Source organism: Rhineura floridana, chromosome 11 (genome assembly GCF_030035675.1).
Source record: "Rhineura floridana isolate rRhiFlo1 chromosome 11, rRhiFlo1.hap2, whole genome shotgun sequence".
Classification (NCBI taxonomy): Eukaryota; Metazoa; Chordata; class Lepidosauria; order Squamata; family Rhineuridae; genus Rhineura; species Rhineura floridana.
This window is the reverse complement of record NC_084490.1, coordinates 24,352,987-24,425,075: the sequence shown is the minus strand read 5'-3', so window position 1 is coordinate 24,425,075 and position 72,089 is coordinate 24,352,987. Positions and strand designations below refer to the sequence as shown.

General features: G+C 41.7%; 4 protein-coding genes across 4 annotated transcripts; all 4 read left to right on the top strand.

Moving 5' to 3' along the window:
* Positions 1-1,027: 1,027 nt before the first annotated feature.
* LOC133367539 (vomeronasal type-2 receptor 26-like) lies at positions 1,028-1,924 on the top strand. Its single transcript, XM_061591632.1, has one exon. The coding sequence runs from the start codon at positions 1,028-1,030 to the stop codon at positions 1,922-1,924; it is 897 nt and encodes a 298-aa protein (XP_061447616.1).
* Positions 1,925-20,218: 18,294 nt separating this feature from the next.
* On the top strand, positions 20,219-35,827 carry LOC133367538 (vomeronasal type-2 receptor 26-like). The gene is made up of 6 exons (XM_061591631.1): positions 20,219-20,298; positions 24,926-25,217; positions 27,097-27,954; positions 28,605-28,832; positions 33,987-34,113; positions 34,929-35,827. Exons 1-6 carry the CDS (start codon positions 20,219-20,221, stop codon positions 35,825-35,827), a joined length of 2,484 nt encoding a protein of 827 aa, XP_061447615.1.
* A 6,459-nt stretch (positions 35,828-42,286) lies between these two features.
* On the top strand, positions 42,287-55,016 carry LOC133367537 (vomeronasal type-2 receptor 26-like). The gene is made up of 6 exons (XM_061591630.1): positions 42,287-42,504; positions 44,018-44,309; positions 46,235-47,095; positions 48,842-49,069; positions 53,684-53,810; positions 54,118-55,016. The coding sequence occupies exons 1-6, from the start codon at positions 42,287-42,289 to the stop codon at positions 55,014-55,016; spliced, it is 2,625 nt and encodes an 874-aa protein (XP_061447614.1).
* A 7,058-nt stretch (positions 55,017-62,074) lies between these two features.
* On the top strand, positions 62,075-62,971 carry LOC133367536 (vomeronasal type-2 receptor 26-like). The gene has a single exon (XM_061591629.1). The coding sequence runs from the start codon at positions 62,075-62,077 to the stop codon at positions 62,969-62,971; it is 897 nt and encodes a 298-aa protein (XP_061447613.1).
* Positions 62,972-72,089: the final 9,118 nt, after the last annotated feature.

Here is a 72,089-nt window from a genome sequence, read left to right as displayed (position 1 = left end):
GTGGTGTGTCCTGGCCTCCTTGTCCTGCTGCCAAACTCTCTCTGCTGCTAAACCTGTCTTGACACTTCATCAGTGGGGCAGGGACACTTTATCAGCTAGAGCTTCCTCTAGTTTCTGGAGTGGTTGCACTGCCCTAGTTCACACATTATGGAACTGCTGTGTCTAGCAACATACCAAAGGGCCCAAGGATCTGAAGGGCACCAAGTTCATATTCTTTTCGTGAATATAATTCTACTCTTTCAATTAGGCTGAGCTTCTTTCTATATATACTGAGAATTTCCATCCCCGTTTTTTGCTTGCTGTATTTCTGGCTCACATAAATTAAAAAAGACAAATAGAGAGAAAGGACCTTCCATCAGGCTTGCATACTAAAAAGACACACAAAGAAAGGTTGAGGGAAAAGGTAGAGTTTGGAAAATGGTCCTTCAAATCCAGAGAAAATGGGATGATCCATAACAGGACAATTATATCTGATTCAGGCCATATTGATCTTCCATTTCTGATATTCTAGCTTGAATAGTAATTGGGGTCTTCTTCAACCCAGCTCATTCTTATCATGTTTATTGTTCTGCTCATTCATTTATGGATCAGACTCGGCCTACCTCTGTCTGTACTGAGAGTTGTCATCCTGGTTCTCACAAGAAAGTGAAGGAGGGGGATCCATTTTGCTGCTATGATTGCATCCTATGTCCAGAAGGGAAGATTTCACAGCAGGAGGGTAAGATCTTAAATATGGTTGGATACAGGGTTGGATGGATGCAAACTCAGTCTTGTACTTAGTTCCCACTGGTATACATGGATATGTGAAATAAATTAAGTAATTTCTAACTTGCCCACTTGATTTTAAATTCAATAATTTTTTAACCAGTTAAGCCCTCCCCCCCCCATATATTTCATAATATCATCACTGACTGTATTCTCTGATCTAAACCTGGGAAGGTTATCTCTCTGAGAAGAAAATTACAGCATGTTGCTGTAATTGATACCATATATGTGAGATCAAGACCACAACTTGCTTGTTCCAGATATGAATGACTGCAATAAATGCTCAGATGAAGATTATCCAAACAAGAGCCAGGATGTGTGTATTCCCAAGGACAGAAACTTCTTGTCGTATGAAGAACCTTTGGGCATCAGTTTAGCCTTCTTTGCTCTTTCTTTTGCTTTTATCACAGCTTTGGTAATGGTAACATTTATGAAGCACCACAACACACCCATCGTCAAAGCCAACAACCGAAATCTCACCTACACTCTCCTAGTCTCCCTCCTGCTCTGCTTCCTTTGTGCTTTACTCTTCATTGGCCAACCTGAGAAGGTGACATGTCCGCTCCGACAAACTGCTTTTGCCATCATCTTCTCTGTGGCTGTTTCATGTGTGCTGGCAAAAACTGCCACGGTTGTTCTGGCTTTCTTGGCCACCAAACCAGGATCCAGGATGAGGAAGTGGGTGGGGAAAGGACTGGCCAACTCCATTGTTCTTTCTTGCTCCCTTGTTCAAGCAACCCTCTGTACTGTGTGGCTGGCAATCTCTCCTCCATTCCCAGATCTAGACATGCACTCAATGACTGAACAAATTATAGTAGGATGTAATGAGGGCTCTGTGACTATGTTTTATTCTGTCCTTGGCTACATGGGCTTCCTGGCAATTGTGGGTTTTACTGTGGCTTTCCTCGCGAGGAAGTTACCTGACAGTTTCAATGAAGCCAAGTTTATCACTTTCAGCATGTTGGTCTTTTGCAGTGTTTGGTTATCTTTTGTCCCAACCTACTTGAGCACCAAAGGAAAATATATGGTAGCTGTGGAGATCTCTTCCATCTTAGCTTCCAGTTCTGGGTTGTTGTGTTGCATCTTTTCCCCAAAATGTTATGTTATTGTGTTGAGACCTGAGTTGAACAACAGGGAGCAGCTAATAAGAAGAAAATAATGGCTGCACTTTGCTATGTATGACAATCAAGAGGTTTGCATATAAAACAGAATTAAATACATATTCTTTGCTATGAAAATGGAAATGAACTGCCTTCAAGATGATTCCGACTTATGGCAACCCTATGAATAGGCTTTTCACGGTAAGCAGTATTCAGAAGTGGTTTACCATTGCCTTCCTGTGAGGCTGAGAGGCAGTGACTGGCCCAAGTTCACCAGTGAACTTCATGGCTGTGTGGGTATTCGAACCCTGGTCTCCCAGATCGTAGTCCGACACTCTAACCATTACAGCACACTGGCTCTCTTATTTCATATAGATAGATAGATAGATAGATGGATAGATGGATAGATAGATAGATAGATAGATGGATAGATGGATAGATGGATAGATGGATAGATGGATAGATGGATAGATGGATAGATGGATAGATGGATAGATGGATAGATGGATAGATGGATAGATGGATAGATAGATAGATAGATAGATAGATAGATAGATAGATAGATAGATAGATAGATAGATAGATAGATAGATAGATAGATAGATAGATAGATAGATAGATGTAATTAAGAAGTGAAGGTGTCCATCACTCCACCTCATCAGGTTATTTTCTGTCAAAGTTGGGTGTTTTTCTAGCTATAGGAAAATTGTTTTCTCAGTCCTACTTTTTATAAACACAAGTTCAAATAGTTGTGCTCTTTAATTCTTATATTTTGGGATCCATGGAAGTTTGTACTTCTATAATTCAAGAGTTCATTGATGCAACCCTTTCCGTTCCCATCCATTCCAATACTTTTAAAACCACGTAGTAGCTTCGTATATAATAGGCATAGGTGTGAGATTGAAAACAATGCTGGAGACAGAATGAACTCTTTAGTTAAAGGATATTTAATTTAATTTATGTATGTATTTATTTATTTAAGGCATTATATACCTCTTTTGAGGCAGACCTTACAAAGCGGTTTACATTACAACATATATAAACACAGAATAAAACCTTACAAAATTGTAAAATAAATTAACTAACTATTGCAGAAAGATGTCTCAATTGCCTGCATAAACCTGATGACACAGAAAAGTTTTCAGCAGATACTTTAAAAGTCAGAACAGAAGGTACCTACTGAACTGGGCCGATGACACTCAAGGCTTAATTTCTGTTAAATAAGCCTCGCCCTCAAGGGGGGTAACCAATTAAGTTCTGGCAGATGATCTCAGTGATCGACCATTTTGTATATAAGGGAATACTGATTATACAGTCAGAACAGTGGCTGTATATTACAGCCAGCATGGATTTTTCACATTCCATAACATTAAACTGAAAATACCCCCATGAAATTCTGCTGCATCCCATAAGCACATTTTTTTAAAATCCCTTACAAATCTTATAGTCCTGAACTCAGAAAGATGAAAGGTGGGGAAAATCCTGAAGAACAATGATACTGTACACAATATTTCTTTTTGGAAAGGAAGGGGGCTTTCCCTCTGCCAAGAGCCCACTCACCCAATCTCCTCCTCTTCCCCTCCCTTCTCCCCCCTCCCTGCCCCTCCACCAGGTCAGTTTCACCTATCCTAAGCATGACTGTACCAGAGTAAATCCCACTGAACTCAATAAGCATGCTAATGATCAAGCCTGCCCTCCCCCTTCCCTTACAAATGGTCTCACTCTGCTAATGTAAAGAAAGCACTTGATAGTCAAAACAAGCCATTAAGTTGGGGATACAGCTGAGTTCCCAAGCCGAAGCTGTACCTTGTGCAGGGTCAGGAGAGATCAACAGAAATCACTTGATGGTTAAACCAGCAATCTAGATCAGCCTTTCCCAACCAGTGTGCCTCCAGATGTTGTTGGACCACAACTCCCATCAGCCTCAGCCATTGGCAATGCTGGCTGAGGCTGATGGGAGTTGTGGTCCAACAACATCTGGAGGCACACTGGTTGGGAAAGGCTGATCTAGATGATGGGAAGATAATGATCTAATAGGTGGAAGGTGCCCCCTCCCAGGGGTTTTTGGGATATAAATATAGGACCCCTAGATCAGGGAGATTAAGTCTCCAGGGGTCTCAACAGCCCCAAGGAGCCTCAACTTGAAGAGATACCAGCTTGGGTTGAGAAGACTCCACCCCTCCCAGACAAAAATCATTATTGTGCTGTTGGGAGATTTCCAGCCAGTGAGGAGCATAAAACATGGCGGGGGAGGCAGAGACCAAGACCGAGACCTGCTAGCTAGTAGTTTCATTTTAGTGTTTTATGGCCTAAAAATAATGAAAGCTGACAGCTCTATGTAAACAGCTTGCCTAATAATAGGAGTGGTGGAGGATGCTGTCCAAAGGAAAGTGAAGGTGCTGTTACATACCACCAATTCAGATAGTGCTATACTGCATATTGGCCAGGGGGTGGCGCAGCTGCCCTGTGAGCAGCTAAGTGTGCCTGTGCCCCAGGCTTGGGGGTCCTGTGTGCAAGAAACTGGGGGAAGGAAAGTTGCATTTACCAGTCAAGACTTTGTTTCTGGATAAAAGGTCTGGGTTGTCTACTCAAATTAGCCACATCAAACTAGGGTGAGGTCCCCTGCAAAGGGCCAGGGGCCGCCTATTGGGTAATGGTGGCCAAGAACACACTTCTAATGTGCTTAGATATGGGGAGACTGAGGTGGAGAAAGTAATTCACATATCAGTTTGATCTATGACCGTACATAACAATCATCAATTCACATGCATCTGCTTACTGGTGGTGTGAGATGGAGACATTGGATTGGGGCAGGCTGTTGGAGGAGTTGGAGGGACTGCACTGGGGTCAACTGCAAACCTACACCAGGCCTAATTGGTTGCACTTCGTGGGACCGCTGTCAGCTCTTCACTGAGACAGCAGTGTCGGTGGGGGTGCAGGCAGGGCTGGAGATTCCTTGGTAATTGTCAGGCCATAAGTCCTCAGCCGGCAGCTTGGCTATAAATCTGCCAGGCTAGCAAGGAGGAAGCAAGATAAGGGCAGAGGCCGTTCAAAGCTTATGTACCAAGCCAGAAATCCAGAAGAGACGTCAGTGAAGGTCCGGGTCTAGTTTGCCGAGAGACCAATCCAAGTCAAGGTTCAGGGGATAGGAAGACACACAGTGGTCACGCCTGACGTTGTAGTCAGCAACAAGCTGAAACCAAGGTTTGACTTTTAAGGAGCAGGTTTGTCAGCAGGTGTGAGCCATCAGCATTTTGGCCTTAAGTGGACAGGCCTGCCCCTCTTCTGCCTGACCTTCTGTTGTCTACGTTCTGCAGGTGAGGGGGGTATCCTGTTCACTGGCTGCGTCTGGCTGAAGGGCTTCAGCTGTGTCTGGGGTGCTCTGCAGCTGAGGGGGAGAAGGAGCTGGGTTCTCAGGAGTTTCCTCCATTTCTCCTTCTGGGTCTGCTGCTTCTGGGTCTGCTGCTGTTACTCCTGAGTCATCCTCGTCTGATGAGTCCTCTGACGGGGCCATGACAACCTCCTGCTTACGGAGTGCAGACATGGGAACGGACCCTAATTGGATGCCCTCATGAACCCCCATTGCTCTGATAGAATGGAAAAGTCAGCAAGTTGTACTGGCTCTAGTGCAGGGACCATACTGGATCTGTCCATCCTTGGTTTCCCTGCAGCTACATCACCACCAAAGATGGAGGGGGTGTGGGCAGTGCCTCCCATACGTGCCCCAAATGAGGAGATGGACATTTGGAAATTACTTTTTCACATGGGGGCATTGGGTGTTGCTTCACTTTCTTTAATAAATAAATGAAATAAGAATCAAAATGTTGTGTTATTTGTTCACTCAGGTTCCCTTTCCCCTAATATTAGGTTTGGTTCAAGATCTGATAACATTCAGTGCCAAATATATGCAACCATGCAGAAAATCAGACAGGGGGCAAATACTTTTTTATGGCACTGTCACTACAGGTATTGTCTTTTTGCATACTTCCCTGATAATGTATCAGACTTCAATCCATAGTTCTGATTCTGTATCAACTAAGTTTAAAGCCTCAAATCTGTTCCTTATTTGATCTTTATATTCTTCTGGGATGTTATTTACATTGTATTTTGGCATTATGATTGCTTATTGTTCTTCTTTAGCTTTACTCTGATTTTCGATATTACCAGTTCATGTTCTGTACCACAGTCTGCTCCTGGTCTTTTTTTCACAGAAAGTATAAAACTTCTCCATCTTCTGCTACCGATAATCAATTTAATTCCTATATTGGCCATTTGGTGATCTTTTCGCTTGCTCAAAAAATGTGTTTGCAAGAAACAAATTATTGGCTTCACAGAATTCAATAAGTCTTCCTCCTGCTTCATTTCTATCTCCTAAGCCCCATTTCCCTACAATTCCTAGTTCTTCTCTGTTCCCTACTTTTGCATTCCAGTCCCCCATGATTATCAGCACATCTTGTTTTGGTGTGTGATCAATTTCTTCCTGTACTTCTGTGTAAAATCTCTCCAATTCCTCTTCTTCTGCATTTTCCGTTTGAGCATAGACTTGGATGATGGTTATGTTAATAGGTTTCCCGTTTAATCTCATTGATATCACTCTCTCAGACCTTGCGTTATAGCTCCTAATTGCTTTTGCTACATCACTTCTCACTATTAAAGCAACCAAGTTTCTTCTTAATTTCTCATTTCCTGCATAAAATATTTTGTAGTTGCCTGATTGAAAATGTCCCATTTCCGTGCATTCTAATTCACTCATGCCACGTATTGTAATGTTCATACGTTCCATTTCTTGCTTGGCAATTTCTAACTTTCCCTGGTTCCCAAGATTGGAAAAGTTACTTTTTTAAACTACAACTCCCATCAGCCCCAGCCAGCATGGCCACTGGATTGGATTGATGGGAGTTGTAGTTCAAAAAAGGAACTTTTCCAAGCTCTGCCTGGTTCATGCTTCTCACATTCCATGTTCTTATTGTGTATGTCGTACAATTCCAGTCTCGTTTCGCATCTGTGCTCATCAGCCTCTGGGCTTCCATTCGGCTTTGACCTAGTTGCATCATTACTCACAGCACTACTCATACTTGTCCGTTGTTCTTCCACAGTAGCTCACTGAGTGCCTTCTGACCTGGGGGGTCTGATCTTCCAGCACTATCTTGTGTTGCATTCTGGACAGTCTATTCATAGGGTTTTCATAGTAAGAGGTATTCAGAGGTGGTTTACCATTGCTTTTCTCTGAGTCTAGATGCATGTGGTGTCTCAGCTTTGACTATTATGCCTTGGGTTCCCTGCTAGAATTCTAGTCTCTTATTCTAGACTCCTGATGGCATTGCTCTCAGCTTCTTGGACACTCTCAAACCCCCTCACCATATTAAGGTGTGCATCCTGGGGGGGGGGAGCCTCCAGTATTTGTAACTAAAGATCTTCCCCCATCTCCAAGGGGGGAATAACATATAGCTCTCCCTTAGTATTATAGTAGAAATTATCTTCAAATCAAAAATAAAGCTTTTTTGGTATTATAATATTATGTCCAATGTATCAAGGAAAAATGTCTACATAGCATACCTGGAACAGAGTCATTGTGAAGTTTGAAAGTAATCCTTTTTTTCAAAGAGATTTCCTATTATGGGAGATATATATAGATCATATATATATATTGTTACTGATTCAGATTTTCCTGTTGAGGATTTTTTCATGTGGATCAATTTTATGGATCCTAACATTACATTCAGCACTCATAAGGATCTTCAAGAAATTTTGTTTTTGGATGTTATGACACACAAACATGATGGTCAAATTGTGGTTAGAAATTATGTAAAACCTACAGATAAAAACTCAATCTTGCATTATAATAGTCATCATCCTGCTCAGCTGAGAAACAATTTGTCTTATTCCCAGTTTTTAAGATTAAAAAGGAATTGTACTTACAGGAATACCTAATGTATAGCCTATTGTAGTCTTGTAATGAGGGATCCTGAGGTCTTTGAGCAAACAGCCTATCAGGTATCCTTGGAAGTAAGAGTCAGCCTAGGTTTCTGAGGAAACTGATTGCAAGAGTAAAAACATGACACATATTGTTATGTTTTCCCAGATACTTTGTAAATAAATTGGGCTGCGTTTACTCTTCTGTAGTTTGTGAGCTTAGTTAAAAAGGCTATTGCACAAACACCTCCATACCAATCTAAAATAGGATTTTTTTAGAGCCTTCTAGTGAACAGTAATGGTTTGTCTTGTTGAAATGAACAGATGCATAACCACATTCAATGTCCTCTTCTAATACCAAAGTAAAGCAGCTTTATCAATATGTGGTATATCTTAATTAATTAGTCAATTAATTATTATTAAATATATATCCCACCCTTCCTCCCAGATGGCATGCAATTTCCCCCTCTCCCATACAGAAGACCCAAACTGGATCGATTCCAAAATCATTGTTCTCTTGATGATCATTCTGCTCTTTCATTTCTGGATTAGGTTTCCCCTTTTTCTGTATATACTGAGAGTTGCCAACCTGGATCAAGCAGGAAGTTGAAGGAAGGAGAGCCATTTTGCTGCTATGATTTCAAACAAGGAGGGTAAGATATATAGAGAGAAAGGGCTGGAACCAGACTCAATTAATTGCAGTTAGTTCCCTTGAAATAAATAGGATGTAAATTAAGTCATGGCTAGCAACTTTCTTTCAGAGAGGCATACGTCACAGTAGGGCCCCGCTTATACGGCGGGTTAGGGACCAGGCCCCCGCCGTAAAGCAGAAATCACTGTAAAGTGGAACCCATTTACTTTAATGGGTTGCGTCGCGTGAAAATGCTGCAAAATGCCGCAAAAAGCCGCAAAAAGGCAAAATCGGCTTTAAAATGGGGAATTTCCCCTGATTGAAAGCCGCCGCATCAGCGGAATGCTGGAAAGTGGAACGCCGTAAAGCGGGGCCCTACTGTACTTAAGTTAGTATGAATTAAATGCACAGATATTTATAACCCCCCACTCACACACACATTTGATAATATCAATACTGACTGCATCCTATGATTTGAATGGACCTGTGTAATAGTTACAGCATGTTATTGAAGTTGATGGCAAGAATGTGGGACAACATTTTTCTTGTTCTAGATATGAATGACTGTAATAAATGTGCAGAGGAAGACTATCCAAGCAAGAATCGAGAAGTATGTATTCCAAAGTCTTCTTTGCTCTTCCCTTTCCTCTGAGTGCAGCACTGGTGTTGGGAATATTTCTGAAGAAACACAACACTCCCATCATCAAAGCCAACAACCATAATCTCACCTCCATCCTCCTCATCTCCCTCCTGCTCTGCTTCACTCTTCATTGGAACCTCAGAAGGTGGTGTGTCTCCTACGACAAACTGCTTTTGGTGTCATCTTCTCAGTGGCTATGTCTTGTGTGGTGGCAAAAACTGTCACAGTGGTTGTCACTTTCATGGGCACTAAAGCAGGATCCAGGATGAGGAAGTGTGTGGGGAAAGGACTGGCCAACTCCATTGTGCTTTCCTGCTCCCCTGTTCAAGCAGGATTCTGTACTCTGTGGCTGGCAACCTCTCCCCTATTCCCAGATCTTGACATGCACTCTGTGACTGAAGAAATTATTCTAGAATGTAATGAGGGTTCTGTCATTATATTTTACTCTGTCCTTGGTTACATGGGCTTCCTGGCAACTGAGTTCCACTGTGGCTTTCCTTGTCAGGAAGTTACCAGACAGTTTCAATGAAGCCATGTTTATCACTTTCAGCATGTTGGTCTTTTGCAGTGTTTGGTTATCCTTTGTTCCAACCTACTTGAGCATCAAAGGAAAATATATGGTAGCTGTGGAGATCTTCTCTATCTTAGCTTCCAGTGCTGGGTTACTGAGTTGTCTCTTTCCCCGCAAATGTTATATTATTGTGTTGAGGCCTGAGCTGAATTACAGGGAACAGCTAATAAGAAAATAATGAACGATTGAATGCCATTTTATTGCCATAAATTGTAATCAAGAGATGTCCATGTGTGTATTTGTTGTGTTTGTATATGGTAAAAATTTGTGTACAGCCTACCCTCCTTATTATGCCATAAGAACATATAAAGAGCCAGTCAGGGTGCATATTCTAAATCATGTGAGGAGATCCCACAGGTTGAATCGGCATTCTCAGGATTTCTCCACAAATTCATGGACATCTGAAAATTGGGGGGAAATATAAACTTTAAGGGCCTCGGCTTGGCAGTGTTCCCTCACTACTTCTTGCGTGTTTGTCTACATGTGAGTAGGGATGTTACAGCAATCTCTTGAAAATAAACTATGTAGCTGATCTTCTTCCCTCTGCCTGTTCAGCCCTCTTTTCAGTGCAGACTTTTCACTTGTGTTGTTGTTTTTTAGAAACTGCCTTCTTTTCACATGTGCTCATTATAAGTAATGTGCAATATAATTTATTTACATATTCATGTATTGTAATGTGTAATTTTGACTTATAGTGTAGATTTTAATGTTGATTTCATTTATATTTAACATTTGTAAAAGAAACTTTTTAACTTTCACTTTTACTAAGAATTTTAATCTATACTTTATACTCTTTGCAAACCACTTAGAGCTTGTATTTACAACTAAGCAGTATAGGACTCTGTTCAATAAAATAAATTAATATTCACTGACATATAATTGCTGATCTCTCAACAGGTGCCTTATTGCATGGGTGTTCTTTGCTAGAGACAGCCTATATACACTCCTAACTATCCCTACTCAGAAGTAAGTCCCATTGACTTCAGTGGGTCTTACTCATAGGTAACTGTTGTTAGACTTGCCCCCTTAATCCATTGAATCTACTTCCTACACTATTCTTCTTTTTACATGGAAATAACTGATCTTTTTGTTCCTTCTGGACTGTCTGTGCCCCTCACTTCAAGCCTGGGTCATATGGATCTTCCTGCTCATTTTTGGCCATCCACCCCCTCAATCTTTCTTTTAAAAATCTTTTTCAAAGGGGTTCTTGTCCTTCCGCTAGCCAAATCCCATTCTCCCTCCCCCCACAGTTTGTTGATTTATAATTTATTGTTTTTTGCTGGAAGCAACCTATAAGCATTTACTCAATCTCCCTGTATCGTAAATTTAAAAAACAAAAAACACAACATTCATTTTTAACAAGGTAGGAAAACATTGACACACAAAATATTTCAAGCTGTCAATCAGAAAGTCATACTTATTGCACACATTTACAACACAAATTATCTTGAGTGTTATGTTTCAGCAGATTCACACACATGACTTTCTGTATAAAATGTGTAGCAATGAAATAAACCATTGCAATAAAAAGGACATATATGTGGTTAAGTGGCATAATACTAATCAAAGGGGAATGCAAGTAAAAAGGTTAATATGTCAAAAGGACCACATATAATTCGGGGGGGGGGAGAGAGCAAAATATGAACAGGATGCTAAAGTGTCCATCCCTGATGCCTAAGTGAAGTAAAGGAGGCCGTTTGATAAGGTAATATTAAACTGTGAAATCAAGATGGCTTTGTGATGGACCATTAGACATTTCACTAACTTTGTCTTTAAGATGCCATATGACTCTTTGGGGATTTTGCTGAAAAAGACTAACAGGGTTACTCCTCTGGAATTTCATAAATTTTAAAAGGGTACACACAGGGCAGGTAATTGATTTGTAAATATGTGTTGATGACTGAGGCATGGGTGTCTATTGTGTGCTACATTAAAAAATGAGTATTTTTGCATCAGCAGATAACAAAAAGGAAGAAAGACTTGTGCAAAATTAAACTAATGCAGGGAAATAGCAGTTCAAAGTCCCCCTATGCCACGAAGGTGGAACAGAATTACACACTGTAGCTTTTCTTTTCTTTTTCCAAGTGATTGTGATGAAGAGGTATATTTCTGCCTATGTCCCTCTCATCCATTTCTCATAGTAGATCTTAGTGCAATATCTTTTTTCCTCAAATAATTTTTTTTGTTTGGTTGTTTATTTAAATATTGGCCAACATACCAAATATCAAGGTGGTTTACAACAATATATGCAAGTACAATAAATAAAAAACACAACGAAAACAACACAAAATAATCATTTAAAAATTTAAGAAATTGGGTAGCTGGCCTAAAACATTCTCTGCTTCGTTTCTTTCTTTAAAGATATTATGAGGTGATTCTGGTGGAATCATCACAGGTTTGTGTGTATATATATATATATATGTTTGTATTTTGTTGTTATGTGCCTCCAAGTCGACTACGACTTATGGCGACCCTATGAATCAGCGACCTTCAAGAGCATCTGTCAATTTGTTTGTATATATATTATTTGTTTGCATATATATATATATATATATATATATATATATATATAAATCCATAAGATGTTACACAAAAGAAAAAGGGATTGGGAGGGGGCAGGGGAAACAAACTTGGACACTCCTTTTTCATTTATTAGATTATATATTATTTTATATTTTTAAAAAGTCCCAAAATGATCTACAATGGGTTCATCCAGATATCCTTTTCATTGTTCATTCATGATTAGTTGTGCTCATGATGCTATTGGGGCAGCCATACCTAATCCGGCTTACAATATTGTATGCACCTGCAAAAATATTGGGATGGTCACACTGCTTGCAGTCTGTACATATTCCATAACTTCTTGATGATATCCCATATTCTGACTGTAATAAATGCTCAGAAGAAGACTACCCAAGTAGGAACTGAACTGGGCTGTATGTATTCATAAGAATAGAAGTTTCTTGTCTTATGAAAAACAGTTGGAAATCATTCTAGACTGTTCCACTGTTTCTTTTTCTTTGATCACAACTCAGATCCTGAGAACATTTATGAAGCACCACAACACTCTCATTGTCAAAGCCAGCAACTGGGACCTCACTTACACCATCCTAATCTCCCTTCTGTTCTGCTTCCTTTCTGTACTGCTATTCATCAGAGAGCCTGAAAAGGTGGCGTCTCCTCCAACAAACTGTTCTTGCCATCATCTTTTCAGTGGCTGTTTCTTGTGTGCTGCCAGAAACCATCACAGTGATTTTGGCTTTCAATGCTACCAAATCAGGATCCAGAATGAGGAAGTGAGTGGAGAAAAGATTGGCCAACTCTGTTGTCCTTTCCTGCTTCCTCATTCAATCAGGCACCTGAACTCTGTGGCTGGCAACCACCCCTCCATTCCCAGATGTTGGCATGCACTCAGTGGCTGCAGAAAGTATACTAGAATGTAGAAAGGGCTGTGAGATTATGTCCTTGGCAGCATGGGCATCCTGACCATTATTAGTTTCACAGTTCCCTTCCTCACCAGGAAGTTTCCAGACTGGTTCAATGAAGCCAAGTTTATCTCTTTCAGCTTCTTGGTCTTTTGCAGTATTTGGTTTTTGTTTGTTCAATCCTACTTGAGCTCTAATGGAAAATTCACTAATAGGCAAAAAAAAAAACCTTGCGGTTTAAGAATGTACCTATAATCAAAAGATATTTCTATCAAAATTGAAATTGAGCAGCTATAATGAATGCACTAGGGGAGCAGGAGACCTGACCTCCTCTCTGAGATATTGTACTGCCCTACCAATTTGTCAAATGCAAACACAATTTGTGTTGGTCTTTCAGAGTTCAATCCAGTTCCTGTATAGCTTGGGGGGAGTTAATTAGAAGCTAAAGGTTGCATTTCAGATGGCTGAAGATCATTTGTTAAAGTTCAATGTGTTTTTATGGATGAGTGAGAAATTTAATTCAGTTCGCATTTAAAGCTGAATCTATCAAATTTGCACTTTCTGAAACAATATGAAAACCTAAACACAGTCATCCTTTGACATTTTCTCTTATTCAGATTTTGAAATGCAGCTCTCCAACCAATCAGTGTTTACTAAAATGTGTGTTAGAGGAAAGTGTGCATAAAAATGAATATACAGTATGAGTGAAAATCACATACAAATATGCATTATGAGGATAAATTGCTTGCAAATTTAATGTCAAAACGGCATACCTAAATGCGCACTACATTGCTGAAGAATTTTCATGAAGATTTTTTAAAAAAATTGCAGATTGGTGCAGAAATGTGTAGAACTGAATTTTAGACTAGAAAAATAAGAAACTGAGAAAACCAATATTGACAGATTATTCTTTCCTATGTGTTTTACAGTTTGAACCACTGAGTTCAGTTATACTTACTCCCAGATAACTACTGTGCATAGGAGTGTAGTCATGCCAAATTCCAACTTGCTCATGACACCAACCCTCATATTGAAGCACCTACAGGGGCATGGCTACAGTGGCTGTCATGAGGAACTCCTCACTTCAAAAACCACCACTACACCAGACTTCCGGGAAGGGTGACTTAGCCTGTGCCTGCTTTTGAGACGGGCTCCTGCCTCAAAAGAAGCTTATTCAGATATATCAGTCAGAATTTTTTTTTTTTTTGACTGATAAAACTTCTCCCGGGTAGGGAGAAACGAAGAGATTAACCTCAAAGCCTATTTTTGTTGGGACGACCAGATCTCATTAATTTATGGGACGAGGTCCAGCCGACTAAGGTGGGACGGATTTTCAACAAGCTCTATCTGATAAAGCGAACGTTCATCTTTTCTTCAAAGAGAGAACGCACTAACAGGCAAGCACCCTTCTTTCTATATTTTTCTTTTACTTGACTTAAATTGTTGCTGTTTAAAAGAGATTTGCCAGATTGATCGGTTTTTGACATCTCACCGGGGAGCCATAACTTCTCTCTGCTATTCGTTAATTAATAGCTTATCTCTGTTTTTGTTGCAAAAAGCTGTCCTGGATTTGCATTCTAAAGATATACACAGAAGAGGGATTTCTATTCCTGATTTTTATTCTGAAGAATATTATATTGTCTGAGACTATTCTCTTTTTGGTTTATTTTATTTTGACGAATCTGTTTCCTGACGACGCCATTAATTGTTTCGATCCTGGGAACTGCATTTTGTTTACTTAAGCATGGAGAGATAAGGCTGGCTGTTCTGTTTATACTGTGATGTCACCAAGTTTGGAGTATTAACCCAATTGTTGCTGAAATAAGAAGTGGTTCTCTTATATTTTTCTTTTAAAATGGCAATTAAGAAAGTGGCTAAGAATCTGGAAGTAACTATGTTTCAGAGAATAATGGATGAGATTGAGATAACGAAACGAACCCTGCGACAGGGTTGTAAGGAGCTGAAAATTGAATTGAGCAAAATGATACAGGAGTTTAAAGAAATAGGGGTCCCTGTGAGAGAGGAGACCCTGGAGACTGGAACAAACGTGGAACAGGAAAAAGACCTGCGACAGGGTTGTAAGGAGTTGAAAATTGAATTGAGCAAAATGACGCAGGAGCTTAAAGAAATAGGGGTCCCTGTGAGAGAGGAGACCCTGGAATCTGGAACAAACGTGGAACAGGAAAAAGATTTGGAGTTTATGGATTTTAGAAATAAAATCTACTGTTTGGAATTCAATGTTATCTCTGAAGAAATTAATGAAGATTTTAGAGACAAAGTTATCAATGGCATGGATAGTCTTCTGGACTGGAATGATGTGATGGAGCCTAATATAGAGAAAACCTATGGAATTAACTGCAGCCATGTGACAATGGAAAAACTTTCAAGAGATGAGCCAGTGCATCTTGAAAAAAAGAACAGAGATATGATTTTACAGCATTATTTCAGCAACTTATTCAGAATGGATGGCAAGAAAATATTTGGGATAGAGGTAATTCCCATCAGACTCTTACTATATGACTATGGCTATGACAGCAAGATTATTATGGAATACTGATAATGGAAGATTGGACACTGAAATTACTGGATTTAACAAGACTATCGAAGATGGAAGATGGAAGATGGAACTAATAGGGATAATAGAATAATGGCTACTGAAATTATTGAATCTAACAGATCTTGATGAGATGGATTGATTGAAATGTTTATTTTGACTATGGTTATGACAATAAGATTATTATAATTAGTAATGAGATGGATTAATCGATATGCTTATTTGGAAAAAAATTGATAGATATATTTCTTAAAGAATTGAAACCTCTCTTTGACTTTTTGTGGAAAGAATAAAGTAATGTTTATGAGATTTGATGATTAAGTAAGATAACTACTGGAGGAAAGTGATTTTATAATATGATTTAAGAGACAGGATTGTTATATATTATAGACTTATAACTGATTTGATCTGTGACAAATGGGAAGTCAATATTTTACTCTTTATTTTTTTTTTGTTTGTTTAACTATTTTTGATTTTGTTTTTTGTCTTTGAATGTTTTATGGTTTTGTCTTGTATGTTTTATGAAAATCTGAATAAAAATTATTGTAAAAAAAAAAAAAAAAAAACCACCACTACACCACTAGTACATGGGGCCTCACTTACTGCGTAGCTGGTGGGTGGGGCCTAGTTGCAGCCGGGGGTGAAGCTGCTGCCTCCATCTTCCACTGGGGCAGAGTCGCGCGTCGCAGCTATTACGCGCGCGCGACGCACAGCATGAAGGGGCGGGGCTTAATGGGCCTATTTAAGCCCAGCCACCCCTTCCAACCTCCTCTTTGCTCGAGCGACGTTGTGGACGACGGGGGACCAGACAGAGAGAGCGAAGAGACGAGCAGCGGTGGCCATTTTGCGACTGCGTCGTGGGACAGGCAGCTCAGTTGAAGCTGCTACACTGTTTCAGCAGCCATTTTGACACGGCCGCTTGGTCGGTGCCATTTTAGGCGCACAATTCACAGCGTGCTGCGTTATTTTTGGGCCGATTCAGGCCTCGTAAAATTTAATTTCGGTTGTGTGCTGCAGGCAAGGGTGGTCACGTTCCATAGGAGCGACTGCGGCCGAAGTGGGCCTCGGTAACGGGGCCTACCCGGCCAAACGCAGTGAGCACCCACCTACCTACTCCCCCCCAGCGAGTGAGGAAGGGAAACATAGGGTGCACTCTATCAGCGCCACCTGAGGGTTACCTGCCTGCCAGTTAAATCAGCACATTTTATTGAATTATACAATTAGTTAGCTGCCATAGCTTAGAATACATGGTTTACAGTTTTATGTATTAATCCCGGTTTGTTTGGCTGTCAATATTATATAGTCAGTGGCTGACAATAAGCCTATTTTTCTTTTAATCCTCGTTGGCCAAGGGTGGTTACTGCAGTTATGCCATCTACAAAAGGCAAAGGGGGGCAAAAGGTAAGGGTAAGGCTGTTAGACAGCCACAAAAATGCCCTCCCCCAGCACCTGGATCGTCAGACAAGGAGGAAGCGCCACCATGGGCTGCCATTCTGGCACGCCTTGATGTTTTAGAGCAACGGGGGAGGGTGACACACACCCCTGCGCCTGGGTTATCGTGGCCTGCTCCTGGACAGGTGGCCACTCCAGGGACTTCCACTGGGGGGGTCACCAGGCCAAAGCGGACAAAAGCAAAGACTTTAGGTGGCTCAAATGTCAGGCAGAGTCAAGGGTCTAACAGTACTATGCTTGCTTTGATTTTAGCGAGGCTTGACGCTCTTGAGACCCATCCTGAGGCTACTCAGAGGGTGAGTGATGGGCCAGTGAATCCTCCTGTGCCAACAACTATGACAGGGACCGGAGGAGAGGTGGCGACACCCCAGATTGGAGTGACATCAGCAGCTGTGGTGGACCCCCCCATAGCGGGACTAACTGCACCACTGGTGGGAGCGGGTGAGTCTGCTACGCCTGCTCAGGCACCTGGGCCGCCAGGTTGGGGATGGACTTCTCAGGGTCCATGGGTTACCAGTCCAGGGACAAGGTCCACTCCTCCTAGCCTTGATGTAGGTGCTACTTCTCAACCACTGCTCCAAGTTGCATGTAGCCAAATTTGGCGACACGCAGGCGATGAACAGGTAATGACATCTGTTGTGCCACCTACCAGGCCGGCTCTCACGGCCACTCAGGCTAAGGAGCGGCAACTGTCGATTACAATGGCCAGTCAGGGTAATTTGTCTGACCCGTTGGGGGCTGTTGCAGCTAACGCTATACCTTTCGGGGACACATCCGTCACCTTGGGTTTCCACCTGCTCCCTTCGACAAAAGAAAAAATTTGGTGAGGGGAGTATGTGGATGTTTTTTCCCTATTATATAGGGTGTGACCTAAAAAGGATAAAGATAGGGATGCGGATGGCGATGTGGAGAGGCCCAGACGTCGGAAGGTGGAACGCACATTGGCCAACTGGTTCCCAGCGTATTTAATATACGCTGGAGTGCTGATGGAGAGACAGCCCCAAAGAGGTTTGTCTCTCCTGAAGTACCTAGATATAATCTACAGGGCTTGTGTGGAGTTCTCAGGACTGGTCTGGCTGTCCTATGATGAGGCATTTCGTATGTGTGTGGCATGCAATGGGTCTCTGCCATGGGACAAGAAGGAACCAGAGCTTTGGCTGCAGTTTATGACTGCGGCCCGAGCCATAACGGGAGACAGGTGTGATAGTGGGCACTTAATGAGCAGGCAGTCGACTGCTCCTCTTCCCCGGGGTGATGCGGGGCAAGGGGTTCAAAAACGGCTGCTGTGCTGGGACTTTAGTTCCCGGGGGGTCTGCACACGAAACCCATGTCGCTTTCGACACGAATGTTCCATCTGTGGGGCAGCACACCTGTGTACCACCTGCCCCAGGGGCAGGTTTTATAGAGGAGGTAACAGGGACCAACAGGGTGGTAGAAAGCAGCCCCCACCTGGGACTGCTCAAGGAAAGAGGCCCCTCCCCAATTAAATTGCAAGTTTTGCAGACCTTACTAGAAGGATATCCGGCAATTGGGGATGCACGTTTTCTTTTCCAAGGTTTTTTGTTGGGCTTCCGTATTCCTTACACTGGGCCAAGGGCTGCCTTCATGTCCAGAAATTTGAAATCCGTAAGGGTCATGGAGGTCATTGTACAAATGAAAATTGACAAAGAAGTACAGGCAGGGCGGGTTCTTGGCCCATTCCAGTCGCCCCCACTCCCCACCCTCAGGGTATCACCATTAGGTATTGTGCCCAAGAAAGCAACAGGTGAATTTCGGCTGATTCATCACTTGTCCTACCCGCATGGATCGTCAGTGAATGATTTCATTCCTGGCGGTCTTTGCGCAGTCCATTACACCTCCTTTGACGCCACAGTGCGCATGGTGCGTGCTTGCGGCCGAGGTACACTTATGGGCAAGTGTGACATTAAATCGGCTTTCCGCCTTCTGCCCGTCCACCCTGCAGACTTTGAGCTGCTGGGCTTCGCATTTGACAATAAATTCTATATGGATCGTGCACTACCCATGGGATGCTCGATCTCGTGCGCAGTTTTTGAGCGCTTTAGCACTTTTTTGGAATGGGCTATTAAGCAAAGGACGGGTTTGAATTCGGTGGTACATTATTTAGATGATTTTTTATTTGCCGGGGGAGGGCGGCACTAATGAATGCCTATATTTAATGACACGTTTCCAGGACCTAGCAATGGAACTTGGGGTTCCGCTGGCCCTGAAAAAAACAGAAGGTCCAGCCCCCATTCTGACTTTCTTAGGTATCGAAATTGACAATAGCAGGCAATGCTGCAGGCTGCCCCAAGAGAAGCTTATAATCCTCCATAGGAAGATTGCAGAAGTTATAGGTGCAAGAAAGTTTCCCCTTTCCACCCTTCAGCAGTTGGCAGGACACTTGAATTTTGCCTGCAGGGTAGTAGCACCTGGCAGGGCATTTTTAAGGTGTGTTTATGACGCCATGATTGGGCTGTCGCGACCCCGCCATAGGTTTTGGGTTACAGCAGCGTTACGCGCTGATGTGGTGGTGTGGTCTTCCTTCTTACGGGATTTCAACGGAATATCCTTCTGGAGGCAGGACCAACTCTTGGAGTCTGAGTTACAAGTTCAGTCCGATGCATCTGGAGGTTATGGCTTTGGGGTAGTCTTTGGGTCTTCCTGGTGTAAGGGTCAATGGCCACAGACATGGGTGCAAGACGGTTTAGACAAGGATCTAACCTTTTTGGAATTCTTCCCTATAGTGGTGTCTGTTTATCTATGGGCTGAGAGGCTGAGGGACTCTACAGTCCATTTTTGGTGTGATAACATGGCCATGGTCCATGTTATCAATTCCCTTACATCTAGGAACGCCAGAGTTATTAGCCTTTTCCGGGCTTTTGTTCTCCAGTGCCTGCGTTTTAATGTTCTTTTTCGGGCATGGCATGTTCCTGGCATTGACAATAGTGTTGCTGATGCTCTGTCACGGAACCAGATGGACCGTTTCCATCAGCTGGCGCCGATGGCCAGGGCTCAGCCGGAAGCCGTGCCCCCTACAATTTGGGAAATTGGAGAGCAGAGTCGGCGAGGGCCATAAGCCTATCCATTGCCCCCAGCACGCTCGCCAGCTACCAGAGAGCAGGGAGGGCGTTTCAGGAATTCTGGGCTGGCAAGGGCTACGCACCAGAATGGCCTATTCCAGTGAGTCATCTGCTGGAATTTCTGGTGGACGGCAGGAGACGTGGCCTGTCAGTCCGGGCTCTGCAAGGTAAGCTGGCGGGGCTTTCCTTCTTAGCAAAAGCAGGTGGCTTTCAGGATAATGCGGGGGACTTTCGGGTCTGCCGCATGTTGGCAGGGTGGGCTAGGGAACATCCTGCCCCCCCCTGATTCCCGTCGACCTATTTCAGTCGACATTTTAATAGCCTTGAGTGGCCAGTGGGACAAACTTTGTTCCTCCAACTATGAAGCCTCATTATTTCAGGCAGTGGCCCTCACACTGTTTTTTGGTGCCTTTCGAATTGGAGAAGTCGTAGCTGGCTACAAGCGAGACTCCTCTGGTCGTGCCCTTCAATTGGCAGATGTTACCATAGAAGGAGGTTGTGTTTGCATAAAGCTGAGAAGGTCTAAGACAGACCAAAATTGTAAGGGACGATACGTCCAGTTGGCCCCATCCACAGTGCCTGCCCTCTGCCCAGTGCGGGCTTTACAAGCATTTTTGGCAGATAGGGGGCAGAGGGATGGATATTTATTTACCCACGCAAGTGAGGTTCCCCTCACAAAATACCAGTTTTGGGCTTTAACTAAGCAAACTTTGCATAAGCTGGGGTTTGACCCCTCACAGTTTGGAACCCATTCCTTCAGAATTGGAGCTGCTTCCACGGCAGCAGGTATTGGTTTTCCCCAACCAAGAGTACAAGCAGTTGGACGTTGGTCCTCTGGTGCCTTTAAAGGCTACATTCGCTCCTTTTAGTGGGCTTGGGAACTCGGAAGCCTGATTTGTTTTATTTATTTTGGCAGGTTGCTGGACGGGGCAGGAGCAGATGTGTATCCTCATATGCGGCCACAGCATGATTTTCTGGGCAGCCCGGAGGGCAGCGAGGTTGAGCATGGGCTCGCAGCTGGGCCTCAGTCGTTGGGCTATGGTACAGTGGCTTGGCCGGCGAGGAATGTGTTGGGAGGGGCTCCTACCCACCCTGTTCCAGCAGAATGTAGTGCGGACAGCCCCGCACGTGGTGGTCATTCACCTGGGTGGTAATGACCTTGGTTTGCTGCAGGGCAAGGCCCTCAGGGTGCAGGCATGTAAGGACATGCAGGTGATAAGGCAAAGGTGGCCTTCGGTACGTCTGCTATGGTCAGACATGCTCCCACGTAGGGTGTGGCGTGGGGTCTGGAATCCTTGGGCGCTCAACAGAGCACAGAAGAGGGTCAACCGGCATATTCGGTTGGCTCTTCTTGGGCATGGGGATTTAGCCATTCCGCATCCCCATATTCAGCATTCCCAGGTTGAACTATACAGGGCCGATGCCGTTCACCTGTCTGACGCAGGTAACGACTTCTTCCTGCAAGACCTGCAGAAGTGTCTGCGAGAGGTTCTTTTCGGCAGTGGGGTAAAGGGGGACTAAATAGAGATTTGTCCCCCTTTTTGTGGCGGGAAGGTGTGGGAAGGGAAATAGGTAAGGACAGCTAGGTGGCCCCCTTAGGCACCTTTGGAGGTGATTGGCGGTTTCGGAGGCCTGCCTGTCAGAGATTTCCAGCTTGAGGGCAGGATATGGGCTGCCTCTGGGGCCAACTTATCTCATCTACCCAAGGGTTATCCAGCCCCGGGTGGGGATGACGTAGGAAGGCCACCCTACTCACCTACAAGGTGTGGCCTGGGTAAGGGTAAGCACATGGGCTTGCCCTTCCTCCGGCAGGGGCTGGTCGCCCAAAAGCTGTATGGCAAGATACTTGCTTAGAGACAGTTCCGCACCTAGGTTTTCCTTCTGCAGGTCACTTTAAATTGGGTTTATTTTAATGTAATTTAATAAAGTGGCCCTTGTTCAACCCAAGCTGATGTGTCTGTGTTTTATTTCACCCCTCGACTGCAAATGGGGCCTCACTTACTGCGTAGCTGGTGGGTGCGGCCTAGTTGCAGCCAGGGGTGAAGCTGCTGCCTCCATCTTCCGCTGGGGCAGAGTCGCACATCGCGGCTATTAGACACGCGTGACGCACAGTGTGAAGGGGCGGGGCTTAATGGGCCTATTTAAGCCCAGCTACCCTTTCCAACCTCCTCTTTGCTCGAGCGATGCCCACCCCACCCTCCCTCTTTCATGGTGTGCCTAGGGGTCGCTTCGGGGCCAAGTAGGAATTTTTATCCTGCCCACCCTAGTTGGCGGGCAGGTTTTTTTGCCTGCTCCACACTATGGGAGTGGGAGGGAATCGGGTTAGGGGGCGTTGTGATCAATAGGTGGTTTTGGCTAATTTGGCTAATTTGCATTGGAGTTAATGCCCGGCCGGGCAGCTCATATTAGCACTGGTGCGGAAAGGTGCGGGAAGGGAAATAGGTAAGGACAGCTAGGTGGCCCCCTTAGGCACCTTTGGAGGTAATTGGCGGTTTCGGAGGCCTGCCTGTCAGAGATTTCCAGCTTGAGGGCAGGATATGGGCTGCCTCTGGGGCCAACTTATCTCATCTACCCAAGGGTTATCCAGCCCCGGGTGGGGATGACGTAGGAAGGCCACCCTACTCACCTACAAGGTGTGGCCTGGGTAAGGGTAAGCACATGGGCTTGCCCTTCCTCCGGCAGGGGCTGGTCGCCCAAGAGCTGTATGGCAAGATACTTGCTTAGAGACAGTTCCGCACCTAGGTTTTCCTTCTGCAGGTCACTTTAAATTGGGTTTATTTTAATGTAATTTAATAAAGTGGCCCTTGTTCAACCCAAGCTGATGTCTCTGTGTTTTATTTCACCCCTCGACTGCAACTTATTACCTAAACAAAGGGAATTACAAATGAGAGTTCTAAACATGCAATAAAAACATTTTCTCCAGCAATTCCACAGGGAATCCCCAACTTGGACTGAATCATTATCTTTCTGTTTGATTATTGAAAGCACAGTGATTAAGTGCTGCTTCTCAAAACCCCTGTGGAGTTTCAGTGGCCACAAGCAAAAGGAATAGCAAAGTCTGTGAAAGAAGTTATAAATATAACAAGATCATTTAGAGAGAGTCTGGGATCCACTAGTCTGATCTTTGGTACTCCCAGATTCTGCTCTATAACAAAACTGAAACTACCATTCAAGTCAGACTCTTTTCATCTCAGAGACTCTAAAGAGAGTGGTGAAGAACAGAATTCTGGAAATTGTGTCTAGATGGAAGATTTGCTTTTCTACTGAGGATGGTATTTTTCCTGGTCTTGTTGCTGGCATTGATTCCTCACAAGGTATGCCAGGCCCATGTTGTACAATGCAAGGTTCAGTATCTATACCATCCTCTTCACACCTATCATCATTCGGGAGATTTCATCATTGGTGGAATTGCCTCTCATGGTGGCTTCATTTCCAATTCAGCAACATTCATTGAAGAACCCCCACCAGGATTGCATGAAGAACTTGTGTAAGAACTTAAATTTTGGTTGTTTTTATCTCAATTTATTATGTCACTAGAATGATCATTTCTAGGGCCACAGACTCAGAACACCAGCTGGGACTGCAAACCCATAAGCACTGACCTGGGAATACTCCCTTTGTATTAAATAGAAGGACATTGCCTTCTGTTCCATTTTTTATTTGTTTCATGCAGCAATGCTATGTTATTCATCTCACTGTCTGTTGTTGTAGGACTACTTAACTTACATACCTTACATAATTAATTATGAGAATTATGTTGCCATTATACTATTCCACCCCATTCATTTCAATGCAAAGGAAATGCAATACAAATATGGGAAAAAAACATAATTAATTATGTGCCTTTGCAGACTGAAAGCAACAACAGTGAATACTGGTCATATTCACTGGACTGATTTCCATTCACGACATGGGATGAATAAGTGAATATTTGCCATTTCTGCTCATATTTCCATTTTTTGGCAGAATTCTCCAACATATTTAATGAAATGGGACCAATTTCTGAGTGAAAATGCACAGGATTGTGCTGTTACTGGGTTAAGTTGATGCAATTAAATAAATACTGTGAAAAAGAAGCTCCCATTTCTCCCCGCAAAAATGAATGAATAAATAAGTAGTGGAATGAATGTATATCTGTGTATATGAAACAGCACCTTTGAACAGTTGATTTTGATAAACTGTCTCTTAAAAGATATGTTACTGAGAATGAATAGGAAGGCTTGAGAACTGAATTTGAATACTCATATTGATTCATTATAGAATCTTTGCTTAGGTCACCATAGGTTAAAGATGTATAGGAAAGATGTATGGATAGTGCAACAATAATCAATAATCTGTACTTCTGAAACAATGTGCAAACCAAAACACAATGATCCTTCAAATTTTGCACCTTCTAGATTTTTTTAATGCAGATCTCCAACCCAAACTGCATACCAAAAAGCATATATTAGAAGCAAGCGTTCACAAAATATGTTAATAAAAATGCTCTACAAAATACAGTATAGTAGGAAAAATTGCTTGAAAAAATCTGTATACATTTCAATTCAGGCTAAGAAAATTTTACAAATTGATATAGAAATTTGGCGAACTGAAGAATGAAAAATAATAGGAACTTAGAGAAACCGAAATTGACATATTCATCCATCCCTAGATTTCAGCCTCACAATTCTATACTCAGTTACCAAGGAGTACACCCCATTAAAATCAGTGAGGCTTGATTTTGAATATTTATGTTTAGAACTGTAGTGTAAGTATTCAAGAACCTTCTGATACAGAATCCAACTTCCATTCTAGCATTCTGCCTAAGTATTATCAGCACATCCTGGCCTTGGCATTTGCTGTAAAGGAGATCAATGAAAATTCACAGACCTTGCCCAATGTCTCCTTGGGTTTCCACATCTATGACAGCTATTCCAGTGCAACGCGGACCTACCATTCTACAATGCTCCTTTTATCTACACTGGAGAAGTTTGTTCCCAACTACATATGTGGTGTCCAGCATGATCTGATAGCAATCATTGGAGGACTAGACTCCCGAACTTCCCTTCACATAGCAACTATCTTGGATATCTACAAGATTCCACAGGTAGAACATCTGTGTCTATAAGTGTGCGAAACATGCACATTTAATACTACTTTCAGGCTTCCTTGTCTCTTCCAGCTTCTGTGGTTTGGAAACAAATGATTGTACTGTAAATAGACTGGCCATTGTCTTTTCTTTATTTTGAGTGTCACACCCATCTGTAGTTCATTCATAAAGAAGTTATGTGTTCTTCATTTTGTTTCCTTTCTACTCAGGTTCAGGCATGGGTATGACCGCAGACAGTTAATACAAGTTAATGAAGAAATCAGTCTCCCACTAACTTGCATCGGACAGGATAGTGAGTTCTCCATTAAGTTGCATAGAGGAAAAGAAAGGGTGCATCCTCATAAATACCTCAGAGGAAATCACACACACAACCAGCAAGGATACATATATTCCAAGGGCCCCACCTGGGAGAGTGGACTTCTCCGCCACTATCCATTTTTGGGGCTGCAGCCTTTGGTGCTTAATGAGGACCTGATTTGGGTTGGTTGCCAGAGGTGGGATGCCATGCTGCCATGATAACGAAATGCAAGTAGCTACCACTACAATCACAAATTTCTCCCTGTTATGGGCTAAGCCCCTTATTTTCATTTGTTTGTATACATTTCTCACGTAAGTGCCTGTTCTCTTACAAAGCAGCTTCTCTCCCTACCCCCCAAATATCATTCAGACACTTTAGCCTGTCTGCTCAGTCCGAATTAGTAAACATAACAATAACAAGTCTGGGAAGAGAGCCAACACGTCAGCTTGAAGAGACAGAATTGCATAAAAAGTAGTTAATTTTTTAGAGGCCTTACAGATAAAGAGTTTAAAAACAGCATAAAAAGGCCAAACACCAAGAGTTCAGGGCCAGTGCTATATGCCTGGTCAAAGCAAGAAGTATGCATATCATCTATCCCAGCTGATGGTTTCTGTATTCCAAATATTTTGTAACTCTCTCTTAGTTTGAGCAAGCTGGGAAAGGCATGATGTACATTAAACCAGATAACTTCAGAAAACTGATATCCTAGATCTCTATCCCAAGCCCATAATCTATCATTTCTCCAAGATCCAATAGTAAATAAATTTGAAGGATTTGTACGATGTTCTTTACCTACATTTCAGACCGCTATTGTTGTGCCCCAGGTGCAAGGGGAGTTAGATCAGGGAAAGGAATCAGATGAGGATGAGGTCCCTGTGGGCGTTGAAGGAGGGGGGACTCTGCCAGCCCACAGACTTCCTTGGCCAGCACCCCCATCGAGGGAGGTCCACCCTGCCTGTGAGCTCCCCGCCTGAACTGTTGGGAAGCGAACCTTCACGCATGCCAATCCCACCCGTGCAGGAATCCCCACCTGGCACTTCAACCACTTCCATGCCAACCAGCTTCCCACTCCCTGAGGTCGCATAGTCACCTAGTGAAGCCCCACAGTCACACTGACCATCGGAGGCTCGCCTCTCCTTGCCCCGCACGAGAAGGCGTAAGAAGAGAGACTTTCAGAGGGTAGAACTCCGGAGGAGCCGTCATTTACGTGCTAAGACCTTCCCTACTTAAGCAGGTGCCCACCCAGGCTCTAGTGCTGAGCCAACTCTTCCCACACACTGCAGAGACTGTTTATGTGGGCTAGTTAGGGAAAGTAGTGAGTAGACAGGTTTATGAAGCGCACTGCTTTGAATGTAACCATCACACTAATAAAATGAGAATTAGTCCAAACCTCGCCTCCATCTCGTTTCTCCGACTCTGAGCTGGACACCTATCAATTATATGACAATCGTGAATGTCACATGACTTGCAGAGTTGTACTAGGGAGTCCTCACATAACTTATGATAACGGCTTTAAACAGTTGAAACAGCTATACAAATTGTATTAATTTCTTTTTCCCCTCCTGAATCTCTCTTTAGCTCATATACGGCCCTGCTCCAGTGATGAATGATAAGACACCAGAACTTCCCTTCTACCAGATGGCTGCCCAGGAAGCCCACCAGTATTCAGGGATTCTCTCTTTGCTTTTGCATTTCAGATGGACCTGGATTGGGATCATTGTGTTGGATACAGACAATGGAGAAAAATTTGTGCAAACTGTGTTTCCAATGTTTACCAAAAGTGGTGTCTGTTTTGCCTTCCTAGAAAGAATTCCCGATTTTAGTTTTATCACTGAAATTAATGAGATACTACAACAAGGTGCAAGAATACATGACAAACTGGCAGACAGCAAAGCTAATGTAGTGATGGCCTATGGAGAATCTTATTCCATGGCATTTTTTAGATGGCTTCCATATCTGTCAGAGCATGAGCACATGACTAAGAAAGAAAAAGGTAAAATATGGATCGTGACAGCTCAGATTGAATTTGCTTCATATGTCTATCAAAAGAACTGGGACTCAGGAATATTCCATGGTACTATGTCCTTCAGAATTCACTTCAATGACCCTCCAGGATTTCATCAATATGTTGAGTCCAGAAACCTTTCTCACACAGGAGATGGTTTTATCAGGGACTTCTGGCAACAGGCCTTTGGTTGTGTATTCCCAAATTCCATTGTTGGCAAGGTGGAGGGGGATATTTGCACTGAGGAAGAGAAGCTAGAGAGTCTTTCTGGGGATTTCTTTGAAATGAGCATGACAGGCCACAGCTACAGCATCTACAATGCCGTGTATGTGGTGGCCCATGCTTTACATGCCATGTCCTCATCCAGACTCAGACACAGAGGAATGGTGCATGGTGGAAAGCTGAAATTTCAGAATCAATTGTTTTGGCAGGTAATGATCTAAAGAACTGCAAGTCGTAGAGCACTGTATATTGGATGTTGCTCCCTCACAATGTCTGCCTTCCCTCAGTTTTGTGGGCCTGCTCTTTGTTCTCAGGCTTTAGAGCTTTGTGCATGCATCTGCTGAAAAGAAAACCAGACTTGAATCTATACCAAGAAGAAGGAGAAAACTGACGTTATGGTAGACTGGTTGGTTCACCACACATTGTGGTGTCTGCAAATTCTGGCAGTGCAATGGTGGCACCTTGTAGAGGACAAAGCAATATAGGTTTGGCACATGAAGTGTAAGGGTTTGTTTGTGAGGTGTCAGTGTCCTGTATCTAGTTACAAACAGGAAGCAGTAGTAATGGCCAGAGAGCACTGCTTTCACTATATCCTCCCATCCCCCAAATCCTTCCACAGAGCAAATGCTCCCACGATATGGCCTCCTCTCCTGGGGGGGGGGGATAAGTGAGAAAATTGATTGGCCACCATTGCACCTGGGATCTGCTTACCATCAGGTATTGCCCAAACTGAATTTTCTCATGGGTCTCTATATGGGTCTTCATATATTTAAAAAAACAAACCCTGCCTCAGATCTTAATCAGAAAGGTCCATCTGCAGTCTTTTCTAAACTCTTGTCTTTCTCTCTTTTTTATTTAGCTCCACCACTTTCTTAGAAGTATCTCATTTAACAACACTGCAGGGGACGAGGTCTCCTTCAACCAGAATGGAGAGGTGGTATCTAGATTGGATATTATCAACTGGATCATATCCTCCAACCAATCCTTTTGTAGAGTGAAAATTGGTGGGCTGGATCCCAGAGCTCCTCTAGACCAGGTGTTCACCATTGATGAAGATGCCATAACATGGCATAGCTACTTTAACCGGGTAAGGTCCAAGTCAGTGGTGACTCTTGCTCATTGGGACTGGTGGGGTGGAGGCAAGGCAGCTAAATTAGATGGAACTGCTGTTTCACCATCTGTTGGTGGTTTGGCTGAAATCTTTGGGATCCTCAAATTGTTAATTGTTAATAACACATGTTCATACTGTCCATATACAGTATATTCACCTGAGGTAGTCCCTGTATTTTGTTACCCGTTCCTTCTGCATGTATACTCAGAAGGGTGTCCTACTGTGGTCAAGGGAGTTTACTCCCAAGTACATAGGACTACAGCCTTCACAAGCTGTTTTTTCACATGTCAGGCTACTGATAAACTCAAAGGAGCAGAGCCAGAAAAAAAATGGCAATCCTGCTTTGTCTTCTAGAAAGATACCTTAGATTGTACATTGCAGGAGACAAAGTGGGATTGCCATCTTTTCTCCTCATAGGGCTTTAGTGCCTACATATATATTCTATCCTTTCTCTGTTAGTCCCAGACTCCACTCTTGTCTTTTGTTTATCCTTCAGTTAAACAATAACCAGCCTTTCTTATATATCTGTTTCTTTTCCATTTGTTTCCCATCCATTTCCAATCAATCCCAGCCCCATCCTTATTGGTCATCTGGGTCTCCATCGTACTAGTTACCTAGGTAGTGTCATGTCTATTATTCTCCGCTCCTCCTATTTTTGGCCCTAGTTCTCTTAAGGTTGGTTTGCATCATATTTACAGCTGTGTTCTGTTTTCTGTGATGTCTTTATTAGTACTTTAACATGTGTGCTTGTCGGTAAGTCTTGTGAGTACATTATACACAATCCAGTACCTTGTACACAGTCAGTGTACGAGCAGCACATATACAGTGAGTGTATAAACTATAAAGCTTAACACTAGCATAAGGCATCTACATTACATTAAATAACATCCGCGGTGACACCAGAGGAAGAGATGGTAGAAGTCCTGGCAGTAGCAGCAGAACCACCATCATTGGCCAAACTGTTTCACCTCCACTCAGGCTACTCTGTCCTAGTATTGCTTTTCTTGTTGTTGGTAGGCATGCTGATAGTGGAGCATGGAAACTGGCTCAACCAACTGTACAGTCTTTAAAAAAGAAGCATTGTTTTTTTTAAAAAAAGCAGATTGTAAAGGTATCTAGCACAAAAATAAACACCCAGGACCTACATGTCTGCAGTTTGGTAGGATGTCTTCCTTACTGAGGGTCTACCATCTCTCAAAATTCCATGTGCCTTTGTGAACAAAAAAACAGAAAACAAATAAAGGGATGCCATTTTGGTTTCTCAATACAAGTCAACGGGAAACAGACAACTCTGATTTCTGAATTTTGATTCATATTTGGGGTCCAAATTGGGTTAGATCCGCTCCAAATCAATCCAGTCTGAATCAGGGCCCAATATGAATCCCCTAATGGGGGAGGGTTAAATAAGAACAAAAGAAGCATCTGCTGGATCACGTCAGTGGCCCATCTAGTCCAGAATCCTGTTCCCACAGGATAATTTCTGTGATCCCCTCTCCTCCACATCCCTCCACATTTCCCACTTTCCAGCCCTCAGCTATGGAGGCAGATCTGAGGAACAAGTTACATATTTTTGTTAGAAGATCAGCCAGTTCACACTTGAGTTCTTTGAGAACTCTCAGGTGGATTGCATCTGGACCCTGTGATTTGGCAGTTTTTATTTTGTCTATTAAGCCTAGAACTTCATCTCTTGTCACCACTATCTGCATCAGTTCTTCAAGACTACCTTTCTGCCAAAATTTGTTCAGGCACAGGGATCTGCCCTATATCCTCCACTGTGAAGACAGATGCAAAGAATTGCTTCTCTGCAATCTCCTCATCCTGCTTTACCACACTCTTGACTCCTTTGTCATCCAAGGGTTGAACTGCCTCCCTAGATGTTCTCCGGCTTTCTATGTATTTAAACAATTTTTGTTGGTTTTTATGTTTTTAGCAATGTGTTCCTCATAAGCTTTCTTAGCATCCCTTATTGTCTTCTTGCATTTCTTTTGCTAATGAATGTGTTCCTTTTTATTCTCCTCATTTGGATAAGACTACAGTTTTTTGAAGGAAGCCTTCTTGCCTGTAATAGCATCTTTGACTCTGCTCATTAACCAAAATGGATCCTCTTGGCCCTGGTGGTACATTTCATCTACAGTGTACACTCCACTTGAGCGTCTAATATTGTGTTTGTAAACAACTCCCATGCTTTCCCCTCTCAGCTTTGCCTTTCAGCTTTCGTTTTAACAATGTCCTCATTTTTGACAAGTTTCCTCTTTTGAGGTCAAATATGACCCTGTTGGATTTTCTTGGCAATTGGCCATTTATATGTATGTTTAATTTAATCAGGGCTGGCCCCAGGCATGCTGGGGCCCTTGGGCATCAGCTTCCCCCCGGGCCCTGATGTGTGTGTGTGTGTGCACGTGTATGCATGTGTGTACACGCATGGGGCCCCCATGTCCCCCACCTACCTGTCGCCTGTCTTTTAGCATTGCCATTAACCAAGATGGCGGTTATGGTTTCCCTAAGGGGATGAAACCTCCGCTACCATCTTGGTTGATGGCACGCATGCATGCTACATGCGTGCATCTCTGCCATCAACCAAGATGGCAGAAGGGCTTCAGCACCTTACAGAAACCTCGGCGGCCATTTTCATTAAGGGCAATGCTAAAAAGCAGGTGACAGGTAGGGGGGGCAAGGGAATGGCGGGCAGGCGGAAGCTCCTGCCCTGCAATCCACAGCTGCTGCCACAGATCGTGGAAGGTGAGTGAAGGGGCCCCTCAGGGGCCCCTGTAGCTCCATGGGCCCTTGGGCCAGTGCCCCACCTGGCCGCCCTTTAGAACCGGCCCTGGATTTAATAGTACTATGGTCACTGCTCCCAATTCTTTCAACAACACTTACATCTTGCACCAGGTCCTGGGCACCACTTAAGATTAAGTCCAGGGTTGCCACCCCTTTGGTCAGTTCCATAACCAAGGGTTTAAGGGCACAGTCATTTAGGTTATCTAGAAATTTTACTTCTTTGTCATGTAGCCAGTCTGTGTCAGGGTAGTTGAAGTCACTGATGCCTACAACATTTCCTAGTTTGGATACTTCCTCAATTTCATTTTTCATCTCCAGATCTACCTGAGCATTTTGATCAGGGGAATGATACAATGTCCCCAGTACAGAATTACTCTTGGGGCCTGGTATCACCATCCACAATAATTTTGTGGAGGAGTCTACCTCATTGGGGGTTTCTAGCTGGCTGGATTTAATGCCCTCTTTCACATACAGTACAGAGTGACACTACCTTCAGTATGTCCTTCCATGTCCTTCTGATATAGTATATATCCAGGAATATAGTATATAGTATATAACCATGTCCCACTGGTTTTCTCCATTCCAACAGGTTTCCATTATGCTCACTATATCAATGCTATCCTCTAAAACCAAGCACTCCACTTCTCTCATATTGGCTCAGAGCTTTCTAGCATTAGCATATAAACACTTATATACAGTGTCTCTCTTCAAGTTTCTTGTGCTCTTTTGGTTTGGTCTGGGGTACTTTGGCTCCTCCAAATTGCAGCCCTGTGCCCCTGCATTCACAATGCCTACCTCTGGGATTACCCCATATAAATATTCATGTTTTTTGTCTTTATCTTAAGGGGGAGATTTGTTCTGAACCAGACACTCCTCAGATCTTATTGGCTTTCCTCCTGCAATCAGTATAAAGGCTACTTTGCCACCTTGTTGATTTTAAGCACCAGCAGTCTGATTCTATCACAGCAAGTAGAGCCCATCCCTTTTGTACTGGCCCAGCTTTCCCCAAAATGTTCCCCAATGCCTAACAAATCCAAAGCCCTTCTCCAAACACCATCATCTCATCCACACATTGAGACTACAAAGCGGCACCTGTACAACTGTCCCTGCACATGGAACCAGTAGCATTTCAGAGAAAGCTACCTTGGAGGTCTTGGCTTTCAGCATCCTACCTAGCAACCTAAATTCTGTTCCAGGATCTCAGCAGTGTCTACTAGGCTATCTAGACCAGTGCTCTTCAAATAAGGGTCAATGAATGTTGTTGGACTACACTCCCATGATCCCTTGACCAGCAACTAAACTGGCTGGGGATGAGGGGAGTTGTACTCTCCAAGAACATCTGGGGACCCAAGATTGTAGAACAGTGATCTAGATGACAGGCAGTATCCACAACCTTTGCACCAGATGGCAAATCACCCTGTGTTCTGCATGCCCATCGCACACCCCACTATCTATGTTCCTAATGATCAGATCACCCACGGCCAAAAATTCTCCACTCTCTGGAGAACTGTCCACAGCACAAGAGGACATCTCCTTGTCCTTCAAGTAATAAGTCCCTTCTAAGGGATTATTTCCCTCTTCCTCAGAACTATGCTGTCCTTTCCTGAGGCCTTCATTCTGCACTATAGCAGGAGAGCTATCGTCCTGGGAATGGGACACAACTATAATGTTCTCTAAGCCTCATCCACAAACCTCTCTTAGCTTCTCCAGATCAACCACCTTGACCTCAAGGAAACAAACTTAGTCCAAGACAGGAGCTCATTGAACCAAGACCACACCCACAACTTCTGTACAACAGGCAGATAGACATACATGTGACAGGCAGGGATAAACACTGGAAAGCCCCCCCTTTCTGGATTCCTACCTGCATTATTGTTTTTGTAGTTTATTGAGTTTATTGAAAGCTTGGGTTTTGTTTAAGTCAAGAAACAGATGGGCAGAGTGGTGCGTCCTGGCCTCTTTGCCCTGCTGCTGAACTAACTCTGCTGCTAAACTTTTCTTAACACTTCGTTGGTGGGGCAGGGATGTTTTGTCAATTTAAAAAGTCACACAGAGAGAAAGGCCCTTACATCAGGCTTACATACTAAAAAAAAAAAAGTCACACAAAGAAAGGCGGAGAGAAAAGGTAAAGTTGGGAAAATGGTCCTTCAAAGTCTGGTAAAAAGGGATGATCCATAACAAGACAATTACATCCGGTTCAGGCCATGTTGATCTTCCATTGCTGATGTTCTAGTTTGATTAGCAATTGGACAATTAGCAATCAAAGTAATTTTAATTATTTACAATTGGGTCTTCTTCAACTCAGCTTATTCTTCTCATGATTATTGTTTTGCTAATTCATTTATGGATCAGACTCAGCCTACCTCTGTCTGTACTGAGAGTTGTCATCCCGGTTCTAGCAAGAAAGTAAAGGAGGGCGATCCATTTTGCTGTTATGATTGCATCCCATGCCCAAAAGGCAAGATTTCACAGCAAGAGGGTAAGATATTAAATATGGTTGAATACAAGGTTGGATGGATACAGACTCAGTTTTATACTTAGTTCCCACTGGTACACATGAAAATGTGAAATAAATTAAGTCAATTCTAACTTGTCCACTTGATTTTAAAGAGAGCTAAGTCCAACCAACTTTATATTGAAGGAGGGGGATCCATTTTGCTGCTATGATTGCATCCCATGCCCCAAAGGCAAGATTTCACACCAGGAGGGTAAGATCTTAAATATGGTTGGATATAGGGTTAAATGGCTACAGACTCAGTTTTATACTTAGTTACCACTGGTATACACGAATACGTGAAATATATTAAGTCATTTCTAACTTGTCCGCTTGATTTCAAAGAGACCTAAGTCCAACCAACTTCATATAGAACCAGCTCATAATGTAAAGAGTTAAAAAACAGAATGGCTGTAATTTAGGGGAAGATGCATATCAAATGATGCATTAATTAATTATTATTCCACAATGCTTAGAATGTGAGGGGAAAGCTGTTGCAACACTTATGACACAGGCCCGTTTGCCTAGAGAATTACATCACTGGTGCATTAAAAATTCTTCTCTACTCCCATTTGGCTTACCACATACTTATCCTCATAGCAAAACACACTGTTTTAAATTCATGACATTTTAAACCAGTTAAGCCCTCACACACACACACACACATTTCATAATACCATCACTGACTGTATTCTCTCATCTGAATCTAGGAAGTTTATCTCTCTGAGAGGAAAATTATAGCATGTTGCTGTAACTGATAGCATATATGTGAGATCAAGACCACAACTTGCTTGTTCCAGATATGAATGACTGTAATAAATGCTCAGATGAAGATTATCCCAGCAAGAACCAGGATGTATGTATTCCCAAGGATAGAAGCTTCTTGTCTTGTGAAGAACCTTTGGGCATCAGTTTAGCCTTCTTTGCTCTTTCCTTTGCTTTCATCACAGCTCTGGTACTGGGAACATTTCTGAAGCACCACAACACACCCATCGTCAAAGCCAACAACCGAAATCTCACCTACACTCTTCTAGTCTCCCTCCTGCTCTGCTTGCTTTGTGCTTTACTCTTCATCGGCCAACCTCAGAAGGTGACGTGTCTCCTCCGACAAACTGCTTTTGGCATCATCTTTTCAGTGGCAGTTTCTTGTGTGCTGGCAAAAACTCTCACTGTGATTCTGGCTTTCATGGCCACCAAACCAGGATCCAGGATGAGGAAGTGGGTGGGGAAAGGACTGGCCAACTCCATTGTTCTTTCTTGTGCCCTTGTACAAGCAGCCATCTGTACTCTGTGGCTAGCAATGTCTCCTCCATTCCCAGATCTGGACATGCACTCAGTGACTGAACAAATTATAGTAGAATGTAATGAGGGCTCTGTGACTATGTTTTATTGTGTCCTTGGCTACATGGGCTTCCTAGCAATTGTGAGTTTTACTATGGCTTTCCTTGCCAGGAAATTACCAGACAGTTTCAATGAAGCCAAGTTTATCACCTTCAGCATGTTGGTCTTTTGCAGTGTTTGGTTGTCCTTTGTCCCAACCTACCTGAGCACCAAAGGAAAATATATGGTAGCTGTGGAGATCTTTTCTATCTTAGCTTCCAGTGCTGGGTTGTTGGGTTGCATCTTTTCCCCAAAATGTTATGTTATTGTGTTGAGACCTGAGCTGAACAACAGAGAACAGCTAATAAGAAGAAAATAATGATGACTTTAATGGCTGCACTTTGCTATGTATTGCAATCAACAGGTTTGCATATAAAACAGAATTAAATACATATCCTTTGCTGTAGGTTGTAATTAAGAAGTCAAGGTGTCCACCACTCCACCTCATCAGGGTTTTTTGGGGGGTGTTTTTCTAGCTATAGGAAAATTGTTGCCTCAGTTCCACTTTTTATACACACAGGTTCAAATAGTTGTGCTTCTTTAATTCTTATATTTTGGGATCCATGGAATTTCCTACTACTATACTTCAAGAGCTCCTCGATGTCACCCTTTCCCATTCCCACCCATTCCAATGCTTTTAACACCACCTAGTAGCTTAGTATATAATAGGCATCAGAGTGAGATTGAAAACACTGGAGACAGAATGAACTATTAAGACTATTTCTTTAAAGAATATTTAATTTAATTTATGTGTTTGTTTATTTATTTAAGGCATTATATACCTCTTTTCAGGCAGAGTTTACAAAGCGGTTTACATTCCAATGTATAAAAACACAAAATGAAACCATATAATTTTTAAAAAATCAATTAAGTAACTATTGCAGAAAGACGTCTCAATTGCCTGCATTAACCTGGTGACAGAAAAGTTTTCAGCAGATATTTAAAAGCCAGAACAGAAGATGCCTGCTGAATCTCTGTTGGCGGAGTATTCCACAGAACTGGGCTGATGACACAAAAGGCTTAATTTCTGTCAGATGAGCCTCGCCATCAAGGTGGGTAACCAATTAAGTTCTGGCAGATGATCTCAGTGATCGACCATTTTGTATATAAGGGAATACTGATTATACAGCCACAAGAGTGGTTGTATACCATAGCCAGCATGGATTTTTCGCATTCCACAATGTTAAGTTGAAAACATCCCCATACCATTCTTCACATAAGTACATTTCAAAACAAATCCTTACAAAACTTATAGTTTTGAACTCAGAAATGCTAGCTTAACAACCCTTTTCATGGCAATACACAAAACAGTCAAAGAGAATACAGAGTTCAAAGTGTAATATAAGAAGGGGGAAATCCAGATCCTGATGGCCTTTTTTTCTGTCAGTGGTTTCATAATTTGTTGAAATTAATTAAACATCAGGCATGTTCAAAGAGTACCTGTAATCCTATTACTGACCTTCCCCCACACTCTGACCTTCATCTTCTGTACTATAGCTACATTCACTCACAACCTGGCCCAGCTACTTGGTAAAATCCTAACCCCAGAGTTCCTCCAGTGGAACTTTTGGTTTAGTTCAGCTGATTAAAAAAATCAATTTGAGTAATCTTCTGGTAAAGCCTTTTCACAGGGCAGCCTCTGAGCTTAACACAGCTCCCAACTCCCTTCTTTTGAGAAAATTGAGTCATCACACTGAGGAATAATAGCTTAATATTAAGGCCTCAGCTATCCATTTTCAACTTGGTTTTCTCTGGTCTTTGCCTTACACTTTCTTCATCAACAGACTTTCCCAACTGATGTTATTTCTCTGAACTGGTACTAAACTGCCCATTCCTTACTGACAGAAGCTCCAGTTGGTCAGAATCTTGTTTCCCAGACCAATCAAGCTGAATTCATCTGATCCAGGCTCCATCTATAAATACTAAAAGCAATCTTCTCTCACTCGCCCCACACAGAACCTGTCACAAAGCAGCTACCATTAAACTGGGCTACAACATAGTAACAGCAAATGGCCTCAAGCCTGACAATTACACTCTGACCACAGAAATCTTTTCCAAAGCACAAACAGAAACAAACATTTCTTCACACCACCCAAAGGTAGCACTCACCTACCCATCCACCCACAGAGAGAGAGAGATAAATACATGTTCAGTCCAGAGACATAGACACACACTTCCAGTCACAGTAAATGTCAGATTACTTCAATTGCTCCCTTTAAGACTCCCTCCTGACCCAAATTCACTGCTCATTTTCCTGCAGAAGCCTCATGCTACACCAGCTTGTGGCACACACATTGTATTTTGGCCCCAAGGATAAAGTAGCCTTATGGCCTCGTTGGCTCAGTTTTACCTGGATTCAAGCCATGTCCCAAGGTGTCTATTTAGAAGATGAACTGGCCCAGATTCTCAACTTTCATTAAGTTACAGAAGCCAAGATATGAAGTAAAGTGTGGAGCCACTATTATAGCCAAGTGTGTTGTGAAAAACAAGACTGCTACTGACTTTCAGTTTCTTAGCCAAGGAGTTGGCCTGGAGAATGAACAAAATTCTGTCAAGGTATGCACATTCCACAAACCTTGGAAATTATACATAATGATCAGAGATGTACAAAATTGAGTTAATATATGCACATTCTCCAAAGGCCTATAGGGGATTATGGATAATGGCCAGAAAATGTGCAAACGTTAGTCAATATATGCACATTCCCCAACATCTGTTGGAGATTATGGATAATAACTGGATAATGTACAAAATTCAGTCGATATATGTACATTCTCCAAGGCCTGTTGGGGCTGTGTGCATTGAATGGGAAATGTGCACACTTCCCTCTTCATGGACACATATGGGCACATTCTGCATGAGGCCTGGGGAACACACATAATGACTGTTTAGTATGCACATTAACCACTCAACCTACATTCCTCTTAACATATATTTATAGTAGAAAATTTGTAGACCTTTTCAGCAGATAGCTTATGTTATCAACAGGTCCATAAATTCTCCCTAGTTGAACAATTCATTCGGAAAATATTTGCTTACATGAAAATTATTATGCATGTACACACCATCCTTATTTTAGTTAACCAGTTATTCATCCGCTCTACCTGAACCATTAAGCTATATTATATCTTTAGTGTCCTCTGCTGACATGGAGAATCTCCAAACAATTCTGGTGAACATTTATATCTAAGCAATCCCACCTATAGTCCTCATTCTAAGCAATAAAATATGTTTTCTGAAACCACCAGTTCTCAGATAATTACCTGATAATGATCTTGTCTGTTAATGGTTTTATATGTTTTGTTATGTACATCGCTCAGAGTGGCTGGTAAATCCAGCCAGATGGGCGATTAATAAATCGAATAAAATAAAACAAATATAAGCTCTCTGATAAGAGCACCCTTTTCATTATGCATCAACTTGATCTATCAGGAAAAAGCATTATTCACTTTATTCGATGAAGGAGAATGCATGTCATTCCTATGACAGGACCATATTTGTGGCCTTATGTTAAGGGTGACTTGGCTGAATCACATTCTACCTTTATAACAGAAAATTAGGGAGAGTAGGTTCTATGGCTTATACTTATAGGTAAGTCTGAGGATGGTCCATGCTTAATTTGAGTAGAAACTATAAGAAATTGCTTATTTTGAATGAGCAAAAAGTTTGACAAGAGACTTCAGCAAGCTCATCAGTGGTATGTCTTTTTCTTCCATAGACTTTGCTGGAATGGTTTTTGGGGAAAGATTTCTGCATTCGTAATGCATTTTTTCAGATATTGTTTGTTGTGTTAGGTAAAAGGGAAAGTCTAATACAGCCTTTCCCAACTAGTGGGCCACCAGATGTTGTTGGACCACAACTCCCAGCAGGCTCAGCCAGCATTGGCAATGGTCAGGTAAGATGGGAATTGTGGTCCAACAACATCTGGTGGCCCACTAGTTGGGAAACGCTGGTCTAATATGTGCCATGACCCATGAATTGTGTAATATATTTTTTAGTTTTTGTTTAAAAGGCATTATTGTGGCTAGGGATGAAAAGATATGTCAATTTCACTTGACTTAATTTCTCATTTTTCTTAAATTCAGTTCTCTGCACATCTGTAACAATTTATGATTTTTTGGAAAAAAAATCCTCATGAAAATTCTTCAGCATTTTAGTGTGAATTTCTCCTAATAAACACATTTTTAGCCAGTTTGGACTAATGTACACATTTTTCCTTGCAATGTCTCCTAATATAACACATTTTGTATGTTATTTTCACTAATATATTCATTTTAGACACATTTTCCCTTAATATATGCATTTTTGTAAACATGGGTTACAGAACTATATCAGAAAAGTGGGTAAGTGTGGATTCCAAAGGATGGCTGTGTTTTGGCTCTCATAATGTTTTGGGAAATGTGAATTTGATAAATTCAACTTTACTTGTGAAGTGAATCAAATCTCTTCTCTTCCATAATTTGGCCAGTATTAGCCAATGAGATGCTCAGCATGAACCCCTGATGACAGAATGTGAAGAGGAAGGGGGAGAGGCTGAATGGAATGTTGAGTGTTAGGCAGAGAGTGAGAGTGTGGCTGTGTGAAGGACAGAAAAAGACAAGGTTGGGGTTGGGAGAAGAGAGAGATCAAAAATTATATTTTATTTATGTATTTATGACATTTATATACCAGCTTTCCTCCATGGATCTCAAGGTGACATGCACGGACCTTTTCCTGTTTTTATCTTCACATTAATTCTGCGAGTGGTAGGTTAGGATGAGAGAGAATGACTAGCCCAAAATTCCCAAATGAACTTCATGGCTAAGTGACAATTTTATAGGGTTGTAATATTACCTGGTTGGCTGAACTTTACTCAGATTCTAGCCATGTCGCACAGTACCCATACGGACATTAAACTGGCATGATTTCCTAACTTTCATTTTAAAAAAGAAGAAGCAAGTTTCTAGCAGTTACAGAAGCCAAGATATGAAGATATGAAAAATGTGGAGGCAGTATTCTGCCCAATCATTTTGTGAGAAATGTCCCTACAACCATCTCACACTATTTTAATCCAATGAGAGAAGTCACAGTCATGACTGACATTTGGGGGGACAGAGGGAAAAGTGCAAGCTGTAGAGATAACAAATAAAGGAGGCACACACCAATTGTCTGAAGGAAGAACTTCCTGGTTTTGCTTTGAAAATTATGATTTTTCTGTTTTTTCCTGGTGGAGAAGTGAGGGTTGCCCACAGGAAAAAAAACCTGATATTAGAATTTTAGTGTGCTATGATGAGAGGGCGGCAACTTTTTCATCCTGAAACAAAAAGTAACAGTAAATAAATGTACCTGTGAAAAACAGGTGCTAAGGGCAGATCTTGGGGAATGGTTGGTAAATGTACGATTTAAGGGTATAAGCTCTGCAAAACTTATTTCTAGTTTCCTTTTCTTGCTTTGCAACATTCTAAGCCCTACTCTCCATCACAGTGGTCTAAAGAGTCAGAAATGGTGAAATGGTGTAATTCCACAGAGCACAGGAGTAACTAATGGCTAATAAAGTGATAATAAGGCTTTCAAGTATTTTATTTGTGACAGATAAGCATAGCAGAAGTCAGAGAATGTGAAAAATAAGCAGAGACAGGATTCTTCTTTCCTTTGATGGACTTCTTCATTTGTGCTAGGCACAAATGCTAAAATACCTTTGGGGGGAGTTAATTAGAAGCTAAAGGTTGCATCTTTTGTTAAAATTCAATGTGTTTTTAGGGATGGGTTTCAAATTCAATTCAGTTCACATTTAAAGCTGAATCTATCAAATTCAGACTTTTCAAAACAATATGAAAACCTAAACACAGCCATCCTTTGACATTCACACTTATTCAAATTTTGCAATGCAGCTCTCCAACCAAACAATGTGTACTAAAATACATATGTAAGGGCAAAGTGTGCATAAAAATGAATATATGAGCAAAAATAACATACAAAAATGCATTATATTAGGATAAATTGCTTACAAAAAATGAGTCACAACTGCATACAAAAATCTGCACCAAATTGAAAATTTTTCATGATCTTTTAAAAATTGCAAATTGCTGCAGAAATGTGTAGAACTGAATTTTAGACCAGAAAAATAAGAAACTGAGAGAACCAAAATTGACAGCTCATTCCTTGCCTATGTGCTTTACAGTTTAAACCAGTGAGTTCAATTATGCTTACTCCCAGATAACTACTGTGCGTAGGACTGCAGCCATTCCTCGTGGCTGATCAGGGATGTGTACCCAGGTCTCTTCACCCAAATTCCAACATACTCAAAACACCCATCATATTGAAGCCTTTACAGGGCTTTGGCTAAGGTGGCTGTCACGATGAACTCATTTCAAAAACCACCACTACACCACTTATTAACTAAACAAAGGGAATTACAAATGAGAGTTCTAAACATGCAATAAACACATTTTCTCCAGCAATTCCACAGGGAATCCCCAACTTGGACTGAATCATTACCTCCCTGTTTGATTATTGAAAGGACAGTGATTAAGCACTGCTTCTCAAAACCCCTGTGGAGTTTCAGTGGCCACAAGCAAAAGGAATAGCAAAGCCTGTGAAAAATGTTATAAATATAACCAGGATCATTTAGAGAGAGTCTGGGATCCACTAGTCTGATCTTTGGTACTCCCAGATTCTGGCCTCTAAGAAAACTGAAACTACCATTCAAGACTCTTCATCTCAGAAACTCTAAAGACAGTGGTGAAAAGGAGAATTCTGGAAAATGAGTCTAGATGGAAGATTTGCTTTTTTACTAAGGATGGTAGTTTTTGTGGTCTTGTTGCTGGCATTGATTCCTCACAAGGTATACCAGGCACATGTTGTACAATGCAAGATCCAGTATCTACACCATCCTCTTCACACCTATCACCATTCAGGAGATTTCATCATTGGTGGAATTGCCTCTCATGGTGGTTTTGTTTCCAGTTCAGCAACATTCACTGAAGAACCCCCACCAGGACTGCAAGAAGAACTTGTGTAAGAACTTAAATGTTGGTTATTTTCATTTCCATTTATTATGTCACAGGCATGATCATTCCTAGGGTCGTAGACTCAGAACACCAGCTGGGGCTGCAAACCTATAAGCACTGGCCTGGGAATAACTCCCTTTATATTAAATGTAAGGGCATTGTCTTCTGTTCCGTCTCTTGTTTCATGCAGCAGTGCTGTGGTTCTGCTGCAGTTCATCTTCCACCAAAATCTATGTTGTTCATCTCACTGTCTGCTGTGATGGGACTACTTAACTCACATGTCTTATGTAATTAATTATGAGAATTATGTTGTTATTACATTATTCCACCCCATTCAATGCAATGCAAAGAAAATGCAATGTAAATATGGTAGGGGGGAACCATGAGCCATTACAAGCCATTTGTGGACTGAAAGCAACAACAACAGTGAATACTGATCATATTCACTGCACTGATTTCCATCCACAGCATGGGATGAATAAGAGAATACTGGCCATTTCCGCTCACATTTTCATTTTTTGTCAGAATTCTCCAACATCTTTAATGAAATATGCCAATTTCTGAGTGAAAATGCACAGGATTGTGCTGTTATTGGGCTAGGTTCATGCAATTAAATAAATACTGTGAAAAAGAAGCTCCCATTTCTCCATACAAAAGTGAATGAATAAATAAGTAGTGGAATGAATGTGCATGAAACAGCACCTTTGAACAGTTCATTTTTATAAACTTCTTCTTAAAATATATGTTAATGAGAATGAATAGGAATGCTTGAGAACTTAACTTGAATACTCATACAGTTTCATTTTAGAGTAGTTGCTTACGTCACCATAGGTTAAAGACTCTCTCAGGAAAGATATGTGGATATTGCAACAATAATCAGAACATGGTGACAATAAAATAACACAATGGAAAGACCCATTGTGTTGTGCATAGGATTCCAGTAGGAATGGGGGAGAAATTCATTTAGTTTGCATAGTAAGGTAAACCAATCTTATTTGCACTTTGTAAACCAATGTGTAAACCAAACCTGAATGATCTTTCTAATTTTGATCCTTCAGATTTTTAATGCAGATTTCCAACCCAAACTGTGTACCAAGAAAACATATATTAGAAGCAAGCATGCACAAAAATATTAATAAAAATATAGTACATAATGCAGTATATTAGGAAAAACTGCTTGCAAAAATCCACATACATTTTAATGCAGACTATGAACACTTCACAAACTGATGTGGGAATTTGGCAAACTGAAGCATGAAAAATAATAGAAATGTAGAGAAACCAAAATTAACATATTCATCCATCCCTAGATTTCAGCCTTACAATTCTATAGTCAGTTACCAGGGAGTACACTCCATTAAAATCAGTGAGGCTTCATTCCTGCATTGAGCAGGCGGTTGGACTGGATGGCCTTATAGGCCATTTACAACTCTACTATTCTATGATTCTATGAATGGGTATGTCTAGAACTGTAGTGTATCAGAATAACCTTCTGATACAGAATCCAACTTCCATTCCAGCATACTGCCTAAGTATTATCAGCACATCCTGGCCTTGGCATTTGCTGTAAGAGAAATCAATGAAAACTCACAGACCTTGCCCAATGTCACCTTGGGTTTCCACATCTATGACAGCTATTTCAGTGCAACGCGGACCTACCATTCTACAATGCTCCTTTTATCTACACTGGAGAAGTTTGTTCCCAACTACATATGTGGTGTCCAGAATGATCTGACAGCAGTCATTGGAGGACTAGACTCCCGAACTTCCCTTCACATAGCAACTATCTTGGATATCTACAAGATTCCACAGGTAGAACATCTGTGTCTCTATGTGGGTGAAACATGAACATTTAATACTACTTTCAGGCTTCCTTGTCTCTTCCAGCTTCTGTGGTTTGGAAACAAATGATTGTACTGTAAATAGACTGGCCATTGTTTTTCTTTCTTTTGAGTGGCACACCCATATATAGTTCATTCCCAAAGAAGTCATGTATTCTGCATTTTGTTTCTTTTTTACTCAGGTTAATGCAAGTTAACGAAGAGATCATTCTCCCATTAATTTGTATTGGACAGAATAGGGATACCTCCATTAAGTTGCATAGAGGAAAAGAAAGGGTGCATCCTCATAAACACCTCAGAGGAAGTCACACACACATCCAGCAAAGATACATATATTCCAAGGGCCCCACCTGGGAGAGTGGACTTCTCCGCCACTATCAATTTTGGGGGCTGCACCCTTTGGTGCTTAATAAGGACCTGATTTGGGTTGGTTGCCAGAGGTGGGATGCCATGCTGCCATAATAATGACATGCAAGTAGCTACCACTACAATCACCATCATTTCTCCCTGTTATGAGCTAAGCCCCATATTTTCATATATTTGTATAAGTTTCCCACATAAGTGCCTGTTCTTTTTTATAAAGCAGCTTCTCTCCCTACCCCCCAAATATCATTCAGACATTTTAGCCTGTCTGCTCAGTCCGAAATAGTAAACATACCAATAACAAGTCTGGGAAGAGAGCCAACACTTCAGCTTGAAGAGACAGAATTCCATAAAAGGGAGTTAATTGTTTAGAGGCCTTACAGATAAGAAAGAGTTTTAAAAGATCATAAAAATGCCAAACACCTAGAGTTCAGGGCCAGTGCTATGTGTCTGATCGAAGCAAAAAGTATACATCCCATCTACTCCAGCTGATGGTTTCTGTATTCCAAATATTTTGTAACTCTCTCTTACTCAGTCTTTTGCAACATTGTAACCCAACGTATGCTGTAACTTGAAGGTTTTATACTTGAAAGTGTAAAGTATCTATATTTCATATATTGATTGTATACTGCAATATACCTGCCATGGATACGTGGAAGGGGTCTCTAACCAATAGCCTGCCTGTTCCGACAACTACTGTTAGAGATATTGCAAACTCCGGCAAGCACAATGTACGACCCATAAAGACTCTGAATACCCAATGGGCAATGGGGAGAAAGTAAGAACTCTTGATCCTGTGTGTTAACTAGTATGGGGGCCAGTCTTGCCAGTTTCATCCTTCCCCAACGAAAAAAGTGAAGGTTTGGAGGGAATGATTTTTAAATTAAGAACAGCTACTGAGGTGTTAGAAGCAGAATTTTAAAAAACTTCTGCAAGGATACAGCCATAATAGCAGGTGGTTAGTTCATATGTAAAACAAGTGTTCATAATAATAATCAGAGAAATGATGGAATAAAGAAGCAGAAGTGGCAGCATTGCTCCAGTTTTAGGGTATATGAATCATGAACAAGCAAGAAATAGCAGCACCAGGAGGGCAATGCTCATGTGGACTGGACCCAAGTTATAATTCCACTGTGATTAATAAAATCAGTGTTTTCTTTCTCTACCTACTTTATTCAATCTGAAAAAGACCACATACCATCTAAAAATACTGAAGCTCCTGGAGGCTAAAGCAAGCTGGGAAAGGCATGGTGTATATTAAACCAAATAACTTCAGAAAACCGATATCCTACATGTCTATCTGATCATAATCCGACCTCCAAGATCCAATAGTATATCAATTTGACAGTGATGTACCATTGTCTCTACTTACAATATCAGGCTCCTAACAATTATATGACAATCATAAATGTCACATGACTTGCAGAGTTGTACTAGGGAGTCCTCACATAACTTATGATAATGGCTTTAAACAGTTGAAACAGCTATACAAATTGTATTAATTTCTTTTCCTCCTCCTCAATCTCTGTTTAGCTTATATATGGCCCTGCTCCGGTGATGAATGATAAGACACCAGAACTTCCCTTCTACCAGATGCCCCCCCAGGAAGCCCACCAGTATTCAGGGATTCTCTCTTTGCTTTTGCATTTCAGATGGACCTGGATTGGGATCATTCTGTTGGATACAGACAATGGAGAAAAATTTGTGCAAACTATTTATCCAATGTTTACCAAAAGTGGTGTCTGTTTTGCCTTCCTAGAAAGAATTCCCGATTTTAGTTTTATCACTGAAATTGATGAGATGCTACAACAAGGTGCAATAATACATGACAAACTGACAGACAGCAAAGCTAATGTAGTGATGGCCTATGGAGAATCTTATTCCATGATATTTTTAAGATGGCTTCCATATCTGTCAGAGCATGAGCATGTGACTAAGAAAGAAAAAGGTAAAATATGGATCATGACAGCCCAGATTGAGTTTGCTTCATATGTCACTCAAAGGAACTGGGACTCAGGAATATTCAATGGTGCTATATCCTTTGGAATTCATTCAAATGACCCTCCAGGATTTCATCAATACCTTAACAGCAGAAATCCTTCCAGAACAGAAAGTGATGGTTTTATGAGGGACTTCTGGCAACAGGCCTTTGATTGTGTATTCCCAAATTCCATTGTTGGCAAGATGGAGTGGAATATTTGCACTGAGGAAGAGAAGCTGGAGAGTCTTTCTGGGGATTTTTTTGAAATGAGCATGACAGGTCACAGCTACAGCATCTATAATGCCGTGTATGTGGTGGCCCATGCTTTACATGCCATGTACTCATCCAGAGTCAGTCCTAGAGGAATGGTGCATGGTGGAAGACTGACGTTTCAGAATCAATTGTTTTGGCAGGTAATCAGCTAAAGAACTGCAAGTCATTTGTTGTTGTTTATGACTTATGGCGACCCTATAAATCAGCGACCTCCAATAGCATCTGTCACGAACCACCCTGTTCAGATCTTCTAAGTTCAAGTCTGTGGCTTCCTATGTAGAATCAAGCCATATCTTGTTTGGTCTTCCTCTTTTTCTACTCCCTTCTGTTTTTCCTAGCATAATTGTCTTTTCTAGTGAATCATGTCTTCTCATGATGTGTCCAAAGTATGATAACCTCAGTTTCATCATTTTAGCTTCTAGTGATAGCACTGGTTTAATTTGTTCTAACACCCAATTATTTGTCTTTTTTGCAGTCCATGGTATGCACAAAGCTCTCCTCCAACACCACATTTCAAATGAGTTGATATTTCTCTTACCTGCTTTTTTCACTGTCCAACTTTCACATCCATACATAGAGATCTGGAATACCATGGTCTGAATGATCCTGACTTTAGTGTTCAGTGATACATCTTTGCATTTCAGAACCTTTTCTAGTTCTGTCATAGCTGCCCTACCCAGTCCTAGCCTTCTTCTGATTTCTTGACTATTGTTTCCATTTTGGTTAATGACTGTATTGATATTGGTATTGATAATCCTTGACAAGTTCAATGTCCTCATTGTCAACTTTAAAGTTACATAAATCTTCTGTTGCCATTACTTTAGTCTTCTTGACATTCAGCTGTAGTTCTGCTTTTGTGCTTTCCTCTTTAACTTTCATTAGCATTCGTTTCAAATCATTACTGGTTTCTGCTAGTAGTATGGTATTATCTGCATATCTTAAATTATGGATATTTCTCCCTCCAATTTTCACACCTCCTTCATCTTGGTCCAAGTCCCCCTTTCCATATATGTTCTGCGTATACATTAAACAAATAGGGTGATAAAATGCATCCCTGTCTCACACCCTTTTCGATTGGGAACCAATCTGAGATCAATGCCATCAGGAGTCTAGACCAAGAGGCTAGACTGCTAGCAGGGGCAAGCAAGGCGGAATGGTCAAAGCTAAGACACCAGAGTAAGGTAATGGTGAACCACCCCTGAATACCTCTTATCATGAAAACTCTATCAACAGAGTATCCAAAATACAAGTCGTAGAGGACTGTATATTCTGTTTACTCCCTCACAATGTCTGGCTTCCCTCAATGCTGTGGGTCTGCTCTTTGTTCTCAGGCTTTAGAGCTTTGTGCATATGTCTGATGAAGAGAAAACCAGACTTGAATCTATAGTTTGCAGATCAAGAAGAAGGAGAAGACTGACATTATACTGGACTGGCTGGTTCACCACACATTGTGGTGTTTGCAAACTCTGGCTGTGCAATGATGGCACCTTGTAGAGGAAAAAGCAATATAGGTTTGGCACATGAAGAGGTAGGGTTTGTTTGTGAGGTGCCAGTGTCCTGTATCTAGTTACAAACAGGAAGCAGTAGTAATGGCCAGACAGCACTGCTCTCACTATATCCTCCCATCCCCCAAATCCTTCCACAGAGCAAATGCTCCCACGATATGGCCTCCTCTCCTGGGGGGGGGGATAAGTGAGAAAATTGATTGGCCACCATTGCACCTGGGATCTGCTTACCATCAGGTATTGCCCAAACTGAATTTTCTCATGGGTCTCTATATGGGTCTTCATATATTTAAAAAAACAAACCCTGCCTCAGATCTTAATCTGAAAGATCCATCTGCAGTTTTTTCTAAACTCTTGTCTTTTTTCTTTTTTTCAATTTAGCTCCACCACTTTCTTAGAATTATCTCATTTAACAACACTGCAGGGGATGAGGTCTCCTTCAACCAGAATGGAGAGGTAGTATCTAGATTGGATATTATCAACTGGATTATATCCTCCAACCAATCCTTTCATAGAGTGAAAATTGGAGAGCTGGATCCCAAGGCTCCTCTAGACCAAGTGTTCACCATTGATGAAGATGCCATAACATGGCATAGCTACTTTAACCAGGTAAGGTCCAAGTCAGTGGTGACTCTTGCCCATCGGGACTGGTGGGTTGGAGGCAATGTAGCTAAATTAGATGGAATTGTCCTGCCCAGGAGGAGAGCCTGGCTGGGAGTCTAGAGTCTGTTAGTTCAAATCCCAGCTCGTGTCTCCTGGGTGTCAAGGGCGAGCTAAAGATCACCCCCACAGTGAGTGGCTCAGGGGTTACAGGCCCTGCCATCCATGCAGCCATGGGCAAGCCCAGTTGTCCTCCAGCTGGTGGTTGCAGACAAGGAAGGGGCTGGCTTGTGCAGCTGTGGCAAGCTGAGCAGGCCCTAGCCAGCTGGGGAGGACTAGCCTCAAAGAGAGGCAATGGTAAACTCCCTCTGAATACCGCTTACCATGAAAAGCCTATTCATAGGGTCGCCATAAGTCGGGATCGACTTGAAGGCAGTCCATTTCCATTTCATCCTGCCCAGAGCCGAAGGACCCAGACTGAGAGGACGTGTCGTCTCTCTCTTTTTTCTATTAAAGTTATAGTTACATCCAAAGCGGTGCACTTCATTCACCTGTCTACTCTAACTCACTGTGGATCCTACCTATGCTAACTAAACAGTCTCTGCAGCATTAGGGGAGAGTTGACTCAGAAGGTTTTTGCGTAAAAGCAGAGGCTCCTCTGGAGTCTCACCTTTTGAAAGTCTCTCTTCTTCCACCTCCTCACGTGAGGCGAGGGGAGGCGAGTCTCAGATGGCCCATCATATGGCGGGGCCTTCACTAGGTGACAGCATGGCCTCTGGAAGCTGAACACTGACGGGCTGGGAAGCTTTTGAAGTGTCTGGTGGGGATTCTTGCACAGGCGTGGATGGCGCGATCGGGGAGTCGCTTCCTAACTGCTCCTGCATCAGACTCACAGGAGGGGCAGCAGCTGCTTCTGAAGAAGTGCCAGGCATGGGAGTTTGAGGTCTGCCCAACCCCTCCATGCTCGTCCCCCTTCCTCCAGCTTCCCAAAGAACCTCATTCTCATCTGAGTTCCCTCCCTGATCTAGCTCTCCCTCAGGCTGGGGCACAACAGGATCTGATGTTTCTCCATCTGCTGGTGGTTTGGCTGGAATCCTTGGGATGCTCAAATTCTTAATTTTTAATAACATGCTCATACTGTCCATATACAGTATATTCACCTGAGGCAGTCCCAGGTTTTTGGTACCTGTCTCTTCTGCATGTATACTCACAAAGGAGCCCCACTGTGGTCAAGGGAGTTTACTCCCAAGTACATAGGACTACAGCCTTCACTAGCTATTTATTTTACATGTCAAATTACTGATAAACTCACAGGACCAGTAAAACAAAGATGGCAATCCTGCTGCCACTTTGTCTTCTAGAAAGATGCCTCAGCTTGTACATTGCAGGAGACAAAGTGGGATTGCCATCTTTTCTCCTCACAGGGATTCTGCTCCTACATATATTTTCTGTCCTTTCTCAGTTCCAGATTCCAGTCTTGTCTTTTGTTTATTCTTCAGTTAAACAATAACCAGCCTTTCTTATATATCTGTTTCTTTTCCAATCGTTTCCCATCCATTACCAATCAATCCCAGTCCCATCCTTATTGGTTGTCTGTGTCTCCATCGTACTAGTTACTTAGGCAGTGTCACGTCTATTATTCCCCGCTCCCCCTATTTTTGGCCCTAGTTCTTTTAAGGTTGGTTTGCATCATATTTACAGCTGTATTCTGTTTTCTGTGATGTCTTTATTAGTACTTTTACATGTGTGTCAGTAAGTGTTGTGAGTATATTATACACAGTCTAGTACCTTGTACACAGTCAGTGCACAAGCAGCACTGTTACAACACGTGTCCTTGGGAACCTGAGTGTGTGAACCTGCCATCCATGTGTCCCATGAAGCACACCTCCTTGAGAGGAGTGGGATCTTTTGCTAGGGATAAAACAAGCGCTTTGCCGTGAAATGTGCCTAAATGTATAACCCAAGAAATGCAGGTCCAAACCAGACTAAAGCAAAGCTTTCTTCTATTAAGAGAAAAGAGAAGAATAGCATTACAAAATTACTGAGTGCGTTGCAGCATTAATCATTAATATCCTAACCCATTCATAACCTTAAACTACAGAGATTAAAGGACCCTATTACTATAAAGAGTGACAGGTAGGAGAGATTACCTATCCTAGGCCCAGGAGTGGGCAGTGGAATACAGCTGAAGTGATGTGGAAGAGCTCTGGCCCAAAATCAGGAAGGAATCTGTTTGCCTCAAGGCATGTGCCGAGACACGGAATCTCTTTCTGGTTCTGTCCCTGCTGTCCCTCGTTGAGTTCTTTGAGAGCGTAGTTACACGTGTTGGAGCTCAGATCGCCATTACTCCCCTCTTTTTAAAAGACACTCTTTCTCTTCCAACTCCCCTGAAAAAGGAGAGGTCTGGGTATGAGGTGATTTTGTATGTGTGCGTGCGTGCACGTTTCTAGCTGACACTGAGAAAGGCTACCTTCCTAAAGCTTTCTTTGAACAATGGGAATATTCTGCTAGGCTTGAGGGAAATCTGCCAAGGAGAAGATAACATTTATTCCAGTTGCTCTTAGTTATTTTTGTTGCTCATAAGATGGCCTTGTGCTGTCCCCTTGTACAGTACCTCAGGATTGCATAATCAGCAATACAAGGGGGTGTGGGGTGGGAATGATAGTCCGGCAAGCTCCAGGGCCTTGCACCTCATAACAGCACATATACAGTGAGTGTATAAACTATAAAGCTTAACACTAGCATAAGGCATCTACATTACATTAAATAGCATCCATGGTGACACCAGAGGAAGAGTTGGTAGAGGTGGTGGCAGTAGAAGCAGAACCACCATCATTGGCCAGACTGTTTCACCTCCACGCAGGCTACTCTGTCCTAGACTGCTTGTGTTGTTGGTTGTGGGCATGCTGGTAGTGGAGCATGAGAACTGGCAAGACTTTTTTTCTTTTAAAGAAACATTGTTTTCAAAAACACACATTGTAAAGGTACCTAGCACACTCACACACACAGAGAGACACACAAACATTTCATGTGCCTATATGAAAAAACAAAACAAAAGAAGGAAGGCAATTTTGGTTTCTCAATAAAAGTAATCAGGAAACAGACAACTCTGATTTCTGAATTTTGATTCAGATTTGGGATCCAGATGGGTTGGATCAGGTCCAAATCAATCCAGTCTGAATCAGAACCCAATATGAATCCACTAATGGGGGGACAGTTAAAATAAGAACAAAAGAAGAGCCTTCTGGATCACATCAGTGGCCCATCTAGTCCAGAATCCAGTTCTCACAGTGACCAACCAGATGCCCATGGGAACCCACAAGCAGGACCTGACTGCAACAGCACTCTCCCCTCCTTCAGTTTCCAGTAACTGGTATTTGGAAGCTTACTGCCTCTAACTGTGGAGGCAGAGCATAGCCATCATGGCTAGCAGCTATTGATAGCCTTATGCTCCATGAATTTGTCTAATCCTTGTTTAAAGCCATCCAAGTTGATGACCATCACTGCTTCTTGTGGGAGCAAATTCCAAATTCATAGTGTTATGAAAGGGAGAAAAAATTGCTGTATCCACTTTCTCCATGACATTCGTAATTTTATATCATGTTAACTCTTACTCACCTTTTCTCTAAACTAAAAAGCCCCAAATGCTGCAACCTTTTATCCTATGAATTACTCCATCCCCTCTAGATCCTTGGGGACATTTGTGTCCCTCCATTGAGAGAACTGGGAATGGGACACAGCTATAATGTTCCCTAAGGTCTCATCCACCAACCTCTCTTAGCTTCTCCAGATCAACCACCTTGGCCTCAAGGAAACAAACTTGTTCCCAGAGAGCCAGGAGCTCATTGAACCAAGACCACACCCACGACTTCCGTCCAACAGGCAGATAGACATACATGTGACCCTTTTTGGCTTCCTACCTACATTATTGTTTTTTGTAGTTTATTGAGTTACTTTATTGAAAGCTTGGGTTTATTGAGTTACTTTATTGAAAGCTTGGGTTTTGATTAAGTCAAGAAACAGATGGGCAAAGTGGTGTGTCCTGGCCTCCTTGTCCTGCTGCCAAACTCTCTCTGCTGCTAAACCTGTCTTGACACTTCATCAGTGGGGCAGGGACACTTTATCAGCTAGAGCTTCCTCTAGTTTCTGGAGTGGTTGCACTGCCCTAGTTCACACATTATGGAACTGCTGTGTCTAGCAACATACCAAAGGGCCCAAGGATCTGAAGGGCACCAAGTTCATATTCTTTTCGTGAATATAATTCTACTCTTTCAATTAGGCTGAGCTTCTTTCTATATATACTGAGAATTTCCATCCCCGTTTTTTGCTTGCTGTATTTCTGGCTCACATAAATTAAAAAAGACAAATAGAGAGAAAGGACCTTCCATCAGGCTTGCATACTAAAAAGACACACAAAGAAAGGTTGAGGGAAAAGGTAGAGTTTGGAAAATGGTCCTTCAAATCCAGAGAAAATGGGATGATCCATAACAGGACAATTATATCTGATTCAGGCCATATTGATCTTCCATTTCTGATATTCTAGCTTGAATAGTAATTGGGGTCTTCTTCAGCCCAGCTCATTCTTATCATGTTTATTGTTCTGCTCATTCATTTATGGATCAGACTCGGCCTACCTCTGTCTGTACTGAGAGTTGTCATCCTGGTTCTCACAAGAAAGTGAAGGAGGGGGATCCATTTTGCTGCTATGATTGCATCCTATGTCCAGAAGGGAAGATTTCACAGCAGGAGGGTAAGATCTTAAATATGGTTGGATACAGGGTTGGATGGATGCAAACTCAGTCTTGTACTTAGTTCCCACTGGTATACATGGATATGTGAAATAAATTAAGTAATTTCTAACTTGCCCACTTGATTTTAAATTCAATAATTTTTTAACCAGTTAAGCCCTCCCCCCCCCATATATTTCATAATATCATCACTGACTGTATTCTCTGATCTAAACCTGGAAAGGTTATCTCTCTGAGAAGAAAATTACAGCATGTTGCTGTAATTGATACCATATATGTGAGATCAAGACCACAACTTGCTTGTTCCAGATATGAATGACTGCAATAAATGCTCAGATGAAGATTATCCAAACAAGAGCCAGGATGTGTGTATTCCCAAGGACAGAAACTTCTTGTCGTATGAAGAACCTTTGGGCATCAGTTTAGCCTTCTTTGCTCTTTCTTTTGCTTTTATCACAGCTTTGGTAATGGTAACATTTATGAAGCACCACAACACACCCATCGTCAAAGCCAACAACCGAAATCTCACCTACACTCTCCTAGTCTCCCTCCTGCTCTGCTTCCTTTGTGCTTTACTCTTCATTGGCCAACCTGAGAAGGTGACATGTCCGCTCCGACAAACTGCTTTTGCCATCATCTTCTCTGTGGCTGTTTCATGTGTGCTGGCAAAAACTGCCACGGTTGTTCTGGCTTTCTTGGCCACCAAACCAGGATCCAGGATGAGGAAGTGGGTGGGGAAAGGACTGGCCAACTCCATTGTTCTTTCTTGCTCCCTTGTTCAAGCAACCCTCTGTACTGTGTGGCTGGCAATCTCTCCTCCATTCCCAGATCTAGACATGCACTCAATGACTGAACAAATTATAGTAGGATGTAATGAGGGCTCTGTGACTATGTTTTATTCTGTCCTTGGCTACATGGGCTTCCTGGCAATTGTGGGTTTTACTGTGGCTTTCCTCGCGAGGAAGTTACCTGACAGTTTCAATGAAGCCAAGTTTATCACTTTCAGCATGTTGGTCTTTTGCAGTGTTTGGTTATCTTTTGTCCCAACCTACTTGAGCACCAAAGGAAAATATATGGTAGCTGTGGAGATCTCTTCCATCTTAGCTTCCAGTTCTGGGTTGTTGTGTTGCATCTTTTCCCCAAAATGTTATGTTATTGTGTTGAGACCTGAGTTGAACAACAGGGAGCAGCTAATAAGAAGAAAATAATGGCTGCACTTTGCTATGTATGACAATCAAGAGGTTTGCATATAAAACAGAATTAAATACATATTCTTTGCTATGAAAATGGAAATGAACTGCCTTCAAGTTGATTCCGACTTATGGCAACCTCACAGTGACCAACCAGATGCCCATAGGAACCCACAAACAGGACCTGACTGCAAGAGCACTCTCCCCTCCTTCAGTTTCCAGTAACTGGTATTTGGAAGCACACTGCCTCTGACTGTGGAGGCAGAGCATAACCATCATGGCTAGCAGCCATTGATAGCCTTATGCTCCATGAATTTGTCTAATCCTCATTTAAAGCCATCCAAGTTGATGGCCATCACTGCTTCTTGTGGGAGCAAATTCCATAGTTTAACTATATGCCGTGTTAAGAAGTACTTTCTTTTGTTGTCTTGAATATTCCAACATTCAGCTTCATTGGATGACCACAACTTCTAGTGTTATGAAAGGGAGAACAAAAATTATCCATCCACTTTCTCCATGCCATGCATAATTTTATACACGTCTATCATGTCAACTCTTACTCGCCTTTTCTCTAAACTAAAAAGCCCCAGATGCTGTAACCTTTTTTCCTATGAATTACTCCATCCCCTCTAGATCCTTGGGGGCCTCTGCGTCCCACCATTGTGAGAACTGTCCATTTGTTTCTACTCTCTGCTTTCTTTTTCCTAGCCAGTTCCTGAACCACAAAAGGGTTTCTCCTCTTATTCCATGACTGCTAAGCTTACTCAGGAATCTTTGCTGAGGTACCTTGTTGACAACTTTTTGGAAGTCCAAGTATACTATGTCCACTTGATCACCTCTACTTACTGTATATGCTTGTTGACACTCTCAGAGAACTCTAATAGGTTAGTGAGACAGGACTTACCCATGCAGAAGCCATACTGGTTCTGCTTCAGCAAGGCTTGTTCTCTATGCTTGGTTATTTTATATTTAACAATACTTCCTATCAGTTTTCCCAGCACAAGCATTAAACTAACCAGTCTATGATTTCTGTGATGTCCCCTCCTCCAGATCCCTTTTTTTAAAGACTGGTGTTACATTTCCCACTTTCCAGCCCTCAGCTATGGAGGCAGATCTGAGGAACAAGTTACATATTTTTGTTAGAAGATCAGCCAGTTCACATTTGAGTTCTTTGAGAACTCTCAGGTGGATTGCATCTGGACCCTGTGATTTGGCAGTTTTTATTTTGTCTATTAAGCCTAGAACTTCATCTCTTGTCACCACTATCTCCATCAGTTCTTCAAGACTACCTTTCTGCCAAAATTTGTTCAGGCACAGGGATCTGCCCTATATCCTCCACTATGAGGACAGATGCAAAGAATTCATTTAGCTTCTCTGCAATCTCCTCATCCTGCTTTACCACACTTTTGACTCCTTTGTCATCCAAGGGTTGAACTGCCTCCCTAGATGGTCCCCTGCTTTCTATGTATTTAAACAATTTTGTTGGTTTTTATGTTTTTAGCAATGTGTTCCTCATAAGCTTTCTTAGCATCCCTTATTGTCTTCTTGCATTTCTTTTGCTAATTATTATGTTCCTTTTTATTCTCCTCATTTGGATAAGACTTCAGTTTTTTGAAGGAAGTCTTCTGGTCTGTAATAGCATCTTTGACTCTGCTCATTAACCATGCTGGCATCCTCTTCGCCCTGGTGGTACCTTTTCTGATCTACAGTGCACACTCCACTTGAGCTTCTAATATTATGTTTGTAAACAACTCCTAAGCTTTTTGGAGTTATTTGACCCTCTTGACTTTGCTTTTCAGTTTTCTTTTTACAGTTGGCCTCATTTTTGACAAGTTTCCTCTTCTGAGGTCAAATATGATCCTGTTGGATTTTCTTGACAATTAGCCATTTACATGTATGTTTCATTTAATAGCACTATGATCACTTCTCCCAACTGGTTCGACAACACATCTTGCACCAGGTCCTGGACTTCATGTTAATCTTTATCCCAGGGAGAGATTTGTTGTGAACCAGGCACTCCTGAGATCTTATTGTCTTTCCCCCTGCCATCAGTTTAACAGCTACTTGGCCAGTTTTTTGATTTTAAGCACCAGCAGTCTGATTCCATTCCAGTTCAAGTGGAGCCTGCCCCTTTCGTACCGGTCCAGCTTGTCCAAAAATGTTCCCTAGTGCCTAATAAATCCAAAGCCCTCCTCTAAACATCATCGCCGCATGCACAAATTGAGACTACAAAGTTCTGCCTGTTTAATTGGCCCTGCGCATGGAACAGGTAGCATTTCACAGAAAGCTACCTTGGAGGTCTTGGCTTTCTGCATCCTACCTAGCAACCTAAATTTTCTTCTAGCACATTACAACTACATTCCCTGTATCACTGGCTTCTCCCCAGCACTATCTAGACCAGTGCTCTTCAAACTTGGGTCTCTGGATGTTGTTAGACTATAACTCCCATGATCCCTTGACTAGTGGCTAAACTGGCTGGGGATGAGGGGAGTTGTAGTCTCCTGAATATCTGGGGACCCAAGATTTAAGAACAATGATCTAGATGACAGGCAATATCCACAACCTTTGCACCAGATGGCATATCACCCTGTGTTCTGCATGCCCATCACACACCCCACTATCTATGTTCCTAATGATCAGATCACTCATGACCAAGATCTCTCCACTCTCTGGAGAACTGTCCACAGCACAAGAGGACATCTCCTTTGCCCTCAAGTAATAAGTCCTTTCTAAGGGATTATTCAGAGCTTGGAAAAGTTACTTTTTTGGACTACAACTTCCATCAGCCCACTCCAGTGGCCATGCTGGCTGGGGCTGATGGGAGCTGTAGTTTAAAAAAGTAACTTTTCCAAGCTCTGGGATTATTTCCCTCTTCCTCAGAACTATGCTCTCCTTCCCTGAGGCCTTCATTCTGCATGATAACAGGAGAGCTTTTACCCTGGGAATGGGACATAACTCTAATGTCCCCTAAGCCTCATCTAACAACCAGAGCTTGGAAAAGTTACTTTTTTAAACTACAACTCACATCAGCACCAGCCAGCATGGCCACTGGATTGGGCTACTGGGAGTTGCAGTTCAAAAAAGTAACTTTTCCAAGCTCTGCTATCAACCTCTCTTAGCTTCTCCAGGTCAGCCACCTTGGTCTCGAGGAAACAAACATGTTCCCAGAAAGCCAGGAGCTCACTGAACCAAGACCAAATCCAAGATTTCTGCCCAATAGACAGATAGTCAAACATGTGACAGACAGGGCTAAACACTGGAAATCTCCCCCTTTCTGGCTTCCTACCTCCATCATTGTTTCCGTAGTTTATTGACTTACTTTATTGAAAGCTTGGGTTTTGTTTAAGTCAAGGAACAGATGGGTAGAGTGGTGTATCCTGGCCTTCTTGCCCTGCTGCTGAACTAACTCTGCTGCTAAAGTTGTCTTGACACTTCGTCGGTGGGGCAGGGACATTTTGTCAGCTGTGGCTCCCTCTAGCTTCTGGAGTGGTTGCACAGCCCTGGTTCACACGTTATGGAACTGCTGTGTCTAGCAACATACCAAAGGGCCCCAGGAGCTGAAGGATTCCAAGTTCATATTCTTTTCATGAATGTACTTCTGCTCTTTCAATTAGGCTTAACTTCTTTCTACATATACTGAGAGTTGCCATCCTGGCTATTTATTTGTTTGTTGTATTTGTGGCTCACATCAATTTAAAAAGACAAACAGAGAGAAAGGCCTTACATACTAAAAATAAAATACACATAAAGAAAGGTGGAGGGAAAGATAGAGTTGAGAAAATAGTCCTTCAAAGCCAGAGAAAAAGGGATGATCCATTACAGGACAGTTACATCCAATTCAGACAATGGCCGCTTCCACGCTGCACTGTATTCCGTTATTCTCATGATTTCATACCTGGTAATTTGCGCATTATATTTGATCTTTCACATGACGCACAAGCTAGCTCCAGAATTCTAGTGGAATGTAGTGGAAGTTTAGCACTAATTTCCACGATAAATGATACCAGAAATAATCCGTTAGCAAGGCTGGGAACCCGGAAGATTGCAGGAGTTTTTCACTAGCTGCAGCCACTCATGTGACAGGCATCCCTGCATGCAGTGCGTTCCCACCTTTAGTTGTGCGGGGGGGGTTGCCTGATGAACGTTGTACCAGTATTCCAGCATTGGTGCAGATAGCAGCAGAATTTCTCACACATACCCCTGTCTTGATACAAGTAAAACAATTTGAAAAGTCAGATCATAAAGGGAGAGGGCTTTCATGGCAACGGGATGAGATCTCAGACCTCCTACACAGTGAGGAACAGTGTGCATGGGTGACGAACGAAAACAAGCCACATGAAAGACAGTTGCGCAAAATGCCGGTATATCAGCTGAAAAAGCTGCAGTTCCTTAAAGCAACAGGTACTGCAGTGAAAAAGGGATTTTAGAAATTGGGACAGAAGAGCTACCTTTTTAATCCGTTAAACTAACGCAATCAGCCCCATGTGTGAAAGCAACCAATGTTCCATTGCTGATGTTCTAGCTTGAATAGCAGTTGTGGTCTTCTTCAACACGTCTCATTCTTCTCATGGTTATTGTTCTGCTCATTCATTTATGGATCAGACTCGGCCTACCTCTGTCTGTACTGACAGTTGTCATCCTGATTCTCACAAGAAAGTGAAGGAGGGGGATCCATTTTGCTGCTATGATTGCATTCTATGTCCAGAAGGGAAGATTTCACAGCAGGAGGGTAAGATCTTAAATATGGTTGGATATAGGGTTAAATGGATACAGACTCAGTTTTCTACTTAGTTCCCACTGGTGTACATGAATATGTGAAATATATTAATTTCTATCTTGTCCACTTGATTTCAAAGAGACCTAAGTCCAACCAACTTCATATAGATCCAGCTCATAGAGTCAGAGTCAGAGTCAGTTTATTGCGGTCATTGACCAGATAAGTATCCATATATACACATTTTATCTCCTACAAAGGTTAAAATATTTATATGCACCAAAATAGTAAAATTAATATACCAATTCAGAATATATTAAAATCATCACAGTGTTAGCCAAAATAATTAAAACTTCATTGGAGAACAGACATAGGCTACAGGTCTTTTCTAGACATTTTCTAGACAGCTTCTCTATCTAAATCCCAAATGTCAATTTTGCCGTGGATTTATGACTGGAAATTATTCTGATTTAAGCCCTTGTGGCTACGATGTTACCATCATTTTATTAAGGCTTTCCTACATTTAATGGCTATGACACAGTATTTAGCTACTCTCTCTGTTCAATCATTAAAACGATCTGCTAGTAAATATTCCGTATAAAAATCATTAGTTCTACCCGGAAGGGAATTTATGATAGGCGCGATAAGTTGGGATCTAACTTCAGAATAAAAGGAACAGTATAATAGAACATGAGTGACAGTTTCAATTTCTCCATTTCCACAAGGGCATTTTCTATCATTATAAGGTACTTTCTTGTATCTACCCTCTAACAGCGCTGATGGCAAGATATTAAATCTTGCCAGAGTAAATGCCCTTCTCCATTTTGGTATGGTAAGATTGGATAAGTAAGACATAAGTATCAAAGGTTTTGAATTATACCTATGTTTTCGCACTAACATCAAATGTTGCTGATAATCTATATCTTTGATTCTCTGCAGAATATTTATTTTAGCTTTTACATATCCCAAGTCCAAAATTATTGGTATGGAAAAGCCTAACAATGTTATTTTATTTATCAGCATTTGTTTCCAGGTGGATTGATAGCTATCCTTTAATATATGAGATACCAATATCTCGGGATTAAACAGTAATTTTAACCAACATATAATTCTATGAGCCCAAATAATGGATTCAATTATTTGTAATCCTGCTTCCAATCTTAAAATAAAATTCGGTATGCAGGAAGGAACAGCCAAGATAGATCTAAGGAAGCTGTTTTGTATCGCCTCCAGGGTTGTAAAATTCTGACTTGTAGTGACTTGCATGCCATAGATCAATTGTGGTATTATTTTTGTCTTAAAGACTGTTATAATTGATGGTATTATTTGTCCTCCTTTGTTATAAAAGAAAGATAGCAGAGCTTTAAGAGTTCTTCTTGCATTCATAACTGTCATCTTCCTATGCGTATGCCATGAATTCGAAGCCTGAAAAGTTATTCCCAGGTATTTAAAGGTAGTAACTTGATCTATTAAATGCCCATTTATCTGCCAGCGGTGCTTTGATCTATTTTGTTTCTTTTTAAAGATCATAACTTTTGATTTTCCATAATTTACTTCCAGTTGTTCATTTTTGCAGAATGTCGCCAGCTTCGACAATAGTCGTTTTAAGCCAATAGGTGTTCTCGAGATCAAAATTATATCATCTGCATATAGAAGTAAGTCTCTTGGTATTTCAGCCATCCTTGGAGGATGGGAGATGACAGGTGCTAAAGTGTCTACTATCTCATTTATGTAGATATTAAAGAGAAGTGGAGCCAAGATACAACCTTGTTTGACCCCTTTGAATGTGGGTATTGGCTTTGTAAGATGTCCTTTATTATTACATTTCACTTGAAGATAAGTGTTCTCGTACATCCCTTTAATTAATAGGAGCAATCGAGGATCTATATTAGTTTTGCCAATCTTTTCCCACAATCTAGATCTAGATATTGAGTCAAAAGATCCAGCTCATAGTGTAAAGAGTTAAAAAACAGAATGGCTGTAATTCAGAGGAAGATGCATATCAAAGTATGCATTCATCAATTATTATTCCTCAGTGCTTTGAATGTGAGGGGAAAGCTGTTGCAACACTTATGACACAGGCAGTTTTGTGTAGAGAATTATATCAGTGGCACATGAAAAATACTTCTCGTTTGACTTACCACATACTTATCCTCATAGCAAAACACATTGTTTTAAATTCATGACATTTTAAACCAGTTAAGCCCTCCCACTCACACACACATATTTCATAATACCATCACTGACTGTATTCTCTCATCTGAATCTAGGAAGGTTATCTCTCTGAGAGGAAAATTATAGCATGTTGCTGTAATTGATAGCGTATATGTGAGATCAAGACCACAACTTGTTTGTTCCAGATATGAATGACTGTAATAAATGCTCAGATAAAGATTATCCCAGCAAGAACCAGGATGTATGTATTCCCAAGGATAGAAGCTTCTTGTCTTGTGAAGAACTTTTGGGCATCAGTTTAGCCTTCTTTGCTCTTTCCTTTGCTTTCATCACAGCTCTGGTACTGGGAACATTTCTGAAGCACCACAACACACCCATCGTCAAAGCCAACAACCGAAATCTCACCTACACTCTCCTAGTCTCCCTCCTGCTCTGCTTCCTTTGTGCTTTACTCTTCATCGGCCAGCCTGAGAAGGTGACATGTCTCCTTCGACAAACTGCTTTTGGTATCATCTTTTCAGTGGCAGTTTCTTGTGTGCTGGCAAAAACTGTCATGGTGGTTCTGGCTTTCATGGCCACCAAACCAGGATCCAGGATGAGGAAGTGGGTGGGGAAACGACTGGCCAACTCCATTGTTCTTTCTTGCTTCTTTGTTCAAGCAGGCCTCTGTACTCTGTGGCTGGAAATCTCTCCTCCATTCCCAGATCTGGACATGCACTCAATGACTGAACAAATTATAGTAGAATGTAATGAGGGCTCTGTGACTATGTTTTATTCTGTCCTTGGCTACATGGGCTTCCTAGCAATTGTGAGTTTTACTATGGCTTTCCTCGCCAGGAAATTACCAGACAGTTTCAATGAAGCCAAGTTTATTACCTTCAGCATGTTGGTCTTTTGCAGTGTTTGGTTATCTTTTGTCCCAACCTACTTGAGCACCAAAGGAAAATATATGGTAGCTGTGGAGATCTTTTCTATCTTAGCTTCCAGTGCTGGGTTGTTGGGTTGCATCTTTTCCCCAAAATGTTATGTTCTTTGGTGGAGACCTGAGTTGAACAACGGGGAACAGCTAATAAGAAGAAGATAATGACGACTTTAATGGCTGCACTTTGCTATGTATTGCAATCAAGAGGTTTGCATATAAAACAGAAGAATTAAATACATATCCTTTGCTATAGGTAGTAATTAAGAAGTCAAGGTGTCCACCACTTCACCTCGTTGGGTTATTTTTTTGTCAAAGTTGGGTGTTTTTCTAGCTATAGGAAAATTGTTGCCTAAGTTCCACTTTATATAAACACAAGTTCAAATAGATGTGCTTCTGTAATTCTTATGCTTTGGGATCCATGGAATTTCCTACTACTGTAATTCAAGAGTTCCTTGATGTAACTCTTTCCTGTTCTCACCCATTCCAGTGCTTTTAAAACCACCTAGTAGCATGGTACAGTATATAATAGGTATAGTTGTGAGATTGAAAACAACACTGGAGATTGAATGAACTGTTTATTTAAAGGATATTTTATTTAATTTATGTATGTATGCATTTAAGGCATTATATAACTCTTTTCAGGCAGAGTTTACAAAACAGTTTACATTACAGTGTATAAAAACACAAAATGAAACGATATAATTTTTAAAAATCAATTAAGTAACTATTGCAGAAAGACTTTGTCTCAATTGCCTGCATTAACCTGGTGACATAGAAAAGTTTTCAGCAGATATTTAAAAGTCAGAACAGAAGATGCCTGCTGAATCTCTGTTGGCGGAGTATTCTACAGAACTGGGCCAATGACACTAAATTTTCTGTCAGATGAGCTTCGCCATCAAGGCGGGTATCCAATTATGTTTTGGCAGATGATCTCAGTGATCGAACCATTTTGTATATAAGGGAATACTGATTATATAGCCACAAGAGTGGTTGTATGCCATAGCCAGCATGGATTTTTCGCATTCCGCAATGTTAAATTGAAAGTGCACCCATACCATTCTGCTGCTTCACATAAGCACATTTCAAAACAAATCCTTACAAAACTTATAGTTTTGAACTCAGAAATGCTAGCTTAACAACCCTTTTCATGGCAATACACAAAACAGTCAGAGAGAATAGTTTAAAGTGTAAAATAAGAGAAAAAAATCCAGACTCATGTTGGACTTTTTTCTGTCAGTGATTTCATAATTTGTTGAAATTAATTAAAAATCAGCCATGTTCACAGAGTACCTGTAATCCTATTACTGACCTTGCCCCATACTCTGACCTTGATTTTCTGCAGTTTAAAAGTTAAAAAAAAAATGCCTGGCTGACCTTTAATTAATTTAAGAAATGTAACATTGAAATCTATTATAAGATTGGGAATGCTCAGTAAGAACCAACTATCAGTGTTCTAAAACCCAGAATCACTGCTATTTATATTGGCTAATTAGGTGGCCACACCCATGCCAGACCTTTATTTCACTTTAGGCAGTCATGGCTAACCCAAAAGAATCCTGGCTAGTGTAGTTTGTGAATGCTTCTGAGAGTTGTTAGGAGACTCCTATTCCCCTGACAGAGCCCCAGTGGCCAGAGGGGTTTAACAGTCAGCCCCTCTTCTGGGGATTGTAGCTCTGTGAGGGGAACAGGGCCTCTCCTAGCAACTCTCAGCACCCTTCACAAACTACACTTCCCAGGATCTTTTGGGAAAGCCATGACTGTCTAAAGTGAAATAAAAGTCTGTTGTGGTGTGGCCAGTGACAGCTTTGGTTTAAATTTGGGTGGGAGGCTACATGTGTCTGCTGTAGAATAAAAATCCTGAAGAACAATGATATTGTTCACAGTGTTTTCCTTTTGGAAAGAAAAGGGGCTTTCCCTCTGCCCAGTGCCAGCCCACCCAATCTCCTTCCCTCCCCCCTCTCTTCTCTCCATCTTCCTCCTTACACCTTCCCTTTCTCCCCTTCTCTCTCCCTTCACACTCCTCCCTCCTCCCTGCCCCCACCAGATCAGTTTCACCTATCCTAAGCATGATTGTACAGGAGTAAATCCCATTGAACTCAGTAAATCTGCAAATTATAAAACCTGACCTCCTCCTCCCCTCCTCTTCCTGCCTGCTCCCATCCCCTTCCTCCTGTCTGTCCTTCCTCCTCCTCTCCCCATCTCCCCACCTGAAAGAGGCGCTGATCCAACCACTCCTGAAAAAGCCCACCTTGGACCTATTGGTTTGTGACAACTACAGCTCAGTCATAAATACCCCCTTTTTAGGGAAGATGATTGAGAGGGTTGTGGAGCAGCAATTGCAAGTACTCTTGGATGAAACAGATTATCTCTTGACCCATTCCAGTCTGGGTTCAGGCCTGGTTATGAGACTGAATCAGCATTGATCGCCCTGATGGATGACCTTTATCGAGAGGACAGGAGGAGTGCCACCCTATTATTGTTACTTGATCTCTCAGTAGCTTTTAATACTATTGACCATGGTATCCTTCTGAGCCAACTTGGTGAGATGGGTATTGGAGGCACTGTTTTACAGTGGTTCTGCTCCTATCTCCAAGGTTGTTTTCAGAGAATAGCATTGGGTGATTGTTTTTTGTGCCCCTGGCAATTGTACTGTGGGGTGCCACAGGGTACAATCTTGTCTTCATTGCTGTTTAACATTTATATGAAGCCCTTGGGAGTGGTCATCAGGAGATTTGGGGAGAGGTGTCAGCAGAATGCTGACAATACCTAGCTCTGTTCCTCTGTAACATCAGAATCAGGAGAGGCCATGCAAGCCCTGGACTGCTGCCTGGTCTAGATCGTGGGCTGGATGAGGGCCAATAAACTGACTTTGAATCCTAGCAAGACAGAGGCACTGTGAGCTGGTGGTTCCCAATTTTGAATAATTGGTCAGTTGCCTGCTTTGGATGAGGTTGTACTCCCTCTGAAAGAGCAAGTCCATAGTCTGGGGGTACTCCTGGATCCATCTTTGTTGCTAGAGGTCCAGGTCACCTCAGTAGCTGGGAGTGCCTCTTACCAGCTTTGGCTGGTAAGATAGCTGCGGATGTTTCTGGACTGGGATAGCCTGACCATAGACTGGATTACTGTAATGCCCTCTATGTGGGGGTGCCCTTGAGGTTGATCTAGAAGCTGCAGCTGGTGCAAAATGTGGTGGCGAGACTGCTCAATGGCACAGGTTATTGCCAACATGTCACCCCGCTGCTGAATTCATTGCACGGGCTACTTGTTAGCTACCAGACTAAGTTCAAGGTGCTGGTTTTGGTGTACAAAGCCATATACAGCTTGGGACCAGGATATCTAAAATACCATTTTACCACATATATACCCAGTCAATCACTGCACTCTGCAGCTGAGGGTCTCCTGCAGATATCATCAAGAGGTCTGTTCTGCACAACATAGGAAGTGGACCTTTAGTGTAGTGGCACCTACCCTAGGAATTCCCTAGCCTTATATATTAGACAGGTGCCATTTCTGTTAAATTTTCAGCACCTACTGAAGATCTTCCTCTTTCAACAAGCCTTTTAAGTACAGAGCGTATCCCAGTCTGCATCTGTGTTGGAATTACTTTTTAATATGTTTTTAAAGCTTTTTTTAAAAGATATTTTAAAAGTTGTTTTAATATCTTTTAAAGTTTGTTTTTATGATGTTTTAGAGTGTTTTTAGTACTTTGGTTTGCCTCCCTAGGCTTCTACTGGGAGGAAGGACGGAATATAAATCTATTATTATTATTATTATTATTATTATTATTATTATTATTATTATTATTATTATTATTATTATTACTGTTGTAGTTGTTCACCTCCATAGCAATCTTGATCCCCATCCACATCTACTTTAGTCCCCAGTGAGGTGTCCAGTGCAAGGTCTGCTGCAACTTCTTGGGACTGGTTTCAGTTGATGCGGCCTGATGACGTGGACAAGGTGCTTGCGATGATGCAAGGGTACTTCATTAAAAATACTTCTCTATTCTCAGTTGCCTTCCCACATCCTTATCACCACAGCAAAAAAAGCTGTTTTAAATTCATGCAACTTTAAGCCAGTTAAGCCAACCCTTACATATATTTCATATCATCATTGACTGTATTCTCTGATCTGAATAGAGAAAATTTACTTCTCTGAGACCAGGCTTCAAATCCCCACACAACCATGAAGTTCACTGGGTGACCATGGGCCAGTCACTGCCTCTCAGCCTCAGAGGAAGGCAATGGTAACCCCTCTCTGAATACTCCTTACGATGAAAACCCTATTCATATGGTCACCATAAGTCGAAATCAACTTGAAGGCAGTACATTTACATTTATCTCTCTGAGAGGAACATTACACCATATTGCTGTGATTGACAGCATATATGTGAGCTCAAGACCACATCTTTCTTGTTCCAGATATGAATGACTGTAACAAATGCTCAGATGAACACTATCCAAGCAACTTCAACTTCTTGTATTATGATGAACTTTTCGGCATCAGTTTAGCCTTCTTTGCTCTTTCCTTTGCTTTCATCACAGCTCTGGTACTGGGAACATTCTTGAATCATCACAACACTGCCATTATCAAAGCCAACAACCGAAATCTCACTTACACCCTTCTTATTTCCCTCCTGCTCTGCTTCCTTTGTGTGTTACTCTTCATTGGCCAACCTGACAAGGTGACATGTCTCCTACGTCAAACTGCTTTTGGTATCATCTTCTCAGTGGCTGTATCTTGTGTGCTGGCAAAAACTGTCACAGTGGTTGTTGCTTTCATGGCCACCAAACCAGGATCCAGGATGAGGAAGTGGGTGGGGAAAGGACTGGCCAACTCTATTGTCCTTTCCGGCTCCCTTGTTCAAGCAGCCATCTGTACTCTGTGGCTGGCAACCTCTCCCCCATTCCCAAATCTGGGCATGCATTCAGTGACTGAACAAATTAGAGTGTTATGAGGGCTCTGTGACTATGTTTTATTCTGTCCTTGGCTACATGGGCTTCCTGGCAATTGTAAGTTTCACTGTAGCTTTTTTTGCAAAGAAATCACCTGACAGTTTCAATGAAGCTAAGTGTATTATTATTATTATTATCTTTATTTATATCCTGCCCTTTTTCCAAAGTGGAACTCAAGGCGGCTTCCAGATAAAAGTAAGAACATATCATTAAGAACACATAAACATATAAAACATATAAACATATAAAAATCAGCATTAAAACAGAATTAAACTATTAAGATGTTAAAACCAATTAGCCATACACTTAAAATACTGCAACCCAGTTTAATAGCATACAAGTAAAACAATAACATACAGCACCCTCTTCAATCACTACCCTTAAAGCCTTCAGTTCCAAAGGCCTGTCTGAAGAAAAAAGTCTTTAGCTGTCGGCAGAAGGACTGCACAGAGGAGGCCATTCTTGCCTCCCTAAGGAGGGAGTTCCAGAGCCTAGGGGCAGCCACCGAAAAGGCCCTGTCTCATGTATCACCTTCAGTATGTTGGTCTTTTGCAGTGTTTGGTTATCCTTTGTTCCAATCTACTTGAGCACCAAAGGAAAATATGTGGTAGCTGTGGAGATCTTTTCGACCAGTGCTGGGTTCCATCTTTAACCCCAAATGTTATGTTATTGTGTTCAGGCCTCAGCTGAACAACAGGGAACAATCTAATGAGAAGAAACTAATGATGATTTAATGTCTGTGTGTTTGGTATGGATTGTGATGAAGAGGACTGAATAAACAACTTAAGGCTTAAATACATGTCCTTTTGCTGTAGGTTGTAATTAAGAAGTCATGGGGTTATTTTCTCTGAATGGTGGGGTTTTCTTCTTCCTATAGGAAAACTGTTTCCTCAGTCCCACTTTTTATATGCACATGTTCAGGTATTTGTGCTTCTTTAATTCTTACATTGTGGGTTCCATGTAATTCCCGCTACTAGAATTCAGTAGTTCCTCAATGCGACTCTTTTCCTTTCCCACCATTCTAATGCTTTTAAAACCAACTAGTAGCTTGAGATATAACAGGCATTGGTGTGAGATTGGCACTGACACTGGAGACAGAATGAACTATTAACTAAGTGTTTATTAAAAGTATGTATTATTTATTTATACATTTATTTAACTCATTTATATACCTCTTTTCAGGCAGACATTACAAAGTGGATTAAATATATAAAAACACAGAATAAAAACATATAAAAATTTAAAATTAGTTAACTGTTGCAAAAAAAGTCTTAATTGCCTGCATAAACCCAGTGACATAGAAATGTTTCCAGCAGTCATTTAAAAGTCAGAACAGAGGGTGCTTGCTGAATCTCTATTGGCCTGGGTCAATGACATGAAACTGTTAACTGCCCATTCTCTACTGACAAGATCCTCCAGCAGGTCAAAGCCTTGTGTCCGAGATCAATAAAAATTCATCCACCTGACCCAGGCCCCATTTATAAATACTAAAAGCAACATTCTCTCTCTCCCTTACTCATTCTCCCCTTCCAGGACCTGTTGTGTAACAGCTGCCACTAAACTGGGCTACAACATTGTAACAGTACAAGGTCTAAAACTTGACAATTACACACTGACCTCGGAGGGTACAGAAATCTTTTCCAAGGCACATAAAAGGAAAGTTTTTCACACACCCCAGATAAACATAGAGAAAGATAAATACACGCTCAGACACTTACACAGCAAAGGTCAGTTTAGTTGAACTGACCCCTCTCAAACTCCCTCCTGACCTAAATTCACTGCTTGGTTGCTTGCTTGCAGAAGCCACATGCTACATCAACTTGCACATGGCACACACAATGCACTTTGGCCCCAAGGATAAGCTGGCTCATTGCCTGGTTGGCTGAATTTTACCTTCATTTTGGCCTTGCACAAGGTGCCTGATTATATGATTAGCTGGCCCAGGTTCTCAGCTTTCATTAAGTTACAGAAGCCAGGATATGAAGGAAAGAATGAGGTGCTATTGTAACCAATCATTAGTGAAAATCAAGGCAGTTACTGACTTTCAGTTTGTTAGCCAATGAGAGAAGTCACAGCTATCATTGAAGCAGGGTTGTGTACAAGCCTTAGACATAGTAGATAATGGTGAATGGTGTGGAGCAGCCTTTCCCAACCAGTGTGCCTCCAGAAGTTGATGGACCACAACTCCCATCAGCCTCAGCCAGCATTGCCAATGGTCAGGAAAGATGGGAGTTGTGGTCCAACAACATCTGGAGGCACACTGGTTGGGAAAGGCTGGGTGGACGAACGCACCAATAGTCTGTAGAAGGAACATACAGATTCATGTTGAATATTATCTTTTCTTGTCTTCTCTAGTGGAAAAATGATTGCTGCCCACAGTAACTAATAGGATATTCAGGATTTATATTTCCACCCCAAAACAGAAAAAAAGGAGCAGCAAACAAGTATCTCTCTGAAAAATGGATGGTGTGGACAACCCTTGGGGATTTCTAGTAAATGTATGATTTAAGGATAGAAGCTCTGCATAATTTTCTTTCAGATCAATACTTGTCCTCTCTTATTTCTGTTCTCTTTGTTATGCTTTTGGTTGTTCCAAGCCCTACTCTCCATTGCAGGGGTGGAAAGGAGCAGAAATGGTGAAATGTCACCATCTCCCACAGCAACAGGTTCTCCTTGCTCTGACAAGTTAATGAGGTGATAAGAGGGCTTCCAAGTTTTACTATTGTTTCTGACAATTTAGCATAATGGAAGTCAGGGAGTGGGCAAAATAATGAAGTAAGCACTGGATTTTCTTTCATTTGATGGTATTTCTCCTTCATGCTAACAGAGTGAATAACACATCTTTATATACATTTTTGGGTTTCAATTAAAAGCTAAATGTTGTGTTTGAGGTCACTGAAACACAATGTGTTTTCCAAGATGAAACATAGAATGCAATGCAGTCAAGAATTCAACACCACAGAGTCCAATGATGTTTACTCCTAGAGAGGGATGGGGAGGAAATTGTATTCAATTCGTATTTTGCAAAGCAGTTCTCCAACCAAGCAATCGTTACAAAAATGCATATATCAGGAGAAAGTGGGGACAAAAATAGTGATTATATGTTATTGAAGGTAATATAAAATATCAGGAGAAATTATTTGCAAAAATGTGTACATTAATCCAAACTGAATACAAAAATGTGGTTATTAGAAGAATTTTCATAAGGATTTTTTTTTAAATTAAAAGTTGCTGTCATGTGGAGAACTGAATCTAAGATTATAGCAATAAGAAACTGAGAGAAAAGATCTTTCCATCTCTACCCCCATATAACTTCTATGCATACGATTGCAGCCATGCCACATGGCTGACCAAGGACATGAATGCAGACTTCCCATGCCAAATTCCACCATGCTAACTACACCACCCTGCATACTGCAGTCTGCTTGGAGGCATGACTATAGGAGCCTGTCATGATGGGCTCCTCCTGTCAAAGCTCAGATCCCTTGTTATCTAACCAAACTGAAGAAACAATGACTGTTCTGCATATGTAAGAAATTTTCTTCAGCAATTCCACCTAGAATTATCACTTTGACTTAATAATCACCTTCCTCATTATTAAAAGGACTGTAATTAATTGTGCCATTTCTCTAAGCCTCTGTGGAGTTTCTCTAGCTACTGGCAAAACCAACATAACATCATGCGAAGGATGTTTGATATATAAATATCCAGTAGCATTTAGAGCACATCTGGGATCCACAAATCCAATCATGGATAATCCCAGATTCCAGCCTCTCAGGAAACAAAACTGCTGTTCAAATTAGACAGTTTTAGCCTCCGAAAGTCCCACAGACATCTGGTTGGCAACCATCTTAAGAGAATGCTGGACTAGATGACCTTTTGGCATTACCAAGTAGGGCTCTTTTTGTGTCCATAATGTTAATGTTGCAGAAGAAAATAGGAGAACCTCATTGTAGAGGGAAGATTTGCACTTGTACTGAGGAAACAGATATCCTAGAAGTCTGACAGAGATGAAAATAGGTGCAGAACTTCCTGCTGTTCACATATTTGCTCATTGTCAGCTAATTTACTCCATGGGAAGGTAAGCTGGCATTTCTTGACACTGGAATTCCCCCCTCCCTCCAAAAACTATGAATATTAAGTAATTAATAATGTTGCTGCCCGCTTACCTCCTCTCATGACTACCATCTTCCTAATATGCTATACACATTTACTTGGATGTAGGCTCTACTGAACCCAGTGAAGCTTACTTCTGAATAAACATGCATAGGGTTACCTTGTAAATCTTACCATAAAGATAAACAATTGTATATGGTGCTCTTATC

Coding starts and splice junctions, on each gene's coding strand:
- LOC133367539 (XM_061591632.1), top strand. CDS start 1,028: ATGAATGACTGCAATAAATGCTCAGATGAAGATTATCCAAACAAGAGC.
- LOC133367538 (XM_061591631.1), top strand. CDS start 20,219: ATGGCCTATTCCAGTGAGTCATCTGCTGGAATTTCTGGTGGACGGCAG. Junction 27,955..28,604: donor AGAATCAATTGTTTTGGCAG/GTAATGATCTAA, acceptor TTTTTTATTTAG/CTCCACCACTTTCTTAGAAG. Junction 34,114..34,928: donor CAAGATTTCACAGCAAGAGG/GTAAGATATTAA, acceptor TGCTTGTTCCAG/ATATGAATGACTGTAATAAA.
- LOC133367537 (XM_061591630.1), top strand. CDS start 42,287: ATGGTAGTTTTTGTGGTCTTGTTGCTGGCATTGATTCCTCACAAGGTA. Junction 44,310..46,234: donor ATATCTACAAGATTCCACAG/GTAGAACATCTG, acceptor ATCTCTGTTTAG/CTTATATATGGCCCTGCTCC. Junction 49,070..53,683: donor GGCATAGCTACTTTAACCAG/GTAAGGTCCAAG, acceptor TTTATGGATCAG/ACTCGGCCTACCTCTGTCTG.
- LOC133367536 (XM_061591629.1), top strand. CDS start 62,075: ATGAATGACTGTAATAAATGCTCAGATAAAGATTATCCCAGCAAGAAC.